We start from the raw sequence: 57,239 nt of genomic DNA on the forward strand, positions 1-57,239 counted from the left end.
ACGACTTGTTTATTAGAGGCAATTAGCATGTCTGGCTGGGGCCGCTTGACAATGGGAACGGTGGGGTGGGCGGAGGCTGCGGAGCTACTGCGCCGGTAGAGGGAAAAAAAAGACGATTTTTTAATTTATTTCTTTTTTATATATATATATAAAAAAATAGGGGAGCAGAGTTTTCCAGACCGGGCCATGGCCCCATTGGCCTCTATGACGGTACCCAGTGGTGGAAATGGCGTTGCACGCATGGGAACGGCGTTCCCATAGCAACCGTTGCGGGGGAACGCTGTGAACACGTGTGGGAACGCTCTTCAGATTGTCAAAAAAAAAAAAAAAAAAAAATCTTTTTTTTTTTTTTTTGTGGAAAAATATTTTCGCTCCCTTTTTAGGATTATTACGGTCATTTCCGGGTCGCGTGGCCAAATTAATAGTTACGTTTGGTCCGCACTTTTCAAGTATAGATTAAAAAAAAACTCTTATTTTGAAATGCACATCGCTTTGAAAGGAAACAGACTTCTGTGGCCGCTTGCTTGACGACGTAAAGCCTACGTTAGTGCACACTGTGCACTAACGTAGGCTTTACGTAGTCAAGCAAGCGGCTGCACACACAAGGTAAACAAGGCTGCTACACACGGACGTGGACATATGGAATATAAAGACTTAAAGTTTGGGGCAAAAGTTCATATTTACAACCATGCTCTGCTCTCTGAAACCAAGACAATCTTTGCAGAAGGTGAGTAAGTAATTTTAATCTAACGCTGACAGTGAGAGTGGTGAAAAGTAACTAATTAAGTACTGTACATGTACTCAAGTACTGTACTCGAGTATAATTTTAAGGTATTTTTATTGAGTAATCTGGGGCACCCAATCGAAAAAATAAGAATTAAACAACCTAACCCTAACCCTAACCCTAAACCCGAATTAAAGTAACAAAAAAACGAAAATAAAGTACCCAAATCCACGAAATTAACCGGAAAAAAAAAAAGAATTAAATAACATAAACCTAACCTAACCCTAACCCTAACCCCGAAATAAAGTAACAAAAAAAACAATATAAAGTACCCAAATCCGCGAAATTAACCGTCTAGTTATTGTCTAATATAATCCACAAAATACATTAGTATAAACCCATTTTGTTTGAATATTTTATTAGGCAGAAATAGTTTTTTGTGATAATAAATTGGTAAAATCAGGCAAAAATATGAATTAAATAACATAACCCTAACCTAACTCCTAATCCTAACCCTAAAACCAAAATAAATAAACCAAAAACTGGAAAAAAAACGAACCCAATCCGCCCAGAAACGCAAAAAAAAATCGCTGTACTTGTCACACATGCACGCGCGCTAGGCGCGCGTGCATGTGTGACAAGTACAGTTCCCAAAGCGAATCCAGTCCATTTCCTCGTACGCCCTTGGCTGGGGCGCCCGTGAGGCCGAGGTCACGCATGTGGGGGCGGGGCCTGGGGCCTGGGGCTGAGGGCGCGCGGGTCTTTGAGGGTTGCGTGACTTATTGCCCCAGGGGGGTTTATAAGGTCCCATAGTGAGTGACTCACGAGAAAGAGAAAGAGATAATATTTCTGGGCATGTTCACTCTTCAGAGTAAAGCAGAGAGAGAGCACGAGGAGGCCGACAGTGCAAGGAGAGCAGCTGGCACGGGGGTGAAGACATCACAACAGTCTTAAAAAGGGGGGGGGGGGGGGGATTAGACTCCCTAAAGTCTCACTCCTAAGCTTTCCTGAAACTTGTCAGCCCTGTCTTCTCTCTCTACCTCTTTCCTGTCCAGCTACACTGTTCACTATCAATGAAGGCAGAAAAGCCCCCCAAAATTTATAAAATCTAAAAATAAAACAAATATTGGAAATAGCAGATCTACACTTTATGTATACATAAGTTGTGAGCTTGTATACTCTGCTATTTTTGAACAGTTTTGCCTATAATGACATGCCCAAAATGTGGACGGCATGTTTTAAGTGTAAATTAAAGCTTCAATCTGTAACATTCATGTCACCAAAAATGTCTACTGTTGAGCTCAATGATTGATCAACAGTTTGACTTGCATGCAATACCTCTCGTCAACCAGTAGGTGTCCTACCAGACCACAGGGTCTAAATGTCTCATTGAGGCGTGTCTTGCTGCTGCTTCTAGCTCTGTTTGTCCAACGTAGGATCCGTACCAGTGTTTCAGTGTTGCCATTTTCGCTTATTTTAAGCATCTTTGGGTTTATTTTTCGGTAAAGTTGCTTGTAAATATTGGTAGTTGCGGGTTGCGTTTTTTTGGGCTTGTTGCTGAAGTGTAGTTGCGTATTTGGGCTTGTTTCTAAAGTGTAGCTGCTTATTTGGGCTTGTTTCTAAAGTGTAGTTGCTTATTTGGGCTTGTTTCTAAAGTGTAGTTGCTTATTTGGGCTTGTTTCTAAAGTGTAGTTGCTTATTTGGGCTTGTTTCTAAAGTGTAGTTGCGTATTTGGGCTTGTTTCTAGTTGCTTATTTGGGCTTGTTTCTAAAGTGTAGTTGCTTATTTGGGCTTGTTGCTGAAGTGTAGCTGCTTATTTGGGCTTGTTTCTAAAGTGTAGCTGCTTATTTGGGCTTGTTTCTAAAGTGTAGTTGCTTATTTGGGCTTGTTTCTAAAGTGTAGTTGCTTATTTGGGCTTGTTTCTGAAGTGTAGTTGCGTATTTGGGATTGTTTCTAGTTGCTTATTTGGGCTTGTTTCTAAAGTGTAGTTGCTTATTTGGGCTTGTTTCTAAAGTGTAGTTGCTTATTTGGGCTTGTTTCTAAAGTGTAGTTGCGTATTTGGGATTGTTTCTAGTTGCTTATTTGGGCTTGTTTCTAAAGTGTAGTTGCTTATTTGGGCTTGTTTCTAAAGTGTAGTTGCTTATTTGGGCTTGTTGCTGAAGTGTAGCTGCTTATTTGGGCTTGTTTCTAAAGTGTAGCTGCTTGTTTGGGCTTGTTTCTAAAGTGTAGTTGCTTATTTGGGCTTGTTTCTAAAGTGTAGTTGCTTATTTGGGCTTGTTTCTAAAGTGTAGTTGCGTATTTGGGATTGTTTCTAGTTGCTTATTTGGGCTTGTTTCTAAAGTGTAGTTGCTTATTTGGGCTTGTTTCTAAAGTGTAGTTGCTTATTTGGGCTTGTTTCTAAAGTGTAGTTGCGTATTTGGGATTGTTTCTAGTTGCTTATTTGGGCTTGTTTCTAAAGTGTAGTTGCTTATTTGGGCTTGTTTCTAAAGTGTAGTTGCTTATTTGGGCTTGTTTCTAAAGTGTAGTTGCGTATTTGGGCTTGTTTCTAGTTGCTTATTTGGTCTTGTTTCCTGTCGTTTTCAACCAGTGGTTCTCAAACTTTTTCATGTCAAGGACCCCCACATTAATATATATTTGTAGACCCAACCTTCTGAAAATATGTTGTGCCAGAAACAGAAACCCCCGATACAAGATTTTGTGGATTTGAAAATATTACTCAATTTTCACTCCAACCAAATGGACCCGTTAGGATCCATTAATTTGGTTCCATCTGTACATGTGGAATGTGGAATGCCCTACCAAAAGGAGTAAAGGAGTGTAAAACCCTACTCACTTTCAAAACTGCCCTAAAGATACACCTTCAGGAGGCTGCAATTCGAAAATGGCCCCTGTCTAAGTCTTAACCTACCCCCCCTCCTTCATTTTCCTCTTTTGTATATATATATAATTTTTTTTTTCTCTCTTCATACCAGTAACCTGAAAGCTGATTGTATGACATTCTGTATAGTAGTGTGTATATCTATCTGCCTCTTATATTTCATCATGATTTGTGTGCATGGGGTTCTCATCTTAAACAAGCTTAGTACTTAATGAGAGTTCCAGTTTAGTAGACCTTGTATTGTGAATTTGTACTTCCATGTACTGTTATGTATACTGTCATGTACTATTCTCATGTCTTACTAAATAAACTACATCAATCAATCAATCAAACGCTCTCAGAGTTACAGACCCATAAGGGTGTAATGGAGGGGGGACGCGGGGGAGCGGCGCTCCCTCACTTCTCTAAATGCTGAAAGAATATTATTATTTTTGTATGAGATTTGTATGATTTTTATTTCAGAGCTCCCCCACAGCACTACAACACTACCCATAAGGGTCCATTTGGTTCCTATCCATCATTTAGCTGGGGACCCCCTGGAACTCCCTCAAGGAACCCTGGGGGTCCCCGGACCCCCACTTTGAGAACCGATGGGTTAGAGTACGTCGCTTCTTTTGGGCTTGTTTTCATGGACCTGGTTGCTTATTTCTCATACAATCTGGCAACACCACGCCGTACTCATTCAACATGGTGATGGAGAGAGGAAGGATATCAGTCATACAGCTGCAGTAGATATTATTCCACTGGAGTGGAGTTATTTTAGGCTAAGATAACCTCGTAATGTGATGGATGAGAACATGATCATGTGAGGTGGCTCCATGGCTCTCAGCACACATGCGTGTGTGTTTTACACGCTTATTTCATGGTATTATGTCGCTGGTAAGAGAACGCGCGCTCGTCGGCATTCTACTTCCTTTATTGATTTCCTTTTTGAAAGGCATGATGCAGTCGGATCCTTGAACTTATTAGAGACATGTTTGGTGTGGTTAACTTATTAGAGACATGTTTGGTGTGGTTACATAACATTATTAGGGTTGGCACTGTGACTGTGCTCAAGTTTAGCAGTGGTGTAAAGTAACTAAGTACATTTACTTAAGTACTGTACTTAAGTACAATTTTGAGGTATTTGTACTTTATTTGAGTATTTCCAATTTCCAATACTTTTACTTCTACACCACTACATCTCAGAGGCAAATATTGTAAACTTTTACTCCACTACAATTATTGGAATACTTTGGTTAGTAGTTACTTTGCAGATATAAATTGTTGTATTATAAAACATAACCAATTAACCAATTTAGCCCTATTTTATACATAGGCTATTTGAAAATAGCCGATCTACAAGCTCACAACGCGTCGCATTGCGACGCGTTGTGAGCTTGTAGATCTGCTATTTTCAAATATTTTAGTACTTTTACTTTTGGTACTTTAAGTACATTTTGATACCAATACTTTTGAACTTTTACTCAAGTAATATTTTTATTCCAGACATTTGCTTGTAACAGAGTACTTCTACATTGCAGTATTGATACTTTTACTTAAGTAAAACATTTGAGTACTTTTTCCACCACTGAAGTTTAGGCATGGCAGGTGGTGTGGATTAACTCTGGCAAGTGCAGTTTGGGGGGTCGCACTGGAACCTCTCCCTCCGCTGCATAGGGCTCATGCGCGTAGCTCCGAGATGAGGTCCCGCTACGTAGGATGACGGTACAGTGCGACACCGGCGAACATTGGCCAATATTGTTGATCCTTACCCTTTCCCGCACATCGTATCCAAAAAGTAAAGGTATTCCCCGTTGCTCTCAGGTGTTTTACATTTTAGCGGTAAAGATAATTTAAGTGACGGATTGAAACAAGCGTTTAAATCGTTTTTTTTTTTTGTCAGCCTGTGGCCAGTCAACCCCCGTCCGCATGCGCTGTACTGCTCCCCGTTAAGGTTGCAGGGAAAACATGCCACAGGCTGACTAAAAAGGCGATTGAAACCCTTTTTTCAACCCGTCGGTAAAAAAAATCTTGACCGCTAAAATGTTAAACATCTGAGAGCAGAGGGGAATACCTTTACTTTTTGGATACAATGTGCGGAAAAGGGTAAGAAAACAACAATATTGTCCAATTGTCGCCGTTGTCGCACTCTGCCGGCATCCTACGCAGCGGGACTAGCTGTAGTATACAACCCTCGTAGACGTATTTATGATTCTGACGTTTTCAATCTACGAGAGTTGTAGGGTGCACTTCCTATAGTGCTTTGGACTTTCTGCACTATGCCCCGTACCCAGCCAGCACGCCCACGTGGGTCCCATATGGGTTCAAGGTGGGCTAAACCATATGGGCCCCATGTCGGCATGTCAGCGGGATCCACTTGGGTCCCATCTGGGATGCCCATGTGGGCCTTACGTGGGTATTACCTGGGCCCCACATGGGCCCCATGTGGGCTTTTAGGTGGGTTCTACCTGGGCCCCACGTGGGCCCCATGTGGGCTTTAGGTGGGTACTACCTGGGCCCCACATGGGCCCCATGTGGGCTTTAGGTGGGTTCTACCTGGGCCCCCCATGGGCCCCATATGGGCTTTAGGTGGGTACTACCTGGGCCCCATGTGGGCCCCATGTGGGCTTTAGGTGGGTTCTACCTGGGCCCCACATGGGCCCCATGTGGGCTTTAGGTGGGTACTACCTGGGCCCCATGTGGGCTTTAGGTGGGTACTACCTGGGCCCCACATGGGCCCCATGTGGGCTTTAGGTGGGTTCCACCGGGGCCCTAGGTGGGTCCCTTATGGTTTCAAGGTGGGCTAAACCATATGGGCCCCATGTCGGCATGTCAGCGGGATCCACTTGGGTCCCATCTGGGATGCCCATGTGGGCCTTACGTGGGTACTACCTGGGCCCCACATGGGCCCCATGTGGGCTTTTAGGTGGGTTCTGCCTGGGCCCCACATGGGCCCCATGTGGGCTTTAGGTGGGTTCTACCTGGGCCCCAGGTGGGCCCCAACTAGGCAAGTCTATGTGGGACCGAGGTGGGTCCCAACTGGGATGCCCATGTGGGCTTTAGGTGGGTTCTACCTGGGCCCCAGGTGGGCCCCAACTAGGCAAGTCTATATGGGACAGAGGTGGGTCCTAACTGGGTTTGTTTGTGCAATGGTTCCTTTGATTTCCAACGTGTGTCCTAATAAGATTTAAATATAAATAAAATAGATTAAGCAGCAAACATGAACCGTGTTAATTCTTGTAAACACACCTAAAATAAAAATTGGGTATATAACATTTTACACGTCTTCAGTTTTACCAGGATGAAAATAGACAATATATATTTTGACAAATTTATTAAAAACAATATTACAAGATAATGAAAATACAATGAAAATACAAATGGAAATAAATATAGCAGTAGTGTAAAGGTGCAGGAAGAGAAGGCACACACATTAAACGTGCAAGTGTACATACAGTATATACATAAAATCACAAAAATGCAACATAATATTCTGACAATGCTCCACAGAGACTATTAACAGAACAAAATATAAGAATAAAAATGGTCCAAAAAATGTATAAATAGTGTATAAGAGGTGCATCAAAAACTTCCATTGTCCATGTAACAGGGCAGAGGGATTCTGAGATCCAGTTTCATGTTGCAGATGAATCTGGGCCCTATGTGTACGTGGGTGTCTCTTGAGCCTTTCTGTTTAAATCCCCAGTGACAGAACCAACCAAGTATTGTGCTGCTAAGGGGAGAGAAAGAGAGACAGAGACTTTGTCTACTAGGGTGGTGCATCATCCAGTTGTGGAAGCTGTCTCTGAGCTCAAACTCTGTTTCCACCTCTATCACAAGCCCCAGTGAACCACTTGGAGAGAGCCTTCTCTGCATCCTTGTGTTCTTCAGTCCTCCTAATAGAAATGACAAGAAGCCAACTGTTAGAAATTATAGAATTATGAAACTTTCCATTACTGTATATGCTGTGGCATGCCTTCTACTGGTATACATCAAATGTGTTGCCAAATTACATTTAAAGTTAGACAGATAAAGGAAAATTAATCACACACACACACACACACACACACACACACACACACACACACACACACACACACACACACACACACACACACACACACACACACACACACACACACACACACACACACACACACACACACAATGATTCACCAAGACAAGCAGGAAGAATGCCCAAACTGAGCAGCATAAAACAGCATGAAAATAAAGTTTAGCTTGAGAACAGAGTAATGCACAATCTACTAACTTAAGGAGATCAGTACTGAATTTAAATATTTACTTACTTAGTTATGAAAGCAGAAATCCATCACAAGGCAATCCTCCTCTCTGCTTTGCTCCTTGAGTCCTTTGTCAGTTTAAATTTGAATTTAGTGGACAAACAGAGGGGGCCTTTAGGACCCAAAGCAAACAGGACCTTTAGCTGTCCTTAGAAATGCCTGAGCAAATAAACAATAAATAAATAACAATAAAATACTAACTGAAAACTAAATACAATGGGCTTGCCTGTCTTAAGTAAAGTGTGTAATACTGCATTAAAGCAAACATCGCCAGCCTTTATAAACATAACCTGTGCTGATGTAAACATTCGACTTTCTAAATGAACACCCGAGCTCTCTCTCTCTCACACACACACACACACACACACACACACACACACACACACACACACACACACACACACACACACACACACACACACACACACACACACACACACACACACACACACACACACAGCTCTGTTCAACACAATGCTGTACCCCCTCCAACTGTACTTCTTGTTTTCATTATGTTTTAAAAAAGACTCTCTGTCTTTCTAAAAGGAAGATATGTGTGTCCCCACTGCTGCCTAAGCCAGGAAACAAGGCTTTACAAAAAATATAACTAACTGAAACAGGATTGTGTATTTTCAAAGTTAACTAAAACAATCTATCTGAAAAAGAGCTTGTAGGTCGGCTATTAAAAAAAAATCCATATTACAATAAAAAATTAAAACTAAACTTTAAAGAAAGAAATAAACTAAACCACCCACCCCTCCAAACCCAGACTAGTCTGGCATGCCTTGAAGTGATAATTTGAATACCCATTGTTCCATTGTTGCTATCTGTGTGTGACCTCCACAGGGTCACACTCAGATAGGGCCATTAACAGGCAGTCAGGGGGAGGGGATTTAGTCTGGACTTGAACAGGATAATACAAATGTAGTTTGACTTGAAGCAGCACATGTAACTGAAAGAAAACAGAAAGCTCTGAATCCACAAGCTTATGAACAAATTGTATTATCATTGCTCCCTATCACAAACGACACATTTATACTTGTTAAAATCTAAGAAAAAGTGAGTTGGGCTTTAACCACTTAAACCCTTAGTAAACTTGTACTTGGTCTGCTCTTTTTTCCCCCTCTACACCAAACCTCTTTGCCAAAAATAGCCGATCTACAAGCTTGAGCTTGTAGATTGGTTTATTAGCCAGGGATCCTTTTAATGGTTAAACGGTTAACAGTTAAAAAGTTAACCTGCCATGGCCATCTCTAATAAATAAAAACAAATACTTAAATACTTAAAAATACAATGTAATGTCCAATCTGTATGGTAGAGTATGTTCATACAATATAACTTATACTATATATATAATTGGGGTGGTTGCATTTAGTCTCCCTGCTCTTCTATTGAGACATTTCGATTGTGTCAAAGGTCATGTCTCACCTAGACACAGGATCTGACACAAATTCTGACCTGATGGTCAAGATTGAAATCATCCCCTGAACAGGCAGGCTCTATCTTAATGGTAAAATATGTCAGCACTTGTGCAGGAAACTGGGTTAAAATCTGGGGTAGAAGAGGAAGATATAGTACAACTTAAAATGGGGTTGAATAGTTTGTCCGTCTTTGTGAGCTTGTATATTGGCTGTTTTTGGCATTAGTGTTTAGTTTGGCAGTGGTAAAACAAAAAACAAAAACAAATCTGTTTACACATTATTCGATTTATAGTGAGTGAGTGAGTGCGCGCGTGTGTGTGTGTGTGTTCCAACCCATGCCCAGTTAGCCCATATGTACATGTCAGTTAGCCAGCATGTACACCACGTGGGAATCACATGGGCTTCCCCGCTTCCAACCCATGCCGGTTAGCCCACATGCAGACCACACGGGAACCACGTGGGCTTGCCCGCTTCCAACCCATGCCGGTTAGCCCACATGCAGCCCACGCGTGAACCACGTGGGCTTGCCCGCTTCCAACCCATGCCGGTTAGCCCACATGCAGCCCACGCGGGAACCACGTGGGCTTGCCCGCTTCCAACCCATGCCGGTTAGCCCACATGCAGCCCACGCGGGAACCACGTAGGCTTGCCCGCTTCCAACCCACGCCCAGTTAGCCCACATGCAGCCCACGCGGGAACCACGTTGGCTTGCCCGCTTCCAACCCATGCCGGTTAGCCCACATGCAGCCCACGCGGGAACCACGTGGGATTGCCCGCTTCCAACCCATGCCGGTTAGCCCACATGCAGCCCACGCGGGAACCACGTGGGCTTGCCCTCTTCCAATCCATGCCGGTTAGCCCACATGCAGCCCACGCGGGAACCACGTGGGCTTGCCCGCTTCCAACCCATGCCGGTTAGCCCACATGCAGCCCACGCGGGAACCACGTGGGCTTGCCCGCTTCCAACCCACGCCCAGTTAGCCCACATGCAGCCCACGCGGGAACCACGTGGGCTTGCCCGCTTCCAACCCATGCCGGTTAGCCCACATGCAGCCCACGCGGGAACCACGTGGGCTTGCCCGCTTCCAACCCACGCCCAGTTAGCCCACATGCAGCCCACGCGGAAACCACGTGGGCTTGCCCGCTTCCAACCCATGCCGGTTAGCCCACATGCAGCCCACGCGGGAACCACGTGGGCTTGCCCCTTTCCAACCCATGCCGGTTAGCCCACATGCAGCCCACGCGGGAACCACGTGGGCTTGCCCGCTTCCAACCCATGCCGGTTAGCCCACATGCAGCCCACGCGGGAACCACGTGGGCTTGCCCGCTTCCAACCCACGCCCAGTTAGCCCACATGCAGCCCACGCGGGAACCACGTGGGCTTGCCCGCTTCCAACCCACGCCCAGTTAGCCCACATGCAGCCCACGTGGGAACCACGTGGGCTTGCCCGCTTCCAACCCACGCCCAGTTAGCCCACATGCAGCCCACGCGGGAACCACGTGGGCTTGCCCACTTCCAACCCACGCCCAGTTAGCCCACATGCAGCCCACCTGGGACCCTCATAATTTGCCCAGTTCAAACCCATGCCCACTTGGTACCCAAGTAGCCCGCATTGGGCCCATATGGGTCCCACGTGGGCGTGCTGGCTGGGTAGACACTCCAAACATTGTACAAAATGAAAATAAAGGTGCTTACCGCCGAGCCCCAAATGTTAACTACTTCTACGGGGTATTAGTTTAATGTAATAATCCATATATTTAAACAAAGAAGTGTTTTAATGCCGTCTGTGGCCGAACGCCATTTTTTCACCCTCGTTTACTTCCTGTTTACATTTAGTGTAATTCCGGTTTTCACCGGATGCGCCCCCTCACTTCCCGTCACTAACGCCCATTGGGAACTTCCGACAGAATCGGCCACAGACGGCATTAAAACACTTCTTTATTGAAAGATATGGATTATTACATTACACTACTACCCCGTAGAAGTAGTTAACATTTGGGGCTCGGCGGTAAGCACCTTTATTTTCATTTTGTACAATGTTTGGAGTGTCTACGGGGCATAGTGCAGAAAGTCCAAAGCACTATAGGAAGTGCACCCTACAACTCTCGTAGATTGAAAACGTCAGAATCATAAATACGTCTACGAGGGTTGTATACTACAGCTACAGCGGGACCTCATCTCGGAGCCGTACAGCGGAGAGACTTCCCGATCGGAGCTATAGGGTCGCAGCGCACGACGGTTCTTTGCGTTATAGATCCTTTGAAATAATAATAATCATCATAACTACTACAGTAGCACTAGTCACCACACCAACTCAATGACAGATAGTATTTTAGAGGATTCAATAAGACATTCGGCAGGCATTGTCTTGAAATGTGAAAATATAAAAGAAAGAATTTGCCTTGCTGTGTTGTATAGGTGGGATCCTGCGCTTTGCGTCGTACTATGGAGACCACATGGTGCTACAGAGGTCCCCAGAGAGAGCTGTGCTGTGGGGCTATGGACCTGATGGCGCCCAGGTCACCATCTCTCTGTCAGGACCGGTGACACAGAAACACCCACCGGTCATGGTGACAAAAGGTCAGTGGTGGAAGAAGTACTCGGATATATATATATTACTTTAAGTAAAAGTAGCAATAGCACGATGTAGAAATAGCAGATCTACAAGCTCGCTAGTTGGACATGATGACCGCTTTGACCCATTGAAATCGGGAACGCATCTCTGTCATGCTTAGATTTCTTTGGGCTAATCAAAAATAGCAGATACTGTATACAAGCTCATAGCGCGGCACTTGTAGATCTGCTATTTTTGGGAAGAATCGTGGAAAATCGTGGGTCTTTTGAATATATATATTTTTAAAGCGAACGTTTGTAACTCAAATCTTCTGCTTCTGGGGATTCTACAAATGTCTTCTAAATCTTTTTGGACCCCCATCTCTTAACAAGAGTTAATATAAATATATAAATATATATATATTTGACAAATATATTCAAAGATTTGCACAAATCTTCACGATAAAAAACAAACAAACAGATCTACAAGTTGAGTGCCACACTATGAACTTGTATATCTGCTATTTCTGAATAGCCAAAGACATCTTAAAATGACACACGGATGCGTTCCGGGTCTTAAAAGCCAAATTCCAATACCGGAAATCTCGGCGACTCGCTCACTCCCACTCGGTCACTCCGACTTCGAACCGGAAGTAGTCAGGTTCCAATTGTTCATTTGCTTCTTGGAGGAGGCGAGTGGAGGAGGCGAGGACGCTCTCCGCTTCCGCATTGAGCGAGTGTACATGAAGTGTACGCTCGACCACTCTCCACATCTCCTCGCGGCAGACTTCCGCATCACGTGTACACGTTTTTTTTTCTCTTTTTTTTTCCCCTTCTTCCGAGACGTATACGTGGTCCTCCTCCACATGTGGCCACACAAACAATGCTTGAAACCCGAAACCATGCCGAAAACACCCTCGCCCCGGGTCTAATCCGGCGGCCTCGGCCTGCGGCAAAAATGGGGCAGTATGTTTTAGGACGAGCGTTCCGTTTTCCACCCGTAGAAACCTCCGGCTCGAGTTTCTTTCTTTTTTCTTCGTCCCAGAAGTGGGGGGGATATCATATCACGCAAACTCTCAAAACCCCGGACATTTGAAGGATTTTATAAAAAAAAACCCAGACAGGCCGGACAGCCCCCCAAAAGAGGATGTATGGCCACCCTACATTAATGATGTAATTCAGAGTCAGACATAACATACTCTGTTATACAGTAGCAAAGCAGCAGTGCCGTGTGGGACTGCTGCGAGGGGTGGGGGGTCTGGGGACTGTACGAGCAAAAAGAGGGACGGGTCAGGATTTAATTCATAAATGTAAGTTTGCTCATCCTGGTGCTTCGTTCACTATTTCAGGTATAAATGGCTTTGCACAAATTCACAAAATGTTAACTATGAAGATAACAATGTGGCCATCCACATTGATGAATTGTCTATTCTTATATTCTGTATTATTCTATACCTGCATATTATTCTATGCATGTATATTCTCATCCACGCCTCTGCTCTGGTCCAGCTGTATGAAACGTCATAAGTGATCGCGGAATTTGCCGTCGCTTTGAAATGACGCTCGAGTGCATTCCGATCCTGTGAGACCAACCGGTTGACCACTCCGTCCTCGCAAAGAATCCTCTGCTCCTCGCAGGGGCGGGGCTTAGGCGCGAGCGGAGGAAGCGAGGAGAGTGAGCGAGTGACCGAGTTTTGGGGATTGGAATTTAGCTAAAGGGTTAAAGGGTAAGACCACTTTGGTAGAGGTTTGGGTTGCGTAGTTACCTTGCCATGATGTAACCCCAAAGGTGGGCAAGAAATAAAAAGTAATTGCTCCATTGATTAGAAATTGATAATTCTAAATATGCTCCTCATTGACTTACATTGTACGGTAAAACAGCTCTCAAAGTCACTCTTTTAGCACATAAATGAACCCAAACATAGCTGATTCAGGCAATATAGAGCATCAGCAAACCCAGTACTGTTTTTTTTTTAAATAAAAATGTCAACTTCCTGTTGATTTTACTATTTGAAGATCTGGATCCGGATCCGCGGATCCAGTCCAGGTTTTCTACTTATTAAAAATGGCAAAATCAACAGGAAGTTGACATTTTTATAAAAAAAAAAAACAGTACTGGGTTTGGTGATGTTCTATATTGTCTGAATCAACTTTGTTTGCGTTCGTTTATGTGCTAAAAGAGTGACTTTGAGAGCTGTTTTACCGTACAATGTAAGTCAATGAGGAGCATATTTTGAATTATCAATTTCTAATCAATGGAGCAATTATTTTTTTATTTCTTGCCCACCTTTGGAGTTACATCATGGCAAGGTAACTACACAACCCAAACCTCTACCAAAGTGGTCTTGCCCTTTAAGCTGATGAGTGGCTCTCTGGTTAATTGCGTTCACAACACCTGTAGGCATATGGCGACTCACCCTCAGCCCTGTTGAAGCCGGGGGCCCCTACAATGTGACGGCAGCTCTTCAGGACGGGGGCCCCTACAATGTGACGGCAGCTCTTCAGGACATCACAGTCACACTGGAAGATGTTCTGTTTGGAGATGTCTGGCTGTGTGGAGGTCAAAGCAACATGGCTTTTGAAACATCACAGGTAGGCCTAGTTGTTGTTGGCTTAAAGGGACGGTCATAAGTCATAAGTGATATTCCTTTTGTTAAAATAAGTGTGACTATATATTTTGATGGTTATCATTGCTCTATACAGAGTGTTTGTTCAGTAACAGGGGTCTCCCCTGTCTCTCCAGCTCTTTAATGAACAGAAAAAGCATTTTCAGGTTCGGGATACCCTGTTATTAACACATTGGGTGCCAGAGGTTTATTAAAATATTATACGTTGAGTGCCTGCATTTCTTCCATCCACTTGCGTTATACGTTTCGTGCTGTTGAAGCCCCGACGCGGAAGTGCATGTAAACAAAGCGTGCGTGCGAGACGGCGGAGGGTCCCGACTAACGCCTGGAACAATAATATTTCCAACGCGATCCTCCATTGCAGCGTGATCGCCGATCGAAAACGGCTCGTTTCCATCACGTTAAAAAGAAATGGAGATATTAAGCTTTTAATCAAGGAGATAACATTGAAAACGCCGACCGGAAGGATTTTTGACATGGAGCCACATCCAGCCTCTTCTTCTCAGAAACTCCTTGGGTGATGTCAAAATTTCGTTTTAGCGCCCCACGTGGGCCACTCGTATAAAAATAGAATTGGGTCAAAAACGGTCCGGACCGTTTTCGGCATTCAATGTGTTAAAAAAAAAAAAAAAAACACTCTAGTCTATAGCAATGAATACTATCAGAATATACTGCTTTAACCTTTTAACAAAAAACATTTTGTTTTCCCAAAAAATATCACTTGCTGTGTGTGTGTGTCTGTGTGTCTGTCTGTCTGTGTGTGTGTGTGTGTGTGTGTGTCTGTGTCCAGAGCTAATCTCACAAATCACATTCTGCCAGTAAGCCAAAGAAGTTTCACATATTTCATGTTTTATGTATTATGTCAAAACAATGGTGACACAAGCCTATTATGAAAGCTTATCCTTATATTGAAATTGGCTAATGGGAGAGCCGGCGGGTCACGGCCACGTCACTCTGACTCGGGACATAACCATAAACAAACCAGATATCCCCTTCACTGTATATAGGCATGTATGGAGATCCTGTTTGGGATATTATGTGCAGGCTGGTCAATGTGGTCGTGGGTTAGAACTAATCTGTTGGAAGTGACTAGATTTTCAGCCACTAGCAAACTGATACTATTACTACTTGGTAGTGAAGCCTTATGATGCAAAATAGGGCTTGGCTGGTCACAAGGCTTTGTCCAAGACGAGGAGAACATTCGGGTCCTCCGTCCTGGTCTCTGTCAATCCAATCACAATCTGGGAGACACGCTTATTATTTGCCCATAGACGGGACAGTGGTTGCAACTTCAACCACCAGGGTGTGGACACACCAGGTTTTTCTTGCCTGAGGTTCTAATTCATTTGTTTCCTTTGTTAAATGTGGTCTTGAAAGGCCTTTTGGTACTGTATCAGTGATTAACCCTTTAAGACCTGGGACGCATCTGTGTAATTTTGATTTGAGCTAAAAAGCATAATTTTACACTTTGGCTATTCAAAAATAGCAGATCTACAAGCTCATAGCGCGGCAGTGCCGGCAGTGCGCTATGAGCTTGTAGATCTGCTATTTTTGAAAAATTGAGAAAATGTGTGCAAATTAATATATTTATATTCTTTGAAAGCGAACATTTTTAACTCAAATCTTTGGGGGTCCCTGGAACAAAATATTTTGAGATGGGAGTCGGCGGCCAAATACATATCATTTTGGGGGTCCTTGACATTAAAAGGTTTGAGAACCACTGATATAGAAACATACGTTTTTCAGAAAACTGTTAGGATTTAGAAGACATAAGTAAGAATCGGCCTCAGGTCTTAATGGGTTAAGGGCTACAGTATTCTGACAATTTTGACATTTGAGTTATAATTGGATTTAATCAGCCAGAAGTTTGAATCAAGAATCAGACTGTATAGAATAATCTGTCCCTGTATGTTGCTTGATTGACTTTGAACATACAGTAGTTGATATCAAGAGAAAGTTACATTTGAAATGGAAAAAATAACTCTTCTATGAATAACTTTTCTGGCATTCATAGTTCACAATGACATTTTGTTCCTTGAATCCCAATAGGTTTTCAATGCCTCTGAGGAGTTGGTGCTGGCAGTCAATTACCCTCATGTCCGTCTCTTTGTGGCAGCCTTGGAGCTCAGTACGACTGAACTGACCGACTTGGCTCGGGTGGAGCTACCTTGGTCTGTGCCAACAGCAAGTAAGAGCACAATGAAACGGACAGTTTCATTGTACTTTGTGGCGTTTAACCCATTCAATCCAGGAAAGCATCTGTGTCACTTAAGATTTCTTTGGGTATTCAAAAATAGCAGATATACAAGCTCGTGGTGCGGCACCGAGTGCCTCGCTATGAGCTTGTAGATCTGCTATTTTTTGAAAAATTGTGTAAATTTGTGCAAATCTTTGAATATATATATATATATATATATATATATATATATATATATATATATATATATATACATTGTTTTAAGCGAACATTTTAAACTCAAATCTTTGCTTCTGGGGGGTCCCTGGAACAACATATTTTGAGATGGTGGGTCCGTGGCCAAATACATATCATTTAGGGCTCCTTGACATGAAAAGGTTTGAGAACCACTTATAGTAACGTACGTTTTTTTTTTAAACGGTCAAGGTCCTTACACACCGGGCGATTTTTTTCATGCGAATAATACTTTTCTTTTTTTTTGGAATGAAGAGGTTTGGTTTCAATTCTATACTGAAGTGTAACCTAGTTACACATAAGTTTAACCTAGTCTTGTCTATCTCTGTCTGTCTGTCTGTCTGTCTGTCTGTCTCTGTCATATGTCCACCCGTCTACATATATGTTCATTGATGGGCAGAGATCTTTCCAGGAGATTTGTTCCACTTCTCTGCAGTGTGCTGGTTGTTTGGCCGCTACATGTATGACATCCTGAAGTACCCAGTAGGCCTGGTGGAGTCCTGCTGGGGAGGCACACCTGTAGAGGCGTGGTCGTCCTCTAGAGCTCTGCACCAGTGTGGACTGGAGGAGCTTGAAAACAAGTAAGGAGATGGCAATGCTACACTTTAGCCCACCTGTGTAGCGGGTGTTGATTTGATTACATTTTGATTTAGTTTTAGTCAGTCTTTTGAATCAAATTCCATTTTAGTTTTAGTCATATTTTAGTCATCTGAAAGGCTTTAAACTGTTAGTCTAGTTTTAGTTAGCCTCGGAAACCCATGCCTTTTTTTTTGTTACAAAAGAAAAAAGGCTGGGGGAACCATGCTGGAACGGTGGTTTCGGAGTGGGAGTGAACCTTGTTATCTCCTAACCAATCAGAGTGCAGAGGGGCGTCGCTCTAAATTTGGTGACGTCAGCGTGTTCCGTGCACAGGCCGGGGAGGGGGGGGAGGGGAGGGGAGGCGGGGACATAGATTGGTGAAGCAATAGGAAGCGGCGTCTGGAATCGAACGGCCTGGGTTTGGATCCGCCCTTCAAGACCATCGATAGGGCTCGCTCTTTCAGTCTAAGTTTTAGTTGACTAAATATCATAAGATTATAGTCGACTATATATATTGGTTGCATGCTGAAAATAGACGATCTACAAGCTCACAACGCGTCGCGCTGAGCTTGTAGATCTGCTATTTTCAGAGCGCAAACGAGCATAAAATTACTTGTCTTAATTCTACTGGATCTCTTCTCCACTCGTCCCTCCCTAACATGTTAGTCTAGTTTTTATGTGTTGATGAAATTGTCAGTATATTTAGTCTTAGTTTTAGTCGTCATAGCTTACTTTTTATGTAGTTTTCGTCAGAGAGAAAAGGTAGTCGACCAACATCTTTCGTCACAGTTTTAGTGGAAGAAATCAACACTGCTGTGTAGCTGTGCATAGTACTATATTATCTGTATTCTGTACATATTGATTGATTGAGTTGAATACTTTATTAACAGTTTGCAAAAAAGTACAGAGGTACAGTTATACAATAATGCTAACACACACACAAAGCCCTGAGGGCTTGTGTCCATTGTGGTCCTGTGTATTCAATTCATCAATACATATAAAGACATGCAATACTATATAAGAGATCATCAATATTAGGAGCAGTAAAAGTATGTTTACAGAAAAACAGTGGGGGATCATTTATTTTGTCAAGCTAGAAGACTTGTCTAGGTCCAGTTGCAAATTGCAGGTGCTTTTTTATGGCTGTTTTGAAGGAGGGTAGGGAGGGAGTCATACTTTGTGATGGCTGGTGGTAGGGCATTCCACATTTTGGTGGCATAAATAGTCGAATGAATTCATCCCCATGTTTGTGCCGAACCTGGGGGGGAATTAGATCAGTGGAGCTCCCTCTAGTGGTGTGCCCATGGGCGTTACTCACTCTAGTGAAGTAGTTAGACAGGTGCATGGGCACTGGTCCCTCCCTTGAGTATCTTGAAGACCAGACCCATTGCAAGTTGCTGTACTCTGTCCTCTCTACCCTGAGCCATCCCACCCTAGCATAATGAGCAGGGGTTAGGGGAGTCTTAAGGTGTGAGGTTTAGTAGTAGTCTGACAAGTATGTTTTGAGAGGACTGAAGTTTTGCTTTTAATGCCTTTGAGGTGCTATGGCACCATGAGGTGCATGCATAGTCAAAATGACATCGGATGAGAGCTCCAGCTTGTGTCCTCACTCAGTGCATTCCTACTGGCCAACGAGGAGATCCTGCCCAAAAATCTTGTTCTTTGGTTGACTTGCTTGACTACTTTTGTTGCCGTTTTTTTTTTTTTTTTACAAAATCCCGAAAATAAATTTAAATATATATATTTTTTTAAAACTTTCAACATTATCTTCTTTTATTTATTGTGGAAAGTGCAAATGAAAAGCACCAACTAATACAAACGCTATTACAATATCCACAGTACTTTGCTGTAGCTTCACAACATTCTTTGGCTTGGAGTCTTTTGACTTGGCTAGGGCAGCTGCCTACCTCCCATCGTTGTACTGTATTTTGGTATAGTCTGGCTTATACTGTATGTGTAAATGCTGCACTTGTCTATAGATTGGGCACCATTAACTATTAAAACATGTCAGTGGTGGTGCCTGCACGTAGGCCAGGTTGCTGCTCTGATACAGAGAAGGTGGACCAGAATAGCTTATGTTTATTGTATGCACTTCATATTTCTATATCATACAATATAAATGGAGATACGGTTGGGAAATGGTGAAGTGTTTCCTATGATAGCTTGCTAATAACTTAAAGGGATATTTCACTTTCAAAAAAACGTTTGGTATTTTTGTCGTCTACTCAGGCCTTTGTGAGCCCCCCAAACAGTTTCTAAGTTGCTCGATTCAGTATTTCTATATTCGATATTCATTTTATCAGACACGCCCACTTCCTATACAAACCCATTGTAACTTCAAACTCCATTTTAACCATATTAGATCCCTCGAAAACACCCGTCCTTGGTGTTGGTGACTCACCCTGCCCTCCTAATGTGTGAGGGGGCCGTGTTTTTTTCGATGATGACGAAATATCCCTTTTAAGAGGACAGCCTTCAAAAGACCGTTTATTCAATTAAACTGATAAATATTTGACAAAGTACAACTGAACACTTCATACTGTATACCATTATATGAGATACCTTTTTTGTAGATAGCTTTTTTCTTTTCTACAGTGTCCTATGAATAGTTTTTCTTTGGTGACTTTGAAAGGTTAATTTGCATTAATCACACATGTTCTTTTTTCTTCTTTTTTTTGTCTTCCATGGAATGAGCTCAGTCCTAAAAGGAACAACTCTGCTCTATGGAATGCAATGGTCCATCCACTGCTCAACATGACTCTGAAGGGTGCCATCTGGTACCAAGGTACTGTAGGCCACTTACTGCTTGGTCCACTGTGACAGAGCACATTTACACCTGCCCACAGATTATACAAGTCCAACTTCTTCTGCTACACAGATCATTGAACATTACACTTTCTGTGTTAAAGGGGTGTTTAACTTTAACTCTTTAAGACCTGAGAACGCATCTGTGTGTCATTTTTAGATTTCGTTGGGCTATTCAAAAATAGCAGATATACAAGCTCATAGCGCGGCACCGAGTGCCGCGCTATGAGCTTGTAGATCTGCTATTTTTTTTTTATCCGTGAAAAAAATTGTGCAAATCTTTGAATATATATATATTTAAAGCGAGCATTTCTAGCTAAAATGTTATTGCTTCTGGGGATTCTACAAATGTCTTCTAAATCAGTTTAAAACAGTTTTCTGAAACACTTATGTTGCTATAATATTAATGTCAGTGTCAAGGAGCCCCACAACGATATGTATTTGGCTGCGGACCCCCATCTAAAAAAAAAAAAATCCAGGGACCCCCAGAAGCAAATATTTGAGTAAAAAACTATTGCTTTATAGATATATATTCAAAGATTTGCAAAAAAAAAACACGATTTAAAAAAAAATAGCAGATCTACAAACTCATAGCGTGGCACTCGGTGCCGCGCTATGAGCTTGTAGATCTGCTATTTTTTAATAGCCAAAAGTATAAAATATGGATAAAGTGGTTACACAGATGCGTCCCCCGGTCTTAAAGGGTTAAAACACGTCTGGGGTCACCCCACGTCTTAGTCCATGAGCCAGAGCCCCAAAATTGAGCAATGATTATCGAAAGAGTGGGCAAAACCATACCTATATTAAATTGTTCATAGGGTCAATATAAGTAAATAAATATACGATAACCTTTCCACAGGAGTAGCTTTTTCATAGTTATCACACATTTTGTTATTTTCCCCATACGTACTGTACATGACAGGTGCAAAAAATGACAACATTTAAATAATAGTTATCATAATGAAACTTCCCCAGTTGATTACTTACATGAAGACAATGATTTATCGTATTACAAGTTTTCTGAAATTGAATATTTAAATATGCAAATTAGGCATTTAGTCCATGAGCCAGAGCCCCAAAATTGAGCCAGATATTGAATATTCCCTCGTTAAAAACCTTTGACTCCAACATCTTAACAACATGAAATAAGAATGTTGACTCTGGCTTTGTCCAATGTTCCAATGTTGATTCTGGAAAGTTATGCAAATTCTGGCATATTTTCCTAATGCCCAATTTGCATATTTATATATACAATGTCAGAAAACTTGTAATACGATAAATCATTGTCTTCATGTAAGTAATCAACTGGGAAAGTTTCATTATGATAACTATTTTTTTAATTTTGTAATTTTTTTCACCTGTCATGTACATATGGGGAAAATAACAAAATGTGTGATAAATATGAAAAAGCTGCTCCTGTGGAAAGGTTATCATATATTTATTTACTTATATTGACCCTATAAACAATTTAATATAGGTATGGTTTTGCCCACTCTTTCGATAATGAAATCTTGTCTGGCTCATGGACTATCTGGGGTCATGTTAACATCTATTTGGGCCCAGGCAGTTTTTATGTTGCTTGATTTAATCTTAAGATATTTTGATATTCATTAGATGATTCAAAAAGTAATTGAAAAAAAGAAATAAATAAATACCCCTTCACACATTAGGAAGGACAATATGAGTCACCAGAACCAAGAGACTTGTTTTCATGTCTCATAAAGATTAATATCAAATATCTAAATATTGAATCAAGCAACTTAAAAACTGTCTGAGGTGAACACAAAAGCCAGAGTAGACGTTAAAATTATCCCAGAAGCGTTTTAAAGTGAAATACCCCTTTAATGGACCCATAAGGGTCAGAGTATTCATTTATTTCAGAAAGTATAAAAATTGACTCTGGGTCCCTTGGTTGATCATTTCTATTCAGCACTGTTTTTAGAAAGTGACCTATGGTGGTAAATGTATGCCCTAAAAACTGACATGAAACCGTAGATTAAGATTTGCCCGGCCATGACAAAAATAAGCAAAACTGTAGTTATTAACTGGGTCTGAGAGGCATCCATTGGAGTAGCCAAAAAAAAACAAAAACATTTATATATAGATATAGATATAGAAAGCTACCAAAACAGACCAGCCAATATGTATGAACCACATGTGTTTGTTCTGAGCCTAGCCCATTAAGACAGGGAACGCATACTGTGTCATTTTTAGATTTTTAGTTGTAACCATTATTTTATACTTGGGGCTTTTCAAAAATGGCTAAAGAAATCAAAATGACGCCGATACTTTCCTGGTCTAAATGGGTTAACCCTGCTATGTTGCCCTCGCAGAAAGGTTAATGTAGTCTGTCTCCGTATAGGTGAGGACAACACAAACTATCATCAGGAGAAGTACAGCTGTTCCTTTCCAGCCATGATCGATGACTGGAGGAAGGGTTTCCACGAAGGCTCAGGGGGACAGACGGCTTCAGACTTACCCTTTGGGTTTGTCCAGGTTGGTTTGGTTTTATTTCAAAATGAGATATTCACCACCGGTCAATAAAACATCAACTGACGCACTTGGACACATCATCAGTGTTGTTACCTGGAGTCACTGGGTGTTTCGGGTCTTGCAAAAGACACCCTCCTCCTCCAGGCTGATCAGACCCCAGCCTGTGTCCAAGTGGCATGCTACTGACCCCCACTGTCTCTTGAGGGGAGTTAGAGACCGTCCTAATTAAGGGGTTTAGGGTTAGCCTGGCACTCGCCAGACCGACTACGCAGATCCATGCATGCCGCATTTACGACCTGCAACATGCATGGATCCACGCCATCGGTCCGACCAATGCCAGGCCAGGAAAGTTGAGATGTTGCAGCTGTTGGCGACACTAGGAGGCTCTAGGCACTGTGGTTTGGCTCCAGGCCTGGCTCCTCCTAACCTGACTCAGCCAGATGGGGGCGGTATTGAGTTTCACAATACACCCTGCATCTGGGATCGCTCAGGGAGTAGAGCTTGCCCGGTCGCTGCGTGTACCAACCAATCAGCGGCTGCTAGGGGCGGGATCATCCAATCACCTGCCAAGTAGCTTGAAAAAAATGAAACGCAGTCTTGCATCGATTCTGCTACCGGAGTCTCAGATGGAAGTAGGCTGTGTGTGTCGCAAGCTTCTTCCATTTGGCGGAGTCAGGTTAGGCTCCTCCCTCGTCTGACCAGAAATGGAGGCTTTTCTGTGCGTTGTGTCGTCGTTGCTGCTGGGCACAAAAATCTCACTCTTGCCTTGATGGATTAAACCCTCCCTGCAGGTTTCACCGCAGCCTGTAGCAAAAAGGTTCTTCCTCGCGTAAGACGTGGTTTGGGCTGCCAACCCCCTCCACCCCGGGTCACCGTCTCTCCGGCCGTCCTTTGTCTCTCCAGATGTCACCACACTCTTCGCGGTCGTCACCAAATTACAGTAGCTTTTATCTAGTAGGGCCAGACCGACATATTGGCCATTATTTGACTTTTTGGACGATATTGATAGGCAATTATGCAGCCGACGTCTCCCAGTTTTTAACCACTTGACGTGGCGTCCATTTTGGGCATGTCATTATAGGTTTTCAAAGTCTTTTTGCTTCACTACAAGCTAACAATTACTCGCGTTTGCAATAGGTCTTAAGTGTTTAAATAAAAGAAAGTTAACTTTATCTGTATATTATATTTACTTTATCAAATTGATTAGAACAGTTTGTTCTTTTGACAACATATGGGTCAAAACGTTGGTTTGACTCCCAAATCTGCATCGGACCCAAAAATGTGGCGTCTGTCAGGCTCCATTACCTGGTCAGTCTGTCACGGAAACGGTTCCTCCACAATGAACCACCACTGCACAGCCTTGAGTTAAACAATCCTTAGTTCCACTCATTTTCTGTGTCCACAGCTCTCCACCTTCGTAAAGGGCTCCACAGCTGAAGGCTTTCCCAACATCCGCTGGCACCAGACTGCAGACTACGGCTTTGCTCCCAACCCAAGGATGAAGAAGACATTCATGGCCGTGGCTATGGACTTACCGGACGAAACGTCTCCATTTGGCACGTAAGAGCCTTTTTATAAGCATTTAGCTGGAGCTAGAATGTTCTCAAGACAAATGCACGAAGGCGGTGAAAAGTCCCAATAGGTACAAAAGTACAAGGACAAATCAAGGGATAGATGTATCTCCAGTGCAATTATAAACCATTGCACATGTAATGACATGGGCTCTTGCAGTGTACAAGAACATTTCTATTTTGTACTGATTTACCTATTACTTGCCTCTTACTGTGCCTCTACTACGCACTTTCTATCTTATCGCCTGGTCCGCTCGTTTGGGCGTGCTGAAAGGAATATTTTTTAAAGGGGGGCGCTGAGGTGCTCTTCCGGGAAGGTAGTTTAATATATTCAAGTGTATATTGTCTTCATTTCATCCAGCCATGATACTGACCATGTTATCATGGTCAGTATCATGTCAGTATCATGTGACATGATGGTAACATGATACTAACCATGATACTGACCATGATACTGACCATGATAACTGACCAGTGACCATGATACTAACCATGATACTGACCATGATAACTGACCAGTGACCATGATACTAACCATGATACTGACCATGATACTGACCATGATACTGACCATGATACTGACCATGATAACTGACCAGTGACCATGATACTAACCATGATACTGACCATGATACTGACCATGATAACTGACCATGATAACTGACCATGATACTGACCATGTTATCATGGTCAGTATCATGTCAGTATCATGTGACATGATGGTAACATGATGCTAACATGATACTAACATGATACTAACATGATACTGACCATGATGCTAACATGATACTAACATGATACTGACCATGATGCTGACATGATACTAACATGATACTGACCATGATGCTGACATGATACTAACATGATACTAACATGATACTGACCATGATGCTGACATGATACTAACATGATACTGACCATGATGCTGACATGATACTAACATGATACTGACCATGATGCTGACATGATACTAACATGATACTAACATGATACTGACCATGATGCTGACATGATACTAACATGATACTAACATGATACTGACCATGATACTAACATGATACTAACATGATACTGACCATGATGCTGACATGATACTAACATGATACTAACATGATACTGACCATGATGCTGACATGATACTAACATGATACTAACATGATACTGACCATGATGCTGACATGATACTAACATGATACTAACATGATACTGACCATGATGCTGACATGATACTAACATGATACTAACATGATACTGACCATGATGCTGACATGATACTAACATGATACTAACATGATACTGACCATGATGCTGACATGATACTAACATGATACTGACCATGATGCTGACATGATACTAACATGATACTAACATGATACTGACCATGATGCTGACATGATACTAACCATGATAACTGACCATGATACTGATGATGTCAGTATCATGGTCAGTCAGTGTAATGTCACAGGGCTGTGACAGGGCCTGTCACCCCTGTGACAGGGATGGTAACATGACAGGGCCTGTGACAGGGCCATGACCAGTGCAGGCTTAACGGAAGGGCTTTAGGTGCTGCAGCACAGGGCACCAACATTGGGGGGGGGGGGGGGGGGCACCAAACGGCGGGGAGAAAGTGAAATAAGACTCAACTATCGCCGAAGAGCACCGAAATGTAGGGGCGCAACGGCTGGTGAAGGAGCGCTAAAACGGTGAAACGCGCCCAGTGAAGCGTCAATTTTCCGCGCTGCAAGGTTGAGAAACACTGGTTTATGTGGAAGGAATGTTTTTTATGTGTAATGTATTTATTTTTGTTTCCAGTTTCCAAAACCCTGTAAATACATTTCCTGCATGACGAAAATAGCATAATTATGAATCTCTGTTCCAGCATCCATCCCAGAGACAAGCAGGATGTGGCTCACAGGCTGATGCTGGGGGCCAGGGCAGTGGCTTATGGGGAAAAGGGCGTGGCGTTCCAAGGGCCTTTCCCTGAGCTGATCCTGGCCAGTGAGGCTGACTATCTTAACATAACCTTCAACCAGAACATCTCCGTCAGCCCATCCAAAGACATCTTTCAGGTAAGGGCTGGTAGTGAAAGAGTCACTCTAGGTAGTTCATTTAGTTTGAACATAAACGTATTCATCCCAATATACGTGTTCACCAACAAGCTAAAATAACCCATTCAGATCGTGAAAGCATCTTGTGTCATTTTTGATTTTTGCGTTGGCTACTCAAAAACAGCAGATATACAAGCTCACAGCGCGTTACTTCGTGCCGCGCTCCAAGCTTGTACATCTGCTATTTTTGTGATTTAATTTTTTTCTGACAGTGTGAGAAGAACTACTGATTTAGAAGACATTTGTAGAATCAGCCTCAGGTCTTAACCCATTAAGACCTGAAGCCGATTCTACAAATGTCTTCTAAATCCCAACAGTATTCTGAAAAGACGTATGTTTCTATATCAGTGGTTCTCAAACTTGTTCATGTCAAGGACCCCCACAATTATATGTATTTGGCCGCCGACCCCCATCTCAAAATATTTAGTTCCACGGACCCCCAGAAGCAAAGAATTTAGTTAAAATGTTCACTTTAAAAGAATATAAATATTCAAAGATTTGCACACATTTTCACGATTTTTCAAAAATAGCAGATATACAAGCTCGTCGAGTGCCGCGCTACGAGCTTGTATATCTGCTATTTTTGAATAGCCAAAGTGAGAAATAATGCTTTTTAGCTCAAATAAAAGAAATTACACGGATGCGTTCCCAGTCGTAATGGGCTAAAGTGAGTCCTACACTTGTAAATGTGAATTATTCTAACAAAGTGACTTCCCTTTCTCCACAGATCTGTTGCTCGGCGGTGAGGGCTCCGTGTGGACCCCGGTCCGTCTGGCTTCCAGCTCCCATTGTGCTCTGGAACCCAACCGTGGTGCAGGTGTCCACCAGCATCTGTCAACCTGCTGAGTATGTTGCTGGCCTGCAGTATGCATGGAGAGACTGGCCCTGCGATTTTAAGGCCTGTCCCATCTACAGCCACAGTGGGGTCTTGCCTGCACCACCATTTAGAATCAATCGCTGGCCAGCCGAGGAGTAGAGATCTGGCCATGTTTTTACTGAACTTCTAACTGCTGAGGCTACAAGAATGCCACACAGTAAACATGAAAGACTATGGAGGAACAATGCAGTGGTATTTATTGTGCAGTAGTATTTCCTCACTCACAATAGACTAGGGGTGCAACGATACGTTTTAACAACGATTCGATACGTATCACGATACTTGGTTGTCGATACGATACATGAACGATACAGGTTAATTTAGAACGATACGTTTCGATTCAGAGATTTAGGCGATACGATACAGGAACGATACAGGACAGGTTAATTTAGAACGATACGATTCGATTCAATGATTTAAAATCGATATAGTAACTTTATTTATTTACCCAAAAAAATCGGTGTGAAAAATAAATACCTGGATACTGGATATAAAGCCCTCTTTCCCTTTTTTCTTCTTAAAAGTACTTAGTATTGATACAATCGATTTTTTGCATTGCAAAACAATTCGATACGATTATTTGCATTGCAAAACGATACGATACAAAGTCAAACGATACGATATTTTACTGTTTGCATATCGATATAGTAGATCGTTGAAGATTCAAAACGATTTTTCGATGCAGTTACTATAATCGTTACACCTCTACAATAGACTGATCAGGATGTTTGAAAACAAACGGGTGTTTCCAGGTAGAATGTCTTGAGTTCAACTCAGAATGTGCCATATCCACATGCCCAAGTGTAAATTGTATTCTTCAGTGTCCTATATTTTAGTCTAGAACGATTAATGATGCTCTGTGTATGTAGAAATACTATTATCTTATTAATCAGTATCTTTTTTTTCTCCTTCTCTTTTTACAAAACATCAAACAATATGAATTTATGATACACATGGTTTGTTTACAGTTCTATTTGAAGCCAGTTTCATTTGCTTTTAATGAAAATGAAAACAAATAAAGAGTGCTTTTATGTAAACACATTAACTTTTACGTGCACAGATATCCACCAAATCAATGTTGGTGTTAATATAGCTGCATTATGGATACGTGCCTTCTGGAGATGCACAGATTGCAGTTAATAAACCAGCGGTGGTGGTGCATTAAAGAAACAATTACAAATATAAATCTGGCTGTCTCATTCCCATTATGTCCAAGTCCACCAGCTCTCTTGCTCGTCTGCTGTCATGTCCATATACGTTACAACAGAAGAGGCTCATTAATGCACAGTGGCATAACTTCATTGATTGATGAATCCTTCATCCCTGCCTATCGGTCAGGATCTAATATTGTTCTGTGTTCTACACGTCCAAAAGGTCAGCTCTTACACTCACAGGTTCATAGTGAATTAGTTTGACGTAGAACACATCCGTCCTAATAGATCCCAAGCTCTAAACGTCATGTCTTTCATCCCCAAACATGCAGAAGACACAAATTACACGACACATAAATCAATTATCCGCCATCCACCCAAATTTGTGCCACTGTAGCGTTGCGCAGATCAGCTCTGACGTCACCCGCATCCATATGTGACATCATTATGGATTCAGATAGACGTCAGAGCTGATCTGCGCAACACTACAGTTGAACCTGGGTACGCATCTGTCATTTTAGATTTCTTTAGCTATTCAAAGAAGCAGATATACAAGCTCATAGCGTGGCACAGAGTGCCGCGCTATGGTACCTACCCAATTGCGTCATGGGCTGAATGTCATGATGCGCTCAACTAATGGTTTATGAAACGCATCTCTCTCTCTCTTCTCTCTCTCTCTCTCTCTCTCTCTCTCTCTCGCCAATTTGCAAATTTGTAGTTATAGTGGACAGTATTTGAAATTGAATTTTTCTATTTTCAAATGGTTTATTGGGGCTTTTTTCACCTCATACCAAGTGTCTCGTAGCCTACAACTGTAATACAAATAATTAAAGTAAATAATTTATGTAGCTATTCTTAATAATGAACAAAATGTGTAAAGTGTAGGCTACTGTTGTTAATAGCAGTGACTGAGACAACAGGCTGAAAAACAAAGCCAAGTGACAACTGTGTAAGTGAACGCAAGTGAGCTGCAACTGGTCGTGGCCCTCATCAAGTCACTTTTCGCCCAATGCGGCCCGGACCCCAAGACATGCACGTGCACACATAGACGTCAAAGGGGGCTTGATCCCCTGCCCTTTAATGCCTGTCGGTAAAAAGTGCCCTCCTCAAACCATGGATGCAGCATTTATAATGGTGACTCTCCTGAACTGGAATGCAGCCTTTTATGTTGCAAGAATGGCCCCTCTCCTCTATCTGTAAACTGTAGAAATCCCTGCGCGCGCCCGCTGGCCCGCACCTGCAGTAAAGCTTACTTAATTGAGCCCGGTGCCATGCAGTGCGCGCGCATAATTATAGCCGATCTACAAGCTCACAATGCCTCGCCATGCAACATATTGTTGCATGGCGGGGCGACTGATTGCCTCGGGGCGACTGATTGCCTCGTCACTCAAGGGTCCTTCTGGCCGATCCACACGGTCACGACTCTTTTCTGTTCTGGCCCCACAGTGGTGGAATGAACTTCCCACTGATGTTAGGACAGCAGAGTCACTGCCCATCTTTCACCGCAGGCTGAAAACCCACCTCTTCAGGAAACACTACCCTTCCTCTCTGCCTGGCCTACTTGTTATTAACTAGTTGTACGAACGCTTGTTTTCTATTGTTGTATTGTTTACTGGATCTTGTTTAGTCGATACACTTATTTGTTTTAGCTCATGCTCATTTGATTTAGCTATTTTGTCTCATCTGTTTAAGGAAATAGGTAGCTGATATATTGCACTTTTACCTTAGCGCTAGGTATTCTCTTGGTTGCTTGTTTTTGCAGAAAATGCACTAAAGACTTCTGGTGATTAGTAGTTTTCGTTCCCTACCTATGTTGAATACACTTATTGTAAGTCGCTTTGGATAAAAGCGTCTGCTAAATGACTGTAATGTAATGTGAGCTTGTAGATCTGCTATTTTCAAATGGCCGAAATGTATAGGGTTGAAGTGGTTAATAGTGGAGTAAAAGTACAATATTTGCCTCTGATATGTAGTTGAGTAGAAGTAAAATTACTTAAAATTGGAAGTACTCCTGTAAAGTAAAAGTACCTCAAATTGTACTTAAGTACAGTACTTGAGTAAATGTACTTACAGTGTAGGTACTTTACACCACTGGTCAGCAGTCAGTGTAATTTCACAATTTGCTTTTTGGGATTTTGATCGATCACAACACTTCTGACTGACACTTCTAGGTAATCAAGCAAATGCTTCATACCTAATAACAGCAACTGCTAATTGAACTTTGTTAATCAGTAATTCTAGGCTACTGGATTGTTTGGGGGGGCTGTTGTGCAACTTGTGGCTCTTCTTGCAAAGATTGTTTTTGTCAATGTATCTCATGATCAGGGCAACAAGGTTGTGTCCCACTGCTGTAGAGTAATACATGCTGAATTGCTTATATAGATCAGTGTATATCAACCTTTTTTGTGCCAAGGCACACCTGGCATAGCCAAAAAATCCCAGGGCACACCTAGATATACGGTATATATATATATATATATATATATAATTATATATATATATACGGTATATCTATATACACACACTAGGGGTGTGCCGACTAATTTCACAAAACGATACGATACGATACGCACTTTTTTTATCATGAAAATATATGGGGGAGAAAAAAAGCAAATGCAAACAAATATTTCTGTTTTTGCATTATTCAGACATGCAAACTTGTAGCTTTTCAGCTTCCACTAGCCGTTTTGAATCCAAATAGGGCAATAGTGTGACATCTGACCCGAAAAAAAACAGCATGTTGTCACCCTTTTCACCTCGGGGCTGTTTGCATGCCTGATTATTATTATTGTTTAAAAAAAAAAAAAAAAAAAAAAAAATCTTTTTTTTTTTTTTTTTTTTTCCAAAATGATATTTTTTCAAACCTTCTTCAAACGGCGCGGCACACCTCAGCAGTAGCCCCGGCCCAAAATTGGGACGTTTGCCAGGGTTGATATACACTGATATAGATCATCAGTGTGACAGCAGCAGACCCCCCCCCCCCCACCTGGCCCCAGTGACAGCCTGACAGGAAGGAAGAGCAGGTATAGTTGCATACAGTACATAGTTATCAGAAATTAACTGTGTATCTCTCTAAGTCCTTGTCACAACATTAACATTTCTATAGTTTATTTAACTACATATATATAATAATAATAATAATAATACCTGAGATTTATATAGCGCTTTTCTAATACTCAAAGTCGCTTTACAAGTTAAACTAAGTAGAGCAAAATAAAAACGGAACAACTTTAATAATAGAATACAGAGAATAAAGTTAAAAAGTTAAAAAGGCTGCAGAAGGCCAGGGAATAAAACCAACAAAAGTTGAATGGCAGTTGAAAAGGTGGTAGGAGATCAGGCTAGGTGGGAAAAGCAATTCTGAAGAGGTGGGTTTTGAGGGAGGTTTTGAACACGGCAAGGGTGGGGGCGGTTTTGATGTGAGGTGGGAGTGGGTTCCAGAGGGTGGGTGCTGCAACGGAGAATGCCCTATCACCCCAGGTGTGCTTGGTTTTTTTGGTGGGGAATTTGAGGAGGTTGGCATCGCCGGATCTGAGGGAACGGGTGGGGACGTGGTTGTGAAGGAGGTCGGAAATGTATTGGGGTGCCTGGTGGTTGAGGGCTTTGTAGGTGATGATGAGGATTTTGAAGTTGATTCTGTGTTTGACCGGGAGCCAGTGGAGGTCACGGAGGACTGGTGTGATGTGGTCTCTGGAGCGGGTGTGAGTGAGCAGGTGGGCGGCTGAGTTCTGTACATATTGAAGTTTATTGAGGGTTTTGGCAGTGATACCGTGGAGGATGCTGTTGCAGTAGTCTATCCGGGATGAGATGAAGGCATGAATGAGGGTTTCGGCAGCGGAAGATGTCAGGGAGGGACGGAGACGGGCAATGTTCCGGAGGTGAAAAAAGGCTATTTTAGTGATGTTTTTTATATGCGGGAGAAATGACAGGGTGGGGTCAAAAATTACACCAAGGTTGCGGATGTGGGGGGAGGTTTTAATGAGGGAGCCGTATATGTAGTTAAATAATGGATATCAAGTGACTAATATCACTGCGTAGATATTAGTCTGGAATCTCTGTGTGGGACCTGCATTTCCGTGGGGCAAATTCAAAAAATGCCTCTGTTGATAAACCCGCCACATATTTGCATACTGGGCCATGATTGGTCCCTCACAACTTCGAAGGGAGAGAAATCCAATCTCTATTGAGAGAGGCCAGACCTAATCTGCCAAGGACATTTTTTTTTTTTGCAATGGCAGATTCGTCTGGAGAGACCCCCTGTGACCGAACAAACTTGATGAGACATCTTCTATCATGATGAGAATATCTTAGACCTTGCATAGTTGCTGATGGAACAATGGAACAAGAACAATTCGAATCAAAACCATGATGTACCTGTACGTACATGATGAGTGATTAGATAAGGATAAAGGGCATAACTGAATGGAATGCCCTTTTTTATTTTTAAGTTTCACGCAGTGGTGGGAAAAGTACTCACATTTTCTACTTAGTAAGTAGAAGTATCAATCTGCAATGAAGAAATATTCTGTTACAAGTAAAAGGCCCATGTTCAAAATGTTACTTGAGTAAAAGAAAAAAAGTATTGGCATGTGATATTTGTTTTGTTTTGTTAAAAAAGTTAAAGTACTATATTCTGATCGTAATCACTGCGTTTGTTCGGTCACAGGGGTCTCTCCAGCTCTTTAGTAAACAGAATACAGTACATTTTCAGGTAGGTGACACAATTTAAGAGAGAGCACTGAAAATGCATTTTCTGTTTAATAAAGAGCTGGGAGATGGGAGACTCCTTTTACTGAACAAACACTCTATAGCAATGAGTACTATCAGAATATAGAGCTATTTGACTCTTATTTAAAAGATATTAATAAAATCTGCTATTTTCAAATAGCCTATAAAACGGGGCTAAAGTGGTTAATGTATGTTTTATAATTATAATGTAATAATGTATCTGCAAAGTAACTAGTAACTCAAGTTTTCAAATAATTGTAGTGGAGGAAAAGTAAAATATTTGCCTCTGAGATGTAGTGGAGTAGAAGTAAAAGTATAGACAATTGGAAATACTCCAGTAAAGTAAAAGTACCTAAAAATTGTACTTAAGCACAGTACTTGAGTAAATGTACTTAGTTACTTTACACCACTGCAGCCTGCCACGTGACCATTGCCTGCTCACCCCATGTCAGTCACTCCCACATGAATAAATATACCAGAGACATTCTTTCAATTACAATAAACTAAAAATCATTCCCACAATAGGAATGAAGTATCTGTATACTCTTGACCCAGAGCATATTTGTAACAGCAAGCTTATTTTGTAAAGGAGTCTCTATGCAAACCATACACTCTAAACACTTAGACCCTCTATACTTAAAACAGACTTATATAAACACAGTGTCTTTATTTATTAAGACACTTCATTATAACTGACGTAGGGTAGTTAGGGTAGTTATAATGTGCTGTTCTGCTGAGCTTAAAGGATTGAATTCATGAAGATTTGTTTGTTTTTGTCTCATTCATAAGCCAATAGTTTGATTACCGGCCGAAAGATGCCAATGTATCCGGTAGGAGACTCAAAATAGTCTCTTTGAGTCTCCTACCGGAAATACACCCGGTCATCAAATTATTGGCCCAGGAATTCATAAAAAATGTAAAAGAATTCCATTAATTCAATGCTTCATGGGGTGTGTATTTGATAAAAAAAAAAAGAAGTAATTTTTTGGGTGAACTACTCCTTTAATAATGCAGTATGACCAGCACTTGAAATACTTCATACACCTTGTTATAAGTTGTTATGCAAAATTATACACATTTATAACGAGTGTTATGAACCCATATCATGCATTGTAAATGTGATTATAATGCATTACAAACCCGACCTTTAAGTAAAGTGATTCCATATCTTTATTCATTCAACAGCTCGGATTATGTATTTATTTAAGAGTCCTGCCAGGTCACCACTGTACTATCTAATAGTAATATGTGATACAAAACAGATATCTACTGTATGAGTTTAGGATTAAACAGAGTCCCAAAGAGAATTTTTTTTTAATAATAATTCAAACCATGAAATAGAGTAAATATTGCATCATGCCTTTTATACCACGGCTGTGCTTTTCAAAAACATATGCATGTGAACCTAAACATGTCTAAGGAACACGTCTGATCTTCATCGCTACAGCCTTCAGGGAGTTTTGATGACCCCTCCAGTGTTTCCAGACTACACCTGTTGCAGAATGAGCCGTCTGTCCCCAAAGGTAAACACCATTGATGTTAGCATAGTGACAGGCAGTGTACCAAAATGCACCGTAATATTTACTTGCACAGTTCTCCTGTGTCCACGTGTCCTGATCTTTGTCAAAGGTTGAGAATTTCATTCCATCATGAGGGGTCAGTGAGTCTCCTGCTCCTCCATTCTGGAAGCCAGCAACCTGCAGCCTGTAGCCATCATCCTCAGAACCCACAGAGAAAGAGGAGTAAGAGGCAAACGCTGTGCTTCCCAAAAAGTCTTCCATGTCCACCCTCAGCTGATAAGTTGTGTTCTTGGTAAGGAGATGCATGTTCTCCAGTCCCAGCCAGTACTCGCCTGATGCGTCTCCAAACCCATCCTTGTACTGAGCCCAGTGTCTGTAGAAGTTCACAGTGCCGTCCACTCTTCTCTGGATGACCGTCCACTTCCCTCCATCCGTGTCCATGTCACAGTAGACCTTGGCAGGTGTAGTAGTGGGGTAGATGGTGTACACACCACTCTGCGTGGAGACGTTGTTGTAGATTTCCTCACAGTCGAGATCACAGCAAGCAGCAGAGTGGACTGTTACAGGCAGCAACAGATCTGCAACAACAAGTAAAGGTGACTCTCAACCAAACATACTACTTCAGACTAGGCCTACTTCAGATTACAACAGGCTGCTAGTCTGTTGGCAAAAGTTGGCATTTAGTTCAGCTCAAGCAGTCGGCCGACGGCACATTGTTTTGCACATAACTCTCCACACCAGGAGGCCGCAGTAGTTTGCAATACTGGTCTGCAACAGTGTGCCAGTGTTGCCAGGTCTGCTCATTATAAGCGACTTTGGGCTTCTTTTCCTGTAAGTCGCTTGTAAATAATCACAGTTGCCGGTTGCTTTTGTTTGGGCTTGTTTCTGAAGTGTAGTTGCTTATTTGGCCTTGCTTTCAATATTCTTTTTGAGAATAGCTAATGCAATAGGGCTCAAGTGGTGAAACAGGTCGCTTCTTTTGGGCTTGTTTTCATAGACCTTGTCGCTTCTTTCACTCACAGAATCTGGCAACACTCTCAGCTCGACCAAAACATGCACTATGGTAGCCTACTGCTTTGCTTTGGAGTGGATTGATCGGTATAGGAATTGAGAGTTGAGATTGAGAATATGGTAACTAGTTCAAATGTGCGACGGACAAATGCCTCTGGCTTATTCAGGTTTAACAACATTGGACTGTCAGAATACAGGAGATTTTTTTAGGGGGGGGGGGAGCTCAAAAGCATGTGTGAGAACCATGAAGACTCAACCCGCTAGTGCTGCAGAAAACTGGGACAGTTGTGTTTTCTCCACAACTAAAACCAAATAAAATACAGACGGAGAAATATATTGAAGTCAAATAACAAATGGAGGCAGCTAGCAGACACTTCATAATCAAATCATGTAGAGCGTTGAGGACTCCTGCGTTTTGTTTGTAGACATTAAAAACCTCACATATAAACTGCTACAAGGAGAGTAGTTTGCCAGCTTTCCTCTGTCATTTGTCTTTTAACTCATTCACTCATTTACGTGTGAAGTATAATCTGTGTGGCAACACCGTGGATTAAAGCCGTGGAGCAAAGCAAGCCTTTAGTGAGAATGTTAGGACAAAGGAGACATCAAATCCAAGGTGATAAGGTTAATTCTCTCCTTTCTTTATTTGTCGACAAGGAGAATCCAGAATGGTGACTGCAAGGGTCCAGGAACGCAGCACACCGCTACTCTCTGAACAACATGTTTATATACAGTAGATTCGAAAGAGACGCTGTTTAACAAGAGCTCCTCCTCTGTCTCTTATCAGCCAATCGGGAGCTGAACCGTCGTGGCCGGGCGGACAGCTACTGCGCATAATGTACTAAGATCACACAGTACATGGGAGTCAATTTAGCAATATCTAATTTCAGTACAGAACCATATTTCACAATGAAGTTTTGTTATTAGATTAATACTTTTTACAACATACACTTTAGAATGACACCAGGAATTACATTCTTATTCATCTGTAAACAATAGTTAACTTAAAAGACTTTAATGACACAGCATCCATTCATGTGAATACGTTTTACTTCTCCTGGCTTTTACCTATATTAAACCTACACAGGCCGTAGTTAAATACTTTTGTTCATTCTAACTTCAGTATATACTTTCACCAAGAGATAATAACATCATAGTAACATTGTGTTTTAAACCAGGTTCTAACTCCACTAGTAGCTCTGTTCCACAGAGCTCTGCTCTGTTCCACAGACATGTTAACTAGCTCCACAGGGTGGTGAGCCTCAAACGAAATGAATACAATGGGACAAAAGCTTTCTAGTCCAGGTGTCAACACATGCTTCTTTTGTTATCCAAAGTGAGGTGTTGTCTTTGTCCCTGAGCCCCCACCCTTCACCTGTCCTGCCTTTTGGGGAACATTGGCAGACTTCTATATTTTAACTAATTCTGTGTACTAATTAAATAAGTGGAGTTCTGGCTCATTTTAGGTATGATTATGGCTGGACGATATACTTCATAAACCCCTCTCGGAAGACTTATAACGTCTTCCGTAATTCAGAGCTCGGGCGAAAGAAGATATCTTTCAGCACAAAATCATAATCCAAACCTCTGACTGGAAAACAACCTGCAAAAACGATTAGTTTGTACCCCTCTTGATTGTAGAATGGTACCTATACAAAGCCACAAAATAAAACCAAAATACTTCATTAAAGAAACCAATTAATATCATTCAGAATCTGTACCTCAGTTCAACCTGCAAAAAGACATCATGAATACATTATGACATGTGGTTTACATAAGGGACTGCGCGCTTACAGAAGGACAATTTTCTGTTTTTTCTCCTCTTTTTTCGCTTAAACTAACAAACGCAATTCTTCTTCTTCCTGTATTTAGGAAATGTTCAGTCCTTGAAGCAAAAACTGTTCACAGCTTGGGGCAAGAAAAAGAAAAGGGGTTGAAATTGATGAAGATCTTTGTTATCTGCGTCAAAGGGCATAGGGTATGGGCGTGATGTGTCATTCTTCAAGAGACACACCAGCTTTCTGACACGTGCATGGAATCCCCTTGACCTGGACACCCGTTATCCTCTGTTTGTGGCCTCGATCTGTAGATTTGAAGGTTTACACTGCTTCTGTGAGGTCACACCCTGGGCTCCTGTAGAGCTGACTGGGGGAGGTAGAATCCCTTCCTGGTGTGTAGCTCACTTTGGCAGCAGAAACAGTGATGGGTAGAGGTTGTCTCATAACCGCTGTCATCTCCACCAACATGATTCGTTCGACCTCTCATCGACACCTGGTTCTGCAGCCTGAGTCCTCTGACAGCCGTTCCTCTCCTCAGCCGCTCTCCATCTATTAGCACGAGAACATTTGGGGAAAAACGTCCCTACTCTTTCCTAGAAAGTACAACATACACCTACCCACCTCAATACACACACACAAGAGGTGTTTCTCATTCACTCAATTTAGTTCATGCAAAGATATTAGTGTAGGTCATTAAAAACTCAAAATTAAATATTAATCTGGCCTATGAACTGGTCAATTTGTTCCAAAAAATACTATGTCCCAAAACTCCAATGTTTAAATGTTTCCCTTTATACCTCCCCTCTTGAGACATAAGGCAATACTATTGGACATTATGTCTCATCAAACCCCAGAAGATCAATAAAGAACTGAAGTTCTCCTGAAAAGAATGTCATACGGATGTGTTATATGTTACATTTCTCCACGGTTTCTCATTACTGACAACCATTTATCATTTGTGTATGCTCACCGAACCAGTTTACTGGATCTATCCCAATCCACACCTTACTGTGGAAATGGTTAAACAATTTAGTCCTAATTGTTACAATAGTTTTACACGAAATTCCTGTGACACTTTCCTATAGCAGGAAAGAAATACAAGTGTCAAAAAAGACCAACAGCATCTCCAGCTCCTTCCAACAATCCATCCTATACTAGGTTCAGAATTTTGTACAAATTTAGTCAACCACCTGAAAGCATATTAGACTCTAAGCTAAATCTCCAATTAGAATATGGACAGTGATCAGTATTATGTTTCAAAATAGGTAGAAAATGAAAGTTGCTGTTTTTTTTTTTTTTTTTTTTTTTCATCAAGCCATAGTCTGATCATGTCAAGTTCAACGGTGACTCAGGGTTTTCTTTTCTTGTCAACAACGGTTTATGTATTCCATCATTGCCCTACGTCACCTGTTCCAATATGTCCAGCCTCCATCACAGTCTAAAGTAATGTCTCTGTACTTTTCAAATGTTTCTAGCCATGTATCGTCTTGTCATCCATGCGGCAGGGAGCAATAACTGAAGTGGGTTGCCCGGATAGTGGACAATCTCGTGCATAATGATCCATCTGATAACATCTGTTACACCGCTTGCCCATGGCTCCAGACAAACGTTTGGACATCCGTCGTAGTCGATCTGCACCTTGCAGTGCAGGTACCGGGGGCACCCGTGGCACCAACTCAGACTCCTTCCATTGCATGTAAGGGGTGAGAGTCTGCTGTGGTGCAGACTGATAGCCACCTGGATGAAGGAATGTGGGGACCGGCCGTTGATAGACTGTGTGTACCTGTTGCACCACCCGGTCGACTCCCTGGGGTGAAGTCGGAACACCACTTTGCCTAGGACCAGAGACAGACGGCTTGAAACCTGGTGAGAACTGTGGGGTACCTTGAAGAGCTGGGGCTGACAGTGGAGCAATGGGGTTGACAGCCGGTGGTGTTTGGTTACACTGGCGCCAAGCATGTCCACGTTTCTGACAGATGTAGCACGGCCCTCTGAAGGGACCATCATGATGTCGTCGTAACGGCTGTGGGTTTGCTTGTCCGTCACCTATTTCCTGGACACCTGCTGTACCTCTGCTCTTCGGGTCTTGTCTCGCCAAATCAACCACTGCTCCAGCTCCCAGCCCATCTCCACTGTCACTGCAATGCCCTGTGTCCAGGGCTGACAATTGGTCGATAGGTTTCTCACCCGGTGGCGTAGTGGGATCAGAAGATGAAACGCTCTTCTCAGCTGGTTCTGGGTGCACCTGTGCGGTTGTCATCCTGGCTTGGTATCTCACATAAGCCTCATTTAATTTTTTACCCTTTTTGAAAAACAATTTAAACACTGTATTCTCCTTTGCCCCTGTGTCTGAGCAATCTTTCTGATATGCTCTGGCAAGCATTCCTAATGTGTCAATAATTTCTGGGTCGAATATGCTGTCTTGTGGCCAAGACCCATAAAAGTTTGGCCAATTATCCTCCCATTGTCCCAAAATCATATTGATCACGTCAATGAAAGAATTATTTTGTTGTAAGGAGTGCTCTGCTGCTGCCCTGATTCCATAATTGTAGATCAAATATCCAAATGATATTAAATCACAATTATTGTCACGTTACTTCAACCTCTATAGGTGTTCCCCTCTGGAATCAGATCTTACTTACAATATGGTTATTCTTTATCTAAAAATCACACACAAATCATAAATGTCTTGAGTCCACAACGGACCTCTGTCAGTACCTTAAGAACAGTTTTGAAGGAGTATTGATATGAGAATATTATAATACAAGTGTGACGTGTCTTTATCACTCAACACACATGTGAGTCAACCCAATAGTGTTGCTCATATATCCTAAGTATAACAGTATAGAACTATAAGTGTGTGTATGTATGAACGATAATTAAAGATTAAATTACTTCAAAAGCTTACTTGAACTGTCTCTTAATATTCCAAATCAAATATAAGACAAATGTTTGAATTTGTATAAATTTGTAAGTCTGGTCAATACATTACTTTAATCCCAGACATGAACCGTCCTCTATTAGCCAGGACTGGAAACAACTCGAATGTGACGCTCCCCTCCCACGGAAAGCTATTGATAGACATGAACGGATTAAATTAAAAAAAAATAATCATGCAGTACAGACAACCAACATTAACTCATGCAGTACAGACAAACAACATTAATCATGCATACTTAGACACCATAGAATACCAATAGGCTGAATAACTTGTTAGATAAAGACTGTTAAAAGAAGAGTTAACTCTATAAGTCAGAAATGTTAAAACACTAACGAGCACAAACCCTCCAAGCTTCTCATTCATACAGTGGAAATGCAACCTTCGTCTCGACCACTAGGTGGAGTCAGTCAAATGTTTGGACGTGTCAATCACTGGAAGGGGCGGTTTCATGAATACACACCACTCCCACTGGAAGACATGTCCCCACACACTAACCTAAATATATCTCTCAACCACCAGAGGGCGACAATCGACGAACTAAAATGAGAACACAATGTTCTGTAGTTCTGAGTTCTACCTTTGTGGCAGAAAACTACAACTCCCAAACTGTCTACTTGGGATAGAGATGGACACTTCCTGTTCAGACGTCATAACTAACGCTATGTACACAAAATAATTCAAGTGGGGATTATTTTTTACAAACAGTTAAAAAAATTAACAGATTCCAACTTACTTCTTTGAAAAAGATACTAATCACTAAATCTTCAATTATGTACACGGTCGTTCCGACGTTTATAGGAAAAACATCTTAAAACGTGCACTCAAAAACGGTGACCTATACTTTTACATTCAGTATGAGCGAATTCGTCAGTCTTAAAAATAGCCACTCTAGGCTTCACAAAAATCTTATAGTAGAATATCTGCTTCTAGCAGCCAGGAGACTGCGACTGCCTTTATCCAAAAACATCAGTCAAATAGCATAGAACAGCACCTCAGTAAAGAATTCAAACCAATACACCTCTGTACTAGTACAAATAAAATTAAGGTATTCTCAGTCTGTCAAAGTAATATATAGTATCGCTCAGCCAAACGGCCAATACACTAAAAAACTTTTAACTTAACACCCAACCTTAATTATCCTTTTTAACACTTCTTTTCCTCTTTATTATTATTATTATTTCACGTACTCAACACAATACTTTAGCACAAATCGAAATAATTAATCTACTCCTATGTATTTATTACATTTAACAATTATTTTCGTCCTTTTTTACACAACTACATTCAACAATCCAAAAGGATCATTTTCATTGTTTTTTAGGCCTATATAGTCACATCTATGTAATTTCAACACAAGTCCTTAGATAATAATTTCATACTATTTATGTCAGCTTAATCATCCCCTCACGACACATAAAACAATTGAAATGTGTCAAAAACGGATACCAACACGCCAATAAGTCATTTGTGTCACCACCACAAATATACCCATTGAAAAATGAATCATGGGAAAGTCATCTGCATCAACACTGCAAATAAATTCCCATTAAAGCCATTTGCATCAACACTGCAAATAAAGTCACATCAAAGCCATCTGCATCAACACTGCAAATAAACTCACATTAAAGCCATCTGCATCAACACTGCAAATAAACTCACATTAAAGCCATCTGCATCAACACTGCAAATAAACTCACATTAAAGCCATCTGCATCAACACTGCAAATAAACTCACATTAAAGCCATCTGCATCAACACTGCAAATAAACTCACATTAAAGCCATCTGCATCAACACTGCAAATAAACTCACATTATGTCTCATCTGCATCAACACTGCAAATAAACTCACATTAAAGAATGACTTCGAGTTTACGCGACCAGCGCATATGCCTAACTCATCCAACAACACTGCATCAACAATTCACATCACAACTAAGTGCTTCAATCACCGCAACAGACACATTCCTAACTCATCCAGCACAAGCCTACATCACAACACAAAGCATCAAACACATACTTGAGTACAGCTACCAACCGGCAAACCGAAACAACTTCACAGAACCATAAGTATGAACAATGGAAATACTACGAAATTAAATAAAGGCCACACCACTTCTGCACATGTATAATAGCAGCCAACCTTAAATTGACGAAATACACTGCTACCACGAAAGCAGAATAAACCGCAGAGAAGAGTTATTGTGACAATGTTATAAGTGAAAAGAAATAAGAAAATACAATTTAAACCACACACACCATAGCCGTGCTACTATGAATGCAGTAAAAACAGCATATAGAAACAATGGAAGTCGATTAGAAGAAAGAATTATATTAATGAAGCTATCCTAAAATATTACACGCATGTAAATGGCTTAAGGCACAATTCACCCAATATGAAGATTAGGTTTCCTGTGGCAAACGCCTTGCGAAAAAGCTCACAATATTTGTAGCCTACAAGCTGTGAAATAAATCATGAAAAGCCAATCAAAATAAAGAAACTACACCAAGATGTGTGAAAAGAAAAGAGAATAGGGGAAATAAAGCAGACGCATAACAAGCCTACAAAACAAAGGTCCCTAAAACTACAAAGCAAGATGGCCGAAAAACCCGCAAAACAATGGAGCTATAGCTTTTTAAAATCTGATCTCAGCACCAAACGTAATCACCAAAGGACAATTATCACACGCCGAAGCCCAACAAAATATGCTTCACCCGTGTGTCTAAGAAAGGCGAAAAAAAATGTTAGGCCTACTACAAATCCAATCGCCATTACCCACAAGATAATAACGGTTATAAGCAGCACACACAGTGTAGCCATGAATGGGACATGTAGAAATATACCCGAAAGACTCCGTGCTCCTGAAAATGCACAAAGACATTTCAAAGAAGCACTAACGACTAGCAACAGCTAGCAAGAAAGAAAAAAGAAAGGAGTCAGAAGAAAGACAGACATGAGCTGTGTTTTGACAAAGAGAGCATAATGGAAGAAAAAATGAGAAATAGCCAGCCAAATTGTCATGCAGAGAACTGTGTAACCTTAGTCACACCTAACAATAAGAGCATGTTTTAGTAGAAAAAACACAAAGTGTTTGCAGAGTCACTGTACAAGCCCCAACCATAAACGCAACGTATTTCGCCAGTATTCCTAGACAGAAACAAAACATCAATTCGCCAAAAACATTACCTACATACTTTTCAAATATAACCATACAGCGACACGATCACACTTTTTCCAAGGGAAAGGTCCGAGTATGATGGGACGTTGAATAACTCCCACTCTTCGCAACTCAAACAATGACTTCAAAGAAAGTATATATCTGCCGCTGAACTAAAAATCCTGCCTCTTAAGCCAACCGCACCTACATACAGTGGCACTTCTTACACATCTATCATAGACATTTTACGGGCTAAGTATCACACTAAGTATACCGCGCGCCTATGTCTCTGAACGCAATGCACCGCGCTCAGAGCTTATAACAGGGTCTACGTAAAAAATAAACATGGCATCCCAGACGCCACACATAAGCACTGAGTGTTGGCTCTGTACTCTCACGCTCAAAACTAATATCATTGATTGTCCGACTTCATACGTCAGTGCGTCGCAGTTCCCGAACGCATTTCGAGTACACACAATTTGCCACTAAACACTCCATACCATTATAACAACTCAAAGGATTAGGGAAGGGCAGCCGACGAGCAAGGTCCGACCTGTCGTGATCCCCCAGTTTCAATCTGCAGTATCAAGATACGCTGAAGTCATATAATATGAAAGTCCCTGCGTCCTATTCATGCGCATAACGAGCGTATCCTGTTACCAGATATATTGACCGCCTTACCAATGTAAAAACAAAACAAACAAAAACAAGCCGCATGAATCCTCTTAAGAAGACCCACCCAACTTGTCTATCGTACTCCAAAAGTACTCCTTTACCACCACGGATCCCCCTAAATCCCTACAGCCCCCCCAAAGGCAGCGTATCCACGAGCGTGCACACAAAATACAAGGTTCTTTAACGAATATCCCCTTAGAAAAAACCATCGTAAGGTTGTGGCTAAGCAACTCACCGTTTTGAGAAGAATTCAAACTCCACAGACCCACAATTAGTCCTCTCCAGCGGATAGTTAAAACCGTCTGCCGACATACGCCAATTGATGTATAATCTGTGTGGCAACACCGTGGATTAAAGCCGTGGAGCAAAGCAAGCCTTTAGTGAGAATGTTAGGACAAAGGAGACATCAAATCCAAGGTGATAAGGTTAATTCTCTCCTTTCTTTATTTGTCGACAAGGAGAATCCAGAATGGTGACTGCAAGGGTCCAGGAACGCAGCACACCGCTACTCTCTGAACAACATGTTTATATACAGTAGATTCGAAAGAGACGCTGTTTAACAAGAGCTCCTCCTCTGTCTCTTATCAGCCAATCGGGAGCTGAACCGTCGTGGCCGGGCGGACAGCTACTGCGCATAATGTACTAAGATCACACAGTACATGGGAGTCAATTTAGCAATATCTAATTTCAGTACAGAACCATATTTCACAATGAAGTTTTGTTATTAGATTAATACTTTTTACAACATACACTTTAGAATGACACCAGGAATTACATTCTTATTCATCTGTAAACAATAGTTAACTTAAAAGACTTTAATGACACAGCATCCATTCATGTGAATACGTTTTACTTCTCCTGGCTTTTACCTATATTAAACCTACACAGGCCGTAGTTAAATACTTTTGTTCATTCTAACTTCAGTATATACTTTCACCAAGAGATAATAACATCATAGTAACATTGTGTTTTAAACCAGGTTCTAACTCCACTAGTAGCTCTGTTCCACAGAGCTCTGCTCTGTTCCACAGACATGTTAACTAGCTCCACAGGGTGGTGAGCCTCAAACGAAATGAATACAATGGGACAAAAGCTTTCTAGTCCAGGTGTCAACACATGCTTCTTTTGTTATCCAAAGTGAGGTGTTGTCTTTGTCCCTGAGCCCCCACCCTTCACCTGTCCTGCCTTTTGGGGAACATTGGCAGACTTCTATATTTTAACTAATTCTGTGTACTAATTAAATAAGTGGAGTTCTGGCTCATTTTAGGTATGATTATGGCTGGACGATATACTTCACGTGTTTTACGTTCTTGGCAGGGTATGAGTTAACAGAGCAAATAGAGATCTTAGAATACCCAGTTCCCTATTTGCTGCAGAGTAAGCTGAGATATCTGGCTTTTGGAATAACAGTAAAACAGGTCGTCTGTGGCAAAGCGTTTTGTTTTAAATGTACAACTTTTCAGTGTCTGCTGACACAGTGCTGCTGTTGGCCTGCCCTGTGGCATTTAGGCTTGCTTTCTGCACCAGTAGTAGCAGACGAGAGGTCCACTCTACGGAGCCTGTCTGACCAAACACGCTAAACAGCCAATCAGGGGGCTCTACAGAGCCTTCACCCCCCCCTCTCCCCCCCCTCTTCACTACCCCACGGCTCTACCGGTCGGCCCAAAGACTGAACATGCTCGGTTTCTCATCGTCGCGTCGGTAGAGGTACCTCTACCCGACGGAATGACGGGATCCGACAACAGGTTGACGGCAGCAGGCACTTTCCAACGCTTTCCAATGCCGAGTCGGCCCAAAATCGGTGGGGTGGAGAGAATTAACACACACACACACAGGTCTGACCAGACAGGTCTGACCATGTTTCCTTTTTCTTTTTTCAGTAGGCGTGGCTTAGACCTGATCACAGGGGCCATTTAATAACGAATACCAGGCTTTCCTCCGAGGTGGAAAGTCTGGTGACGCGAGGTTAGAGAACGGGAGGTCGAAATAAAAAACTGTGTGTGTGTGTTTAAATTACCTTCCTCCAACTTGGTCTCAGTGCCGTTCACCTTGACAAACACTGCAGAGAAATATCACAGAAAAAGTTACGTTAAAACATAAAAAATTAATCTCAGCCTTTAAATCCCTTCCTTGGGATTTGTAATTGGTTATCTCTCAACTGACATAATAGTACATAATAGTTCAGTCATCTACTTGTAATAAAGACATGGATTTACGTTGTAAAAACATGGTCTGACTTTAATCAGTGTTAGTTTCATGTCTATGTTTATATCTAATTATCTAATTTTGATTCATATCAGGATTGCCTTTTCTACTGTACCACTCGTCCTAGGATATGATAACATCATAGAAAAGGTATAAAAAAAAAACGTCGGGCGAAATTCCCCTATAAGTCAACATAATGTTTACAAAACATACTGTACTTACTCATCAGTTCCTGCACTTGGGTCTGTATGGCAGACAGCTGGGCAAGGTGGGCTGAAATCAATACAACATTCATATGAAATCAATCATAAATACTCACAATTAGGTAATTAACATAAATTGAGGTGGACATTAACGTCTCCAAACAAAACGCAGGAGTCCGCACAAAACGCAGGAGTCCACACAAAACGCAGCGCTCCATATGATTTGAATATGAAGTGAAACGTGTCTGCTATACGCTCCATTTGTTATTTGACTTCATTGCACTGATTGAAATGATTTGTTTTAGGCATTGCGCTGAATTAATCAGTAATACATATTATACAGTAATACATACAATACAATACTGGTAGAACGCTCGGTAGAATCATCATTTACAGAGAAAGGAGGGGTGGGGGCGGGGGTCAGACGATGCTACTATCAAGGTGTTCAAGGGGTTAAACTATGTTCAGTTGTATTTTAAGGACAGGAATAATTTTAGGTTAGTTTTGAGTTTGGGTAGGGAGTCTTTAATGGGTTTTGGTAGGTCATTCCACATATGGTGGCATAGTAAGATGCATTTTTCCCCATGTTTGAGATGAATTTTGGGGGACTACGGTACTATTCAGCTACGGAGGCACATTTATTCCTAATAAGATCCTAATAAGATCGAGCTAGCATTAACAGCTGTACTTCTTTCAAACATAGCAAATGAGAACAATAACTGTACTACTGTACTAGCCTACTTCAAACACACACACACACACACACACACACACACACACACACACACACACACACACTGAGATGTACTGTAGCACACACACCTAGCTCCGTGCACATCCAACACACACAAAGGCAACATATTCAAGTGCATACACACACACAGCCCCTTCCAACGGCTACACCATGCAGCAAGGCTGACTCCTGTACTCTGTGCTCTGCTTTTATCCAATAAACCAACTTAAGGAACTTGTACTTGTCTGGACCTTCCAACTATGTTTCACACTTGTACAATATATTACAATGACATTCATAATGTTCTCAAATCTTGCATCAATGGCTAGGTGTGCTGTCATGCTCCTTTTTCAATCAATCACATTGCTTTGGTAAAGAAAAAATCCTGCAAACTAGAGACAACAGCTGCTTCGCTTGGGATCAAAATCAACTCTCATCAAAAACCAAGGTAATGCGTGTCAACAATAAGAACAACTCTCCAATAATCAATGACCAACATCAGCTAGAGGAGGTAGCCAGTTTTACATACCTAGGAAGCATAATTACTGTGGACGGAGGAACGGATGAGGATGTCAGTGCCATAATAGGAAAAGCAAGGACAATATTCAACATCTTAAATCAAATCTGAAAAGCAAAAGATATGACACATGACCAAACTGCAAATCTCCAACTCAAATGTCAAATCCACCCCACGCTACAGTTGCAAGATAACTACCAACATACTAAACAAAATACAGACATTCTTCGACGGCTGCCTCTGACGTCTTCTAAGAATCTACTGGCCTCTCCGATGCCAACCTGTGGGACCTCACTAGACAAGACACAATAGAAACACAAATCAGAAGGAGGGAATGGAACTGGATAGGTCACACACTTCGAAGACACAATAGATCAATCACAAAACATGCTCTAACATGGAACCTGCAAGGCAGGAGGAAGAGAGGAAGGCCTAGAGCAGGGGTAGGCAACTAGGTTCTATTTCATTCTTCCTGACTGCCAGATGCAGTGCTTAACACTGAATGATGTCCATCTCAAGCACGTGCAGGTCGAGTAATTAATATCAACAAAGTCAGCGGGTGTGACTGAACTAAGTTGTAGATTATTATTATTATTGTGATTGCCTGTTGAGTGTTTTCACTCATTACAGAGCTGATTTAAGTGTATATTATAATTGTTTCCCAATAAAAGTGCTTCCGCTTGTGGGTGATTTTCTTTTGTCTGTTCGCTTGTGGGAGTGTCTTTGCTCCACAGTCACTATATAAGTGTTCCCCAGTAAAGTGTGTACGCTTGGCGGTTGTTTTTTCTTTGTTGTATTGCCTCTGTTACAGAGTGCCTTCGCTCCAGTACCTCCTTAACCATGGCACATCCTTGCCGTGCCTGCATGGTACCACTGTTGGCCGACGATGGCCATGATGAATGCCCCAGGTGCCTGGGTGTGACACACTTAAGGAAGGGGCTAACTGAGGAGCAGTGCATGAATTGCAGCTTTAGGTCACGGGACCTAAAGCAGCAGTGTCTCCTTGGGTTCAATCCCCTCGCGTCGCGAGGTGTTAGTGACAGATGCCTCGCCCTCCGGGTGGGGTGCAGTATGGCAACACAGAGCTGTGAGGGGGTTCTGGACAAGACAAGAAATGGCACCACACCTAAATGTGCTCGAGCTGCGTGCTATATTTCTAGTACTTCAACACTTTGTACCACAGCTTAAGGGCAGGCATGTGCTTGTGCCGTCCGACAGTAAGTCAGCTGCCTACCACATAAACCGCCAAGGGGGCACCAGATCGACTCTGTCGTTACAGGTGGCACAGCGACTCCTCGTGTGGACTTTCCCTCACTTTTCCACTCTCTGAGGGCTATGTATCTGCCAGGGCCACAGAATGTGGTGGCAGACTTTCTGTCCCTGCAGAAGCCCCTCGGAGGAGTGGAGACTCCACCCAGAGGTAGTAGAGGACATTTGGCACAAATACGGCACAGCAGAGGTGGACCTGTTTGCCTTAGAGTCTACAACACACTGCCCTCTTTGGTTCTCCCTGATGGAGACATCTGCAGCCATGTGTATGGCCCCTGAGGGGCCGGACCCACTCCTGAGTCTGTGTGACCAGGCTGTGATCCAAACTGTTTTAGATGTGAGAGCACCTTCCACCAGGGACCTCTATGCCAACAGGTGGAAGATATTCTCACAATGGTGTGAGGTTAACAGAGAGGTCCCTGAGAGTTTCTCTGTGCAAATTATACTGCGTTTCTTGCAATCGCTGCTGGAGAAGAAGGTCCTGTTTCAACACCCAAGGTCTGTGTGGCTGCAATCTCGGCCAGGCATAGCAGGGTAGATAACCAGACTGGGGTCTCACACTCTGGTGACCCGGTTTCTTCGGGGAGCCCAGCGGCGGAACCCTCCGTGGGCTGTGAAACAGCCCTCATGGGACTTAACTCTGGTCCTGGAGGCTCTTTGTGTCTGTCACGGTCCGCTCCTCGGGCCGTGGACTTTGTCGTTATTATTTGGACCTTCCAGCCCTTATATGGTCATGGACTTATTAGGACTATTCTGTTGTGTCGTTCCTTTTGTATGCTCTGTTATTCTGAAGTAATGTTGCAGTCCTTGTTTCCGTGTTAGGTTTTGTTTTACACTCTTGTACCTTATTTTGTAGTATTGTTCTGTGCCCTCCTGTCTGCTTAGTTATTGTTGCCCGTCTTGTCTCTTCTACCTCTCCTCTGCCCCTCCCCCCTCCTCTTTGCCTGTACTCTAGTTTTGCCCTGGAACTGACTTGTGGCCCAGCTGAGCCTCCTCAGCCTAATGACTCTGTAGCCTACTTAGCCGGCTTCAGCTGGTGATCGTGTGTTGCTTCTTTATATTATTGCCACGGCGTGAGCTCCTCGGTTTTACAGTGTATTTCTGCTCCCCGTGCCGTGTGCCTTTACAATTCTCCTCCTGTGTGGGGGTGTGCCTTGTTTGTATATTATTTGTTGTTTGCAAGTTTTCCAAGTAAAAGCTACCGTATCTACAACCTTCCGTGTCCCCTGCCTGCACCACACCGTGACAGTGTCCCCCCCCCCTTTGAGCCTCTAGAGCAATCGGAGCTGAAGTGGGCTTCAGCTAAATATTTTTTTCTTCTGGAAATGGCATCAGTGAAGCGTGTGAGCGAGCTTCATGCCTTATCAACGAGTAATGTGTGTATGCGCTGGAACTCGGATGGCACAGGGGTGGCACTTTGGCCTAACCCTTCATTCTTGCCAAAGAGGTTGGCTTCAGACCACACTAATCAGGTTATTGATCAGCTTATGACCCCTCAGGTCTGCAGGGTGCTTCGGCAGGGCTGCTCTGCCCAGTAAGGGCTTTGAGGCATTATATACAGGCGACTGCTGGGTTCCATTGCTCTGATAGCCTGTTTGTCTGCAATGGCGAGCATAGGAAGGGGCACGCCCTGTACAAGCAGAGGCTTTCTAAATGGGTTGTCATGGTGATTGATGAGGCATACAGATCAAAAGGCCTGCCACTGCCTCATAATACCAGAGGCCACTCCACCAGAAATGTTGCACTTCCTGGGCGGAGTTCCTCTGAGTGAGATTTGTGCTGCGGCCACGTGGGCTGCACTATGTACTTCTACAGGGTTAATGTAGCTGCAACCAATGCGGTTACGACTGCTGTTCTGGGGGTCCCTTAGGCTGTTCCCGGCAAGGTAGGAGAACGTAAGTTACGTATGTAACTATGGTTCTATGAATTCTGGATGACTGCCAGAGTTCTCTGTCAGAAGATTCCACAGTGAAGTCATTAATGACGGCCGTGGGCTTATGTACGCTGGCTACTGCGTTCCATGCCCACCGTCATCATGTCACAGCTGTGACTTTGTTGATATTAATTACTCGACCTGCACGTGCGTAAGATGGACATCATTCAGTGTTAAAGACTAGTCGTCCAGAATTCATAGAACATATGTAACCTACGTTTGGCCTCGGGCCAATTGTTTTCTAAGGCATCAGATGGCGGCCCAGAACATATAATGAAAGGCTATTTTAAGAAATTGATAGTTGAAACATTTGACTGGAACTCCAAGACAGATTGTCTTACAAGACATATGCCTACATTTGTGATACAGATAATGAATCAAAATGTAAGCTAGGCAGGCCTGCCAACATATGACTAAGTTTATTATCATTAGTATTAGTGCCTTCTCTAAAGGGGGCTCAGGGGTACTCCCCCTTGTAACAGAGTAAATGTAATTTCCTATGTTCTGGTGCATTTTTGGAGTTTTATCAGGCTTGCTTTACAGCATTGGAAAATTAAGGGTATATTATGAAATTTCATCCTTTAGAAAGCTAAAAGTAGGCCTACAGAAATTGATTTGATGACTGAAGACCCATCTTTAATAATAACCATTCATTACTTAAAAGTGAATGTCTTTGTATGATTGCATGCACTGACCACTCCCCCCAAGCAGGGGGTCTGGGGATCCACCCCATAAACCTTTTAATGTAAATACATTTTTTTCCTGTGTTCTGGTGAATTTGGGGAGTTTGATGCCAAATCAAGAGAAATCAATGAAAAACGACAATCAAGGAGTCCTCAAGGAGATGTGGTTGAAATCAAGGAGACTCTGCAACCCTGCTAACGTGTGGCATAATAAACTATACTATACTATAACAAGCTGTTTCCCCCCCCCTTTCCATTTGTGAATAGGAAACACATTTATGGTCTGACTATGTAGGGGAGCCTAACTCATTATAATTATATTTTTTAAAGATTTTTATACTTTACTTTTATTATCATAATTATTACCCACTTTTGCCAGACGTAGGCTGCAACGTCACATACATAAGCATAATTCTTGAGAATTGGGACAAAATCATGTCCTACCAAAACATTTATGAACACACTAATTAAAAAAAATAAGTTTGGTGAAAATGTCAAAGTTTTGCCCTTTAAAGTTGTGTCCAAGATCGTTGTCAACTCCGTCAGATTTCTACAAAAGCATCATTTAACTAGAAAAAGTGCTCCTCGGAGCAAAGGTCTCCGCCAGGTCAGGTAGGTTAGTGTTGGCCAGCAATGTTCGGAATTCGCCAATCAGGCTGGAATGTGAAAAATCGGACGGATCAGATGGATCCGTCTTGATCACTTGACTAAAGAGATAATATTTACCGATTGGCGTGGTGTTTGGACAACATTTGTAGGAATAATATAGTGTGTGTAGAATGTAGTGCGAATGTATGTGCAAAGTTTCGACTACTGTAAAAAAAAAAAAGAAAACGGCGTCCAGGTGGTGCTATAACAGGCCCATGTGAAAGATTTGGGGCAGAGGTTCTGAATTGGCATCCAGGGAGTGTGTGTGCACAGTTTCGCTGTGATGAAGGCAACAGTGCCGGAGATTAGCTGATCACAGACGGAGGGGGCAACGGACAAACGGATACATGGACGGACAGACAGACAGGGTGCAAAACATAGTCTCGGCCACGCCTTTCGGCCTAGCGGAGGCAATCAGGCATAAACAGATTTTAGCTATATTCTAAGGTCCCATGTCTCACTTCCGGGTTTAAAAAAGGCGGGAAAGCTGCGAATGTTCTGGTAAGCTTTTATTTTTTGATAAATGCACTAAATAATATTACCATCTGGTGTGTCCCAAGCATAACATGTCAACTCGGTCAGTCCTTCTAAATCAAAAAAGGAAAAAAAAGTGCTAATTCTATTAGAATTAATAGAACCTACGCAACTTTGAAAAATGCATTGTCAACTCACTATAATAATGACTGTGCTGTGGAATGAAAAAAACATAGCATTGTGTCAACTCCGTCAGACGTCAACTCCGTCAGATATGCCATTTTATGGAGTTGACATAAAAACTGTGGGAGGTTGGGCCATCACATGGTTTAATACTTTTAATAGTCAACACTTTGATCTTTTAAAATATATTTTCCAGGCATAATTGAAGAATATATATATATATATATATATTATTATATATTTTTAAATAAGGTTTTGTCCCGATTCCCAAGAATGGGTGATGTAGTGGAGTAGAAGTAAAATTATTGAGAATTGGAAACACAGTAAAGTCAAAAAAAAATTGTGCTTGAGTACAGTAACTGTACTTAGTTACTTTACAACACTGCTAACCCATTTTACAGGCTGCAATCACGTGACGTTTGTCATGTGACTGTTAACATCAGTACCACAGCCTGCCTAAAACAGTTAATGTTCCAGTTCCATGCTGATTCTTTGGTTGATTTTTAATTCCTCACTGTATTCCCTATTTTAATGTTGTTTTATGCCTTTGCTTTTGCCTTTGCTTTTATTTTATTTTATTTAATTTTTGTTTGCTTTATTGTTAAATTGGTTCTAACTGTAATTGTATTCTTGCTCTGTAAAGCACTTTGAGCTGCATTTCATGTCATGAAAGGTGCTATACAAATAAAGTTTATTATTATTATTATTATTAATTGTGTCTGCTCATTTACAGTATCTGTGTCATCACTTCCAATTTCACTTGTTTAATCTGTATCCTGACTGAGTTCTCTATCCTGATTGGATAACATTTGTATCCCAACCTGAAAATGCATTTTCTGTTTACTAAAGAGCTGGAAAGACATGGAGACTCCTGTTACTGAACAAACACTCTATAGCAATGAGTAGCCTACTATCAGAATATAGAGCTATTTAACACGTATTTTAAAGACGGGGTGCCGTGATTTTCAGTGATCCCCCCCCCTAAAACATAATCATCAGGTATTATGGTTATACTAGGAGGAAGATTTTTTCAAAAAAGTGTACATAAATTGTGTTTTTATGTGGACACGCCTCCAGTTCATTAAGTATACCTGGTTCTCACCTTAGCACCTCCTCCACCACCTTAGCACCACCCACCTGTCCTAGTCCCTCCTCCTCCTCATGCCCACACCTGTTGTGTTATGATGATGAGGGGGAGGGTATGTTTTTACTATGTCACTAAAGCGCTGTTTCTCTATTGGCTCGTTTGACCCTCAAGGTTTCAGCCTCCAGGTAGAAACTCAAAATAGTCAGAGAAGACATAAAACACCATAAAAACACCACCAGGGGGCTTAATGAAGTTCTATCAACCTCATAGACACATGAGAAACAGAAATGATTATGAACTTAGATTAGTACTTTCTATGTGCATATGAGGAATATCATTCTTGACAGCATCAGTTTCAGACTTTTTAGACTATTTTTTTTGGAATATTCTCAATACCTGCTTTGTGTTTCTGCAGTTCCTCCACTAGCTCTTCTATCTTGGTTTCACTCGCAGACAGTCTGGAAGCCATATCTGAAAACATATATACATAATCACAGAGAAAACTGATATGTGAAATTATGAAATATTTGAGAGAGACACATTCCACGTTGTACACAACCTCTTGAAGCATTCACGTTTTGCCCAACAAGCATGTTGCCTCTTAAAGATATATTTCACTTTCAAACATGTCTGGGGTCCTTTTAACATCTACTCAGGCTTTTGTGTTTCACCCCAGACACTTTTGAAGTTGCTTGATTCAGTATTTAGATGTTTTGATATTAATTTTATCAGACACGCCCCCTTCCTATACAAACCCATTGTAATGTCAAACTCCATTTTAACCATGTTAGACTCATTGAAAACACACGTCCTTGGTTCTGGTGACTGAGGCTACGTTTAGACGACAGCGATCAGAACAGAAAACGACAAAGTGCCGTTGCGTCGTCAGTTTTTATTTTGCAATTACACAAAGACGCTCCAGTGATTTCAAACACTGTAGTGTGCATGCCAGGTGGCTAGGTGGCGCGTGTCGGTGTGACTCGCTGCCATATAGACAGTCACACGTAGAACCACTTCCGTTCTACTTCCTTTATTTACACAAGATATATTTAAAGAAGGTAGGGTCATCTACGTCATTTTCGCTATCATGCAATTCCAGCCGGCAGATTCGTCGCACCATGGGAGCCAGACTGCAGGAGTGAGTTCAGTGCATTGGAGTGAATGAGAGCCCAGTGGATCAGCTCATGAACAAAATATATTTCTGAATGACTGAGACCTTTGTAAAGTAGTTGCTTCTGGAAAATAAAAGAAGACATATCACACATTGTTTTCTGCTGTGTTGCTTTTCGATGTGTCCACTGTATAAGTTTATTGAGCTATCTAAAGAGCACAAAGTACGCAATACTGCCGAGCCAGAAACCAGTGTTGCCATGGCAACTTTGGGCTTATTTTTCTGTGAAGTTGCTTGTGAATATTGGTAGTTGATGGTTGCGTTTTTTGGGGCTTTTTTCTAAAGTGTAGTTGATTATTTGGACTTGGGCTTCAATTTTAAAATGATTCTAACCGGTGGTTCTCAATTATGTTTATGTCATGGACCCTCAAAGGAATATGTATTTGTCCCTAACCCCCATCTGAAAATGTTTTGTGCCAGGGAGCCCCGTACCAGATTTGTGGTGTTAGTGTTTAAAAAATCCTCAATATTTCACATTTTACTTCAAGATTTTTAAATAGCAGATCTCGTTGTGAGCTTGTAGATATATATATATATATATATATATATATATATATATATATATATATATATATATATATATATATATATATATATATATATATATATATATATATACAAATATTTTTTATAAATATGTTTACATTTTTTTTTAAATGTCCATTTGTCTTCATATATTTTTTAAACATTTTCCACATTTATGTATTAAATAAATGATGATATCTATAAATTACATAATTATAATTATGTCCATTTTGAATAGCTTGTATACATGATTATTGTGAAATTGACAGATTTTGTTCTCAGTTAATAAGGTATGTTTATAAATGGCAGTGCGGCCACCCTACTCACTGTACCCTGTACATGTATGTTTAAAATAAAAGCATGAATATATTAATCCGTCTATTATTTTTAATAGCTCAGTATTGATGCAAAATGACATGTATGTTTATGAAACACAAATGTATACATAATTATACGATATATGAATGCCCCCCATTATTTTCCATAATTTTTTTTTTTTTTTTTTCCCAAAACAAATGAAAAAAGTAATTGACAAAATACTGTCTGATCAAATGAATATCAAATATCTAAATATTGAATCAAGCAACTTAAAGGGTAAGACCACTTTGCTAGAGGTTTGGGTTGTGTAGTTACCTTGCCATGATGTAACCCCAAAGGTGGGCAAGAAATACAAAATTATTGCTCCATTGATTAGAAATTGATAATTCAAAATATGCTCCTCATTGACTTACATTGTAGGGTAAAACAGCTCTCAAAGTCACTCTTTTAGCACATAAATGAACCCAAACATAGCTGATTCAGGCAATATAGAGCATCACCAAACCCAGTACTGTTTGTTTTTTTAATAAAAATGTCAACTTCCTGTTGATTTTACTATTTGAAGATCTGGATCCGGATCCGCGGATCCAGTCCAGGTTTTCTACTTATTAAAAATGGCAAAATCAACAGGAAGTTGACATTTTTATTTAAAAAAAAAACAGATGTTCTATATTGTCTGAATCAACTTTGTTTGCGTTCGTTTATGTGCTAAAAGAGTGACTTTGAGAGCTGTTTTACCGTACAATGTAAGTCAATGAGGAGCATATTTTGAATTATCAATTTCTAATCAATGGAGAAATTATTTTTTATTTCTTGCCCACCTTTGGAGTTACATCATGGCAAGGTAACTACACAACCCAAACCTCTACCAAAGTGGTCTTGCCCTTTAAAAAGTGTCCAACAGAAAGACGTTAAAATGAGCCCACTCGTGTTTGAAAGGTAAACATCCTAACCTGCATTTTGTGCCTCCAGGTCGCTC

At 41.6% G+C, this 57,239-nt stretch overlaps 2 protein-coding genes across 2 annotated transcripts; one reads left to right on the forward strand and one right to left on the reverse strand.

Annotated features, from left to right (window-relative positions):
- Positions 1-4,305: 4,305 nt before the first annotated feature.
- On the forward strand, positions 4,306-28,505 carry LOC308085036 (sialate O-acetylesterase-like). Its single transcript, XM_080428057.1, has 10 exons — positions 4,306-4,481; positions 11,726-11,887; positions 14,262-14,452; positions 16,537-16,675; positions 17,319-17,499; positions 20,197-20,282; positions 22,665-22,798; positions 24,201-24,355; positions 26,246-26,435; positions 27,202-28,505. Exons 1-10 carry the CDS (start codon positions 4,421-4,423, stop codon positions 27,448-27,450), a joined length of 1,548 nt encoding a protein of 515 aa, XP_080284183.1. The 5' UTR covers positions 4,306-4,420; the 3' UTR covers positions 27,451-28,505.
- A 6,046-nt stretch (positions 28,506-34,551) lies between these two features.
- Positions 34,552-48,928, reverse strand: LOC308086006 (microfibril-associated glycoprotein 4-like; the record flags this gene model as incomplete). The annotated part of the gene is made up of 4 exons (XM_080429323.1): positions 34,552-35,328; positions 46,329-46,370; positions 48,232-48,250; positions 48,800-48,928. 4 exons carry the CDS (start codon positions 48,926-48,928, stop codon positions 34,646-34,648), a joined length of 873 nt encoding a protein of 290 aa, XP_080285449.1. The 3' UTR covers positions 34,552-34,645.
- Between the last annotated feature and the right edge of the window lie 8,311 nt (positions 48,929-57,239).

Source organism: Gymnoscopelus braueri, assembly GCF_963280865.1.
Source record: "Gymnoscopelus braueri genome assembly, chromosome: 5".
Classification (NCBI taxonomy): Eukaryota; Metazoa; Chordata; class Actinopteri; order Myctophiformes; family Myctophidae; genus Gymnoscopelus; species Gymnoscopelus braueri.

What these genes read in the sequence shown, in the direction of transcription:
- LOC308085036 (XM_080428057.1), top strand. Translation starts at nt 4,421, where the DNA reads ATGGCTCTCAGCACACATGCGTGTGTGTTTTACACGCTTATTTCATGG. An exon ending in GGGTGCCATCTGGTACCAAG is followed by an intron (nt 20,283 to 22,664) that starts GTACTGTAGGCC and finishes GTCTCCGTATAG; the next exon opens with GTGAGGACAACACAAACTAT. An exon ending in CATCCAAAGACATCTTTCAG is followed by an intron (nt 26,436 to 27,201) that starts GTAAGGGCTGGT and finishes CTTTCTCCACAG; the next exon opens with ATCTGTTGCTCGGCGGTGAG.